The sequence below is a fragment of the Grus americana genome, unplaced genomic scaffold, assembly GCF_028858705.1.
Source record: "Grus americana isolate bGruAme1 unplaced genomic scaffold, bGruAme1.mat H_70, whole genome shotgun sequence".
Taxonomy (NCBI): domain Eukaryota; kingdom Metazoa; phylum Chordata; class Aves; order Gruiformes; family Gruidae; genus Grus; species Grus americana.
In genome coordinates, this window is record NW_026561394.1 from 1 (window position 1) to 63,444 (window position 63,444).

General features: G+C 50.7%; 2 protein-coding genes across 2 annotated transcripts; one reads left to right on the forward strand and one right to left on the reverse strand.

The window, feature by feature from the left end:
• Positions 1 to 1,445: 1,445 nt before the first annotated feature.
• LOC129200359 (E3 ubiquitin-protein ligase TRIM9-like) lies at positions 1,446 to 2,294 on the reverse strand (the record flags this gene model as incomplete). Its single annotated transcript, XM_054811696.1, has 1 exon — positions 1,446 to 2,294. A coding segment is annotated over exon 1 (819 nt), but the record flags the coding sequence as incomplete, so codon positions are not given.
• A 37,903-nt stretch (positions 2,295 to 40,197) lies between these two features.
• LOC129200361 (thioredoxin-related transmembrane protein 1-like) lies at positions 40,198 to 47,055 on the forward strand. Its single transcript, XM_054811697.1, has 8 exons — positions 40,198 to 40,426; positions 40,561 to 40,676; positions 41,487 to 41,532; positions 42,061 to 42,189; positions 44,480 to 44,525; positions 44,608 to 44,709; positions 44,931 to 45,000; positions 45,759 to 47,055. The coding sequence occupies exons 1-8, from the start codon at positions 40,284 to 40,286 to the stop codon at positions 45,935 to 45,937; spliced, it is 831 nt and encodes a 276-aa protein (XP_054667672.1). The 5' UTR covers positions 40,198 to 40,283; the 3' UTR covers positions 45,938 to 47,055.
• The last annotated feature ends 16,389 nt before the right edge of the window (positions 47,056 to 63,444 follow it).

Sequence of the window (63,444 nt, forward strand, 5' to 3'; positions counted from 1 at the left end):
AAATGGGTATATCCTCCACCAAGAGCTGGACCAGGAGGACCAGGCGCTGGAGAACGGGCTGCTCTCGCACAGCGTGCGCTTACTGGTTTTATAACAGGCAAGAGGAGCAAGATGCTCACAGCATCCAACAGCTTGTGCCACGCTAACGCGCCAGTGAAGAAGAGCCCCTGTGAGCAGGTCAGCAGTTACCTGTGCCATGGTGCACCCCTGGAGCCCAACACCAGTTGGGAGGAGGGACTGCACCCCACGTGTAAGGACAAGGGCATGGGGGCACCAAAACTGCTCTGGCACATGGGCTTCATCTTTGTAAGAGTGCAGGAAAGCTGTGGAGGAGGTGTTCCTGCTCCCGGCAAAAGGAGGTCAGGACGAGCCCTTTCCAGCAGCAACAGGCACCGCCGTACCCCTTCCTCCCACACTGCGAGGGGACGCGTCATGACAAGGGACAGCCTGTCTCTGCATGCATCCACCAACCCAACAGCCCAGCGCTCTGCATCCTCCACGGAGCCACACACCGCCACGCAGCCTGCCAAAGTATCAAAGTGATCCGGCCAAGCCCTTTTGGCAGAGGGGCCGTCACGCACCTCCCGATCTCTCCCCAGCTCCCCAATTCCTCATTGCGGTTTCCCCAACCTGTTCCTGCCAGCATCGATTTGCTGAAGTAGGGGACAATTATTTCAATGTTCATCCGGGGAGTGATGCCCGTCCCCTTGCGCCCTGTCCGCCTGCGTCCCAGTCACTTCTGCCCCAGTTCCCTCGGCGAGGGGTCACTGGTGCGAGGAGGGAGGGAGGCAGCGGGGCGGACGGAGCTGAGCTGAAGCTAATGACGGTTGCATCCCTGCCTTAAGCGCTGGGACCCTCTCCTCCAGCGAGGACGCGTGTGGGAGTGAGTGCGCTCAAGAGGAGCTGATCAGTATTCAGCGAAAGGCTCCGCTACTGCGCTGCCCGCTCGCCCGCTGCCGTCCCTCCTCCTCCCAATGACTCAGTGTGCGGGAGGAGGCAGCAGCCCTTCCTCAGCAGCACCCCACGGCACCCCGCTGCCGTGTCCCTGTCCTCCCCGCAGCGGATTTCAGGAGGAGGGAGGTGTGAAACCATCGCTCCCCATTGCTTTTCCAGCTCCCCAGGGCAGATGTCCCCGATCCACCCCCAGGCCGTCACCCGCAGGCCACTGCCGGCTCCTTTGGGGGAGCCTCGGCTCGTGGGGGCCAACCTGCAAGATTTGGGGACCCGCGGCGAGCATCATCTGCCCAATGCCAGCCTCCTCGTGCCGGGGGGCGGGGGCAACTCTCCTCCCAAGCAAGGGTGCAAAACGCAGCCCCGGTGAGGGAGCGCGTGGGCGGTGATGCTCCCACCCTGCCAGTCAGGGGAAGGTGGACTGTGCGGGACAAGGTGTGCAGTCTCCCAGCCGCAGGGCTGCTGGCAGAGGCCACCCCGGGACCGGGGCTCACCTTGTGGAGCTTCCACATAGCGCCCAGGGCCTTGACCTCGTGGCTGGAGTGCTTGCCCTCCTCCAGGCACTGGTAGCAGACAGGGCTCTTGCACTGCACGCAATACATGCTGTGGTTCTCCAGCTCATGGTCGGTGCAGGTGGAGATCTTGCGGGGACTGAGGCGGCGACTGACGCGACCTTGGGCCGGCGGGACCAGGCGGTGCTTGGCCAGCGGCCCCCGCGGGGGGTGGCACCGCAGGCGGCAGGGATCGCAGTAGAAGACGTCGCACTGCTCGCACATGACGGCCGCCTCCTTGGGCGCCTTCTCGCAGAGCTGGCAGCGCAGAGCCGCCGCCCTGCCTTGCTGGTAGCGGTCGATGACGCCCTCCAGCAGGCGATTGCGGGGGAAGCCCCGCAACCCGCGCTCGTCCAGCACCAGGCTGCGGTGGCACTGCGGGCAGGTGAGGCAGGCGTTGCGCGGCGGCGGCGGCGGCGGCGCCAGGGCGGCGGGAGGCGGCGGGGCGGCCGGCGGGAAGACGCGGACGCCGTTGGGAGACTTCTGGCAAGGGGTGGTGGGAGCGCTGGCGAAACCGCCGTAGGAACCGTAGCCGCTGTCCGCCTCGCTGTACAGGCTCATCTTATCCAGGTCCAGGTAGTCGTAGTCGGAGACGGCCGAGCCCGAGGCGCGGCGGCTCTGCGGAGACTCCGACTCCGGTGTCTGCACCAGGATGTTGCGGGCGCACGCCTGGCACAGGTTGTGCGAGCAGGGCAGGATGATGGGCTCCCGGTAAAAGGAGCCGCACACCGGGCATTTTAGCTCCTCTTCCATCTCTTCCATAGGGGAGGGAGGGAGGCGGCGCGGCGCCGGCAGCGGGCCGCGGCAGAGCGAGAGGAACCACCCGCACCGCACCGCGCCTCGGCGCCGACTGCCGCCCGCCCGCCGCCCGCCCGCCGCGCGCTCCGCCCCGCCCCGCCCCGCGCCTCGCCATTGGTCCACCGGCGGCGGGGGAGGCGAGCTGCACGCTGCGATTGGCTCCGCCGCCTGTCCGTCCGCCCGCTGCCGCCGGGGGAGCTACGGGGATCTGCCCTCGGGGCTGCGGTGCGGAGCTGCGGGGCTTGTCCCCGGGGCTGCCCCGGCTCCCCCGGCATCGGCTTCCCCCGCCCGACCCCCCGCCCCGCGCCCAGAGGGAGCGTCCGTACCGCCACCGGCTTCTCGCCTTCCCCGCGGGCAGCCCGTGGTGCACGCAGCAGCCTGCCCCAAGCCCCGAGGGTGCCCCCCCGAGATGGCGGCCTCCCTCGGGCCCCCACGCTGCGGTGTCCCCAGGCCCACAGCCTGGCCGGCGAGGGGCTTCGGAGGCCTCGCTGCCGGTAGGAGGAGGGCCAGCGGTATCCCGCTGGGTGCTGCTGGTGCGTCAGGACCGTGTGTTGGGGTGCGGCAGCGAGAGTCGGGTCCCAGCCCTGGGGGGCTGCTCAGCCTGAGGGGAAGGTGACCGGGGCTCCTTGCAGAAGAACCCCGCGGGTTCGATGGCTCTCCAGATGGTTTTTAAGGAGACCCGGCAGACGAGGCTCCTCTACGGGGGATGCTTTGCGGGGCCGAAGGGGGCTGAGCCCTGGGGCCACAGCGGCAGCAGTGCTGTGAAGGGCGGTGGAGCGAGAAGGAGCCCCCAGTCCAGGCGCAGCATGTTTGGGGGGAAGTTTTGCAGAAGAGAGGGCATGCACGCAATATGGGGGGCTCCTGGGGCTCCTGCAGTTTCCCCTCTGACAGCACAAGGTGACTTTCAGAGCTGGGAATGCTGGAGGTAAGAAATCTGTCTGCTGAAGGCCTGGGTCATGAGGCTGTAGTAATAATTATTAGAATAGCCATACGTGTCTAATAAATGCAACATGCTCAATAATCCTATAGCTTTCTCTTAATCAGTAAGATGACTGCGTTGATCCCAGACTTGCACAAGCCCAGAGCGGGGTGCAGGCAGGCCTGCGTGGGTGGGGGTGCTGTGGTCCCTGAGCATGGGGTGTCCCCGTGGGGTGCTGCTCCACCGCCGGAGAGCGGGCAGGGGGCCAGCAGGCAGCTTGTCAACCAGGCTTACTCTGAAGGTCGTCTGAGGTCTTTAAAATGTCCTGGCAAGGTGCGGTGCGGCATCGCGGTTCCTTTTCAGCCAATGGAAAAATAAGATTACTTGGAATGGCTCTGTATTCTCTCTCATTTCCCTCTCTCTGTGCAGACGTTTGGGGCGGCACATTAGCGCAGTTGCTCTGTGCTTGCTGTGACGGTGTCTTTGGACCTCTCTTGGGAGTCATGACATGAGGAGCATGGTATGGGAGCTTGGGGGCAAAGGGTCCAGCCTGGGACTGGGAATCATATCTCAGAGTCCCTGCAAAGCCACCGTGGGAAGGGTGGGAGCAGTGGGGCTGAAGAAGGTTGGCTTCTGATCCCATATGTGGGGCGCAGGGCCCTGGCCCAAAGGAAAGGATAAGCCCTTGCCACCATTCTCTGAGGGTATGGGAGACTGGCTTGGGGATCTTGATGCCATGGGGTGACACAGGGGGATTGGTGGCAAAGGTGGGGAAACTGAGGCAGATTCACAGCAACTGCCCCTCTACTCTGCGTCCAGCTCTGGGGTCCCCAGGACAAGAAGGACATGGAGCTGTTGGAGAGAGTCCAGAGGAGGCCACGGAGATGATGTGAGGGCTGGAGCACCTCTGCTATGGAGACAGGCTGAGAGAGTTGGGGTTGTTCAGCCTGGAGAAGAGAAGGCTCCGGGGAGACCTTAGAGCCCCCTTCCAGTCCCTGCAGGGGCCTCCAGGAAAGCTGGAGAGGGACTGGTGACAAGGGCAGGGAGTGACAGGACAAGGGGAATGGCCTGAAGCTGCAGGAGGGGAGATGGAGATGAGATGTGAGGCAGAAATCCTTCCCTGTGAGGGTGCTGAGGCCCTGGCACAGGTTGCCCAGAGAAGCTGTGGCTGCCCCCTGGCTCCCTGGCAGTGTTCAAGGCCAGGTTGGATGGGGCTTTGGGCAACCTGGGCTAGTGGAGGGTGTCCCTGCCCATGGCAGGGGTGGGACTGGATGGGCTGTGAGGTCCCTTCCAACCCAAACCAGTCTGGGATTCGATGATTCACAGTAACTGGGCTTCTGCCGCACCAACCTCTGCCTCTCCTCCCAGGATGCTACCTGAGCTGGGGTCACCAGAGATTTATCCCGTGAGCTCTCTTTGGCTCGAAATAGATATTTATCCAATTCATCCCAGTAGGACTATCTGAACTAGATAGGGGGACTAGATGGCCTTTGAGGTCCCTTCCCACTCAAACCAGTCTGTGATTCTATGAACTCCCCAGTACACACCAGAGGGTGAGGGCTGGATGCTGACAGGCCCTTGTGACTGAAGATTTGGCCGTTCTGGGGCCAAAGGCCAAGACCTGGGCTTAGCGGGAGCTCCAGGACCCTGGGCAGAAGGGTGGGGGGCAATTAAATGCCCTCGGAGCCCTGACACAGTGTGTGACGGTCTCCACTGATGGAGATGATGTCGCACCACCCAGGAGTGGCAGTGACCTGCTTGGCTCTGGAAATGCCCAGCCAAAACGGGACGGTCACCGGTGCTCTCTCCTCTGGCTGCCTGTACGTGCACATCCAGCGTGCTGGGAACTGGTATGGACCCCAGAAATCGAGGTTATTTTCTGAAATATTCAAGCCACATGGTGCACTCCCTCTTCCTGAGGAGCCGTTTTTTGGCCGCTGCTGCTGAGCCATGCTGTTCATCTGAGTCTTGGGCAGATGAAAGGGCCGTGGCAGCAGGGACCTAGCACCGGCTGCTTCGTTCTTGCCTCTGTGAGGACGGGCACAGGTGACACCGCAGCCCGGGACCGCCGAGCCTGACCTGTGGTGTCGTGTGGGTGAGCGTGGGGACCAGGGGAGCGGGATCCCGCTGGAGCACGACATCGCTCCCAGCACCCCGCTAGCCAACAGCTGGGGTAGGTACTGGAGAGACTTGAGCGGGATTTACTAGACTGAGCCTTGAAAGGCCCAAGCCTTGACAAGCACAGCTCCAGGCACGGGCACCGAGACCACGGGGCTCTTTCCAGCCCCTCGGGGTTCGTGCAGCGCCCCGGATCCAGCGAGCAGGTACAATTTCAAGCTCCCATATTGGTATGGAGAAGGGGGAGAAGCCCAAGAGCTGAGATGCGCAGGGAAGGCACTGCCATTTCTCAGCCTGATAAGGAGGGACGAGTGATAAGGAGAAGAGGACTTTTGGAGTGTTTCTCTCTGCTGCTCCGTGCGGGGTGAGCGCAGGGGTGCTTTGTACTTTCCTTTCTGCCTCTCCAGGCTCCTGCTGGCTCCATACCGACCACCGGCACCACCGTGGCTTCCCCTGAACTCTGCCGAGTGTTCCTCCTTTGCTCCCTCTTGCTATTTGCTCAGAGTTGGTCATTTTTTTTCCTGCTCTCATCCCTCTCTCTGCCCTTTTGCCGAAGGAAAACCATCATTCCTCGTTTGCTCTGCCTCTTGTTTCCTGTGGCCATTTTTAACCCTGGCAGGTATATGATGCCATTGCTGCTGTAGTGATATGCTGATCATGTAAACAGGCAGAAAGAGGAAAAAGCCCTACAAAGAGGAACGCGGCCAGTGCATTTGGAAGCAACCCTCGCTCATAAACATTTAGCTGTTTTCTTCTTGGCACAGCAGCTTACGCCTTCACTTTCATCTCAGCGAGAAGCAAGCATCCCCGTGCTCTGGCTGCATATTATTTACAATTGTCAGACTTGTTACTGCCCTGAGAGCTGTGCAGCTATGAACCTGCAATAATTACTTGACCCAGCTTCAACATTCATTTGTCTAATGTCGCTGTGATCAGCGATTACAAGTTAAAGGATCAAGAAGTCGTTTTGTTCGAAGCTGGCTCTTGTTTTTCTCACGTGCCTCTTGCCAGGAACCTCAGCTCTAGAGGAATGGTGCATCTCTGTTTCTGTTGGAACCAGCCTCTGCTCTGGGGGACGCGGAAGACACTGCTGGGCTGAGATAAATTAAAGTCATTGGGATTCTGTGTAAGCGCTGTTGCATCCCCTTGGTGATTCGTAATAACAAGAAGGACCATTATCCTGAAGATCAACTGCCTTGAGTGCATTAAGAGCAGCGTGACCAGCAGGCTGAGGGAGGTTCTCCTCCCCCTCTACTCTGCCCTGGTGAGGCCACATCTGGAGTTCTGTGTCCAGTGCTGGGCTCCCCAGTTCAAGACAGACGGGGAACTACTGGGGAGAGTCCAGCGGAGGGCTGTGAGGATGATGAGGGGACTGGAGCATCTCTGGTATGAGGAAAGGCTGAGAGAGCTGGGGCTGGTTAGCCTGGAGAAGACTGAGAGGGGATCTGATCAATACTTATCAATATCTAAAGGGTGGATGTCTAGAGGAAGGGGCCAGACTCTTTTTCAGTGGTGCCCAGCGACAGGACAAGGGGCAAGGGGCACACACTGGAACACGGGAAGTTCCATCTCAATATGAGGAAAAACTCCTTCACTCGGAGGGTGACCGAGCCCTGGGACAGGCTGCCCAGAGAGGTTGTGGAGTCTCCTTCTCTGGAGAGATTCAAAACCCGCCTGGACACGATCCTGTGCAACCTGCTCTGGGTGATCCTGCTCTAGCAGGGGGGTTGGACTAGATGATCTCCAGAGGTCCCTTCCAACCCCTGCCAGTCTGGGATTCTGTGAATCTGCCCGCCCCTGGCTGTTCCTCTCTGTGCCCCACCAGCCTGCAGGTCCGTTTGCTTTGTCTGCTGGAAATGCAGATTAGAAATCAGGATCAAGCTCGGAGATATCAACAGGAGTGAGATGGGGTGGTGGGCGATGCTGTTTGAATTGTATGTGGTATGTTACCCCCCCCAATCGTATGTGGTGTGTTACTCCCCCCAAAAAAAGACTGCAACACCGCTGCAGTTCTGATAAACCGATTGGAAAACCGCAGTAACTGGTGTGTGACACGAGGGGTGGAGGTGGCCCACGGCATCAGGACCTGCTCCTGTATCCAACCTCCATCCAGCCACCTCCTTTGGCTCCCATCAGCTGTGTCCCCGAGACATTCCTTGTCCTGAGAAATAAGAATATGGGGAAAGAGAAGATGGGGGGACCATAAGTTGAGAGAGGAGAAGGGATGGAGAGCATGAGAGGTCCTTGTCCCCCCGGTTCCCTGGCAGGACAGAGGTAAGGGTTGGGGTAATGACCAGGACTTGCCCAGCACTGGGAGGGAAAAATCAAGTGTCATGTTCTGGGGAATTTTGTAAAATTTTGTGAAATCCCCATGGGAGGAAGCCGTCGCTGATGGTGACACAGAGGTGGGGAGGTGGGAGCAGGGGGATGCCGGGCTCCTGGGCTGGGGGAGTGCGGTGTGCCAGGACACCGAGGCACAGAGGGCTGGGAACCTGCCTGGCAGGCAGGGGCTGCCTCTTCCGTTTTAACAACTGAGTATTTTCTTCTTGTTAGTATTACCTTGATGACAAATAACCTAAACCTCACTTGCCTTGGGCAATAGTACTTTCTTAAACCTCCGCTGCGTTATATTTATGCACGCGTACGTGCAAACACACATCGCTACAAATTTTTCTGCTGAGATCCCCACCAGCGAAAGGATTACAGGACAGAAGGAAGGCGGGACTCGGGAAATCAATAGCAACCACATCTTACACTGGAGCGAGGAGCAGTGGACGCGAAGCCGAAGGCTGTCTGTCGCTAATTAATCTGCCAGCATCGTCCCTGCGATGCCAATCGATCTCCGTCATTGGGGCAGAGCAGGAGCCTGCCTGGATCTCCCCGCGATGGGTTGCCGGCAGGGTGATAGATTGCCTGGCTCCCACCTTCGCTCCCCTGTACCGCACCAGCTCCTTGGGTCCGGAGTGGGATTTGAAGGGGAGAGGTGGACCGGACAGACGCCGGCGTGCCGGTGCGCGTGTGCAGGTAATGGGTAGCCAGGAGGGTGAGTTTGGGCTGATTTATGAGGCCCTGAGCTGGGCTAGAGCTAATAAATAAAAGAGAGGAATGAGGCGAGACAAAGAGCTCTGCAGTCTCCTTTATTCGTTGCACCCCTGTAACACCTTGAGGAGATAAATAAGAGCACGGACAAGGGCTGAGGTCTTCCCTCCTGGGAGGAAGGGGTTTGGACGTGGCTGGGGTGCCCCAGGGCCTTCCCAGAGGTGCTGGAGAGGCCTCGGGTATCTGACACAAGCAGCAGATCTGCCACCACCACGCGGGAAACCTGCGTCAGGCTTTGGCAACGTGTTCTCCTCTCGTGCCTGGAGGTGCCACGCATGGTGTCTCGTCAAACACACGGGGCCTCGCCAGCCCTTTGTACAATAACACTCGTGTTCCCCTGTGCCTGCTGGAAACATCTCGACGGATGCAGCCTAGGATTAGAGTTGCCTTTTTATGACCTTAAGACATTGGCAGCTCATAATTCATCCCGTGATCAACCAATAGAACCTGATCCTCCTGCTCCTCAGTCATTTTGCACAGACGAGCTCTTGGCTGACTGCAGAAATCCATTTATTAGTCCCTGCGTGACCTTGAAATCCATATCCCTGTTGTCACTGCATCCCCCAGGTCACTCAGTTTTCAACATCTCCTGCTGCTTCTCTGTACCTACGACATGGTTCTATGACACCTCCTGACTTTGTGTCGTTAGCACTTTTGCTGAGGTCACCCTCATCTTTGGTGCAAAGATCATCAGCAGAAATGCTAGGTGAGATGCCTAACAGCATCCCAGGTCTGAAACTCCCCGGGCTCCATCAGTAACTGCCTCCCAGCACAGTTTTTAGAGCTTCTTACTAGTTACATCATTTGCTCCAAGCACCACTTTAGGTGCACCAAAGAAGCTCAGAAAGTTGAAAACACCTCCCGTTTGTTTCCCAGGTCTCTTCAAGGAAAAGTACCAAATTATTGTGGGTGGTCGACCTTCATTGAACCCAGGCGGCACCTTTGCCCATTTTATCTCACGGTCACCAACTTGCCTGAACACGAGGGATCCAAGAAATACTTTGTGCCTGTAGCCAAACCTTCACATTTTTGAATGTTTTGATGCCCAGTTCTCAGGACCAATCTCCCCTTGCCCGGGACGGGTTGCTTTCCATCGCTCAGAGCCTGCTGCAGTCCGACGGCTGTTGCCAGCTCTGTTGCTTCACTTCTGGCAGCGAACGGCAGCTTCCTGGGATAGCGATGGGATTTCCTGGGGCTGGGTGGATTTCGGAAGCTGCAGGAGAGCTTCCCAATGGTAAAATACTAGAAGTTGGATTTTTTCCCGTTGTGTAGGAGACAGGCAAAGCTGCTGGGAAGTGGCAACCGGGAAATTCCTCTGTACCTAGGCGATGGCATGAGCGCCATCAAATCACAGAGCTGTAACACCTTGGTTCAGACAAGCAGCACTCATCGAGCCACGGGAGATTTGCCCATTTTTGAGCTGAACTGACATCAGGAGGAGATTTTCCACCAACCTCTGAGTCAGGAGCTACTTGAATCACAGTCAGAGTCAGTATCTCACTGCTTCCTTCTCGCCCATGCTCCCCGAACGATGGCACTCAGGGCTTCTTTGGCTGAAGAGCAACATCTCTAGATTTATGCCTAGAGATTGGGTCTACTATTGTTGGCCCAATACACCGAGAAAGTTATTCATTGTCACCCCAGAGAAGCCTTCTCTCTGTAGCACCTGTAGCGTGCACAGTGGGTGTTAAATAAACCCCAGGTTTGTATCTGCTTAAATCCCTCTGAAGAACCTGTGGAGGTGGCCAGGGTGGCTGAGTCTCTTCAGTGGGGAGGCTGGGTCCTGAGAAACACTAATGAGAACATTAACAGTGTAACCGTTTTAAATATTTAATGATCTTTTCCTTTAACAGACTTTAATTACAACCGCTGAGCACACACTTCCCTTATTAAAACCAGCACTTCAGCGGTAGCGCAGCGTAAGGATAAAAACCCAGATGTTGAGGAACCGCTGTTCCTCTCTGAGGTCTTTTTTTCAGTGATGCCGGCAGTGACCGTGGGCATCGGCGAGTGGCTGAGCCCCGGGGTGGCACTGCTTCTCTGTCACCTCCTGAAAACATCTGCTGAAAATCGCTTCTGAAAATAAGATGGCAAAATTGCTCCACCAAGTAACTCCCAGCCTGGCATTACGCCAGGACCTGGGGATGTCTGAGTGCTGCAGGAGGGCTGCAAAAGATAAACGAAATGCTTAAATGATGCCTCAGAGTGAGATGTATTGAAAAATCTGCAAATCTAAATTTGCTGAATACTTTCGAAGGTGACATAATTTATTTTTAATTTATTTTTTTTTAAACTCCGGAGAGCTAGTGGAAAATTTCTGATTTTAATCAAGAGACAGCAGAAGCTGTTGCTAATACATGGGAAGATGTAAGCTGCAAGGATAAATTGTGATGCTCCTTTGACCATTGCCTTCGCATGCTGCCCACTTACTCATCTCCCCTGAGATTAATGCCCCACTTCCCCAACCTGTTTTTCATTTTGGAGAACAGCAATATTAAACTCATCCCACCAGAGAAATCTGTCCTTCCTCCCACAGGCGGGGTTCGTCTTCTTCCTCCTTCCTCTGCTGCCTGAAGGCTCGGCTGGGGAACATTTAGTGTTTCAGAAGATGTTCTGAAGGTGTGATAGCCCCTTTGTCTTCAGCATTGAAAAGAAAACTCTCTCCCACCAATATTTACTGGCTTCAACAAACAATCCAAGGCTTCTTTAACCATAACAGGGTCCTGCCGTAGGGAACCGTGACGCGTGCAGAGCCCTAGCAGGGCATTCGTGCCAATCCACGTGTATTTTGGCTGTGTTGAACCAGCAAACCCAATGCAGTTTGGTTTCTCCAGCAGCAATCTGAGTGATGGAGGTGCTCATACTGGTACAGCACTCAGAGGCTTGGTGGGGTGTTCAGCTCACCTCTTCTGACACCGGCACAGCAGGCGAGCCACTGGGAAAGGGGAGATGTCACCCCAGATAAGCCAGATCTGAGGGTGTTTGGGGATATCACAAGAAAGATGCTGAGGGAAGGAGGATCGCGTGGCCACGCACTCCTTGGCAGTAGCTGCAAGGAGAGGAGCAGGTGGAGAGCACAAAGGTCTCGGCAAAATGGCCAAAACCACGGCAGCATGGCGTGGCCGGGAGCTGTCTGGCGTTGCCCACCCTCAGGAGGCTACGAAAGCGCCAGGACTCGGCAGTGATGGTGCTTCAAAAGCAGAGCCCGGGGCACTGAGGGAGTGGATCTCCTCGAAACATGGGTGGACGTATGTGGTGGGACAGGCTGAGCAGCCCTGGGAGACAGATCAGCCCGTTTGTTCCTGAGCCAAACCAGCGTCTGGGGAATAACGAAATAAACCCACCCCTCTCAACACGCACAGCAAAGCACTGGTGAGCCCAGGCTGCTCCGCTCCACCAGCACTTTGCATTTCACCCAGGTCCAGTCTGGGCACCGGGGAGGTTTCTGTGCTCCCAGACCATCAGCTTGGGTCAGTCAGCATGCAAAAGCCTTTCTCGCTCATCCCCGAGGTCCTGCCAGCGATCACTCATTTCCCGGTGGCTTCCCCGGGTCTCTCGTGGGGGTCTGGCAGGTGCTTGCCATGTGTGAACCGAGCCCAGGGTGCATCAGTCTGCGTTGGCCGAGGCAGAGGAGGCTCAGGGCAACACTGGATTTCCAGAGCTGTCAAGCAGTGATAGATTCTGAGATGTTTGCAATGAATTACCACGTTTGATTGGAAAATAACTGGAAGGCTGATGGGATCGTTTTCTCCCCCAGTAGAGATTCAGCACACGCGCATGTCAGACCGGCTTCCCATTAAGTTTCATCGCTGCTTCTCACCAGGGGGGTTATCCTCAGCAGCACCCCAATGTGAATCCCCCATCTGTGGGCATGGTGATGGCAGGGCCATGTCTGTCCCAACGCCGTCCCTCTGCGATGGCTAATCGGGTGCTTTACACCTCTGTCTTTCTGCATCGCTTACCACCGCCATAGAGCAGGCTGTCCCCTGCCAGAGGCATCATAGACTCATAGACTCATAGAACGGTTTGGGTGGGAAGGGACCTCAAAGCCCATCCAGTCCCGCCCCTCTGCCATGGGCAGGGACACCCTCCACTAGCCCAGGTTGCCCAAAGCCCCATCCAACCTGGCCTTGAACCCTGCCAGGGAGCCAGGGGCAGCCACAGCTTCTCTGGGCACCCTGTGCCAGGGCCTCAGCACCCTCACAGGGAAGGATTTCTGCCTCGCATCTCATCTCCATCTCCCCTCCTGCAGCTTCAGGCCATTCCCCTTGGCCTGTCACTACACTCCCTGATGAACAGTCCCTCTCCAGGAAGGGGTTAAATGTGCTGGTCCTAACCCATGCAGATACAAACCAGGGTCTTTCCTTTGCCTCTGCAGTGCTCCTGCTCCGGAGGCTTTCCAGGAGTTAAATCGCTGTTGGTAAAAGCCAACCCCAGCTGCAGCTCAGCGGGTGCCGCGGCACGGCGAGCTTGCAGTGCCCGGAGGTATTTCATCAAACAGAGCGTGGGAGCAACGCAGTGCCGACGGGCAGTTATTTGTCACAGCCGCCCCTCCATCACTTCTCGGTGTGCTAATGGCCAAGAGGCTCAGGAGGGCAGCGAAGGCATTTTGCTTCTTGCTTCCCAACGAGGAGAGCTGTAAAAGCCACCCTTCCCTGGTGCACCAGGGTCACATCCCCACTGGTGACCTGCAGCAGCTCTGCCCACGGCTCCCACAGCACCCGGGGAGCAGCTCAGGAACCAGACCCCAGGTATTTGCAGAATATTCCTGTTTTCTAGACAATTCCGGCTTGCTTTGAGCAGAACACAGCTCATTCATCACCACTGAAACCTGTTCAACCTCCACTAACCTCCGCAGTACAGTCTGCTTCGTTATCTAAATAAGTAAAACTCGATATGCTAATGAGTGCCTGCATTCACCCAGGCGTTAGAGAAGGGCTTCAGGAATAGCTTCCCCATTGAAGAGCAGCGTGCGGGCTATTTTCTTTTCAAGCCTCGTTCCACCCATCGCGGCTTATGGCTGACAATTTTGGGCAAATCGGTTGAAAAGTTTTTGGATGTATCAAGTGGGAGGCCAAAATCTAATGTATAGCTGAGTCTAGTGCAGATTTCTTCTCGCTGCCATGGTAACCAAACTAACTAAAAATAAAAAGTATTCCCATAAATGTCAAAACACACCATGCTTCCATGACGTACGGAGTATCTGACCTGAAATCTGTAATCATTATGTAACGACGTTTAACATTACAGTAATTACATGGGAAAATTGTCTCCAGGTTAGACGTTTTGCATAACTTTGTTAGTCAATCTGCTTCCCTGTATTCTTTCATATTTATGTTGTTAACGTGATAATTAGATGCTTAGCGTAGCTGTTTAACATCTGCTATGATGTGTTACATGCAAAGGGAGACATTGCACTCATGAAATCGGCGCCATTGTCCATCTTCTCTAAATAACCGCTAAATAAACCACTATCTGGGGCTTGGCAAAGTCTGGACTTCGGGAAAATCTGCCTGTGCAGGTGGAAACAGGCAGCCAGCCTGCGGGGAAGACCCCACGGGCATGCAAGGTGCGCTTTAGCTGCTCACTCCCAGGTGTGCAGATATCTCACCAGCTTGTAGCTCACAGAAAGACGCATCCCTGTCTGGTGCCTCTGTCCAAGGACTTGATTCAACTCTTCCTAAATCAGACATCTGAAATAAGGCAGGGGTTTGGAAAGGGAGCTTGGGGGGACTTGCTCAGGTGTAGATGTCTTCATGGAGGACATCTAATGCTAGGTGGGATGAGATAGATGGGCTGATACCCATGTGCTGAGTTTTTCCATTGCTCGAAGCGGCCTTCAGATGAAGCCCATGACTCCAGGACACTCACCCTGCTTCAGAGACTGCACAAGAAGCTGGGGTTGTCTCTGCTGAGGTCAACAGAAGGTGCCACCATGCCTCGCTGTGGAAGTTTGCTCAGATAGGCTTGGGAGATCTGTTTGTCTCATAGCCATTGCCTTCTCAGCAGCCATACGGGCTTGCTCCCTGAGCCAACAGGTCCTAAACTGAAGGCTGTGGGAAGGACAGCAGCAGGTAGATCCTTCACTCCTCCCATGACTGCCCCTTTGGGCTGGGGTGGTGATTATGGCAGTGGTTGAGCTCCAGCCTTGGGTGGGATCAGTGGCGTTGATCCCACGCTCATCCTCCACAGAGGAATTGCTGCTTCCAGCTCCTCGGCAAACCTCCCTCTCCTCCCACCACGGATAACGCGGCGTGGGTGTTCCCACAAGCCTGTTGCCATGCAGTGACACACTCAGATGAATCAAAGAGGTGGTGGAAGCGCTGAGGAGATGTGAGGTAAGCAAAGCAGGCATGTTCCCAGCCCTGACAGCCCTCTCCTCATGAAGACTCACCTCTGGCTGGCAAAGTCACATTTTTAATCTCAATAAATGGGCAACGTGGTGGGAGGACACAGAGAGAAACCAGCATCTCCTCCCAGGGGGCAGCTGGGCTCAGGGAGGATGCTGGGCTACCGCTCACCAGGGGCAACATCCAGAAGACCAATGTGTGTCCATGGGTGTCCAGTGCTGTTGCTTTTACACACCATCACTACCTCCTGCTGTTCTGCTACCAAGGTTAACTTCTAAAAAGTCAGAAATCTTTCTTTTGGGGTGTTGTTTCCATCCACACATACCTTCCCTGTGCATTTAGGGGACCCAGCACGCAGGCATCCAGCCCAGCCTCATGGCCGGAAGAAGATGTACATCCCATCTGGTCAGACATGGTGAGAGCAGATGCTGGCATAGGTGAACAGTTGATCTGTGGAGGAGAGGATGTGGAAAGAAAATATCTCATGGGACATGTTGTTTGATACACCATCTCACTGGAAGCTGAACTGTCCTCACTGCACCTTTTCTGTGACGGGCTGACACTTCTCTCTTGGAGGGTCCTTGCTGTCCTGGCAATGCAGCGGGACTTTAGGAAAGAAGAGGTGTGTAAACACCTTGCCTGGGGCATTGCTCCAGGCAGACATACGTCAGGGCCTTGTGATGGTAGCCAAGAGCTGGCAAGGGGATGTCCTCTGCCAGTCGTCCAAGGTAGGACCAAGCCCTCCCTGAGCAAAAGCAAAAGACTCTTTCCCCTTTTTGCCTGGTTTATTTTTAAGGGCCATATGGCACCGGAGTGGATGCAACATGCATGGCAGGGTGGGAAATGGTTGCGTGCCTGTCCTGTCCCCAGGGCAGCACCAAGGCCACCACGTGCAGAGCTGAAGTTTGCTGCCGGGACACTTCTTTGGTGTGTTCCCACCTGGCTCTGCAATCCAGCCAGCGTGTGGGCTGCCTGGGCAGGCACAGGGACGTCACAGACTGGATGTTTGGAGGTGATGGTGGTGGATGTGGTGGGGAAAACGCTGAGCTTGCAGGAAGGGAGACGTCTGGACCACGGAAAGAGGAAGGGGGTGATGCCAGGACATTGGTGCTCCATGTATGCTCCACTGTAGGTAACTTCAGGCCCACAAACAGCCAAGAAGATACGTGTGAAACTACCCATGGGTTCAACAGCAGCTGCCTAACTGTCTCCTGGCTGAAAGGAGAGCACTGACCAGGCACAGCCCTGCTCCCACCATGGCTGAATTGTAGAGGACAAGGACCTGCTGGACACTCTTAGCTCTGAAGGCCCTTGCCCATAACTCATACTTCCCCCCTGCTTTTGGCTTTGATTTTTGGCAGAGAAACATCGAAGACTCTTTCCAGGAAAGCAAACAGGCCATCATTTGTACGGAGGCTTCAGCCACCCACTTGCTACAGCCACACAATTTGAAAGGGCTGCTAAAATGCCAGAAAAATGAAAGGTTTGGGGACTTGTGATTGTGCCCTAGCACAGAGCAGTTGGGAGCAGAGGAGTGTGGGGAACAGGACTGGAAAAAATCAACCTACAAAAGAAAAAAAAGAGAGAATTAAAATGAGTCAGTCTAATCCTTCTGGACCTTGCAAAAGCCCGGGCGATGAACAAATCCGCTTTGACGGGCTCTTGCAGCCGCTGGATGTCCCGGAGCCAGTGGCGAGTGGCGGCTGCCTGGTCCCCGGGGCTCCAGCACGGGGCACGAGTGGGCAGGACAGGGCAAGGAAACGCCGAAGCATTTTCCTGTAAGAAAGGGAACTTCTCGGAGTGTATGGGCAGCAGCAGCACCGCTACCTGATCCCCGCATCCTGTAAGGCTCTAAAGGGCTTTTCCCCCTGCCAAGGAGAGTGATGTACTGGTGATGCTGCTCCCGGCTTCCTCCTCCTCCTCCTCCTCCCATGACTGCTCTGCATCCATCCATCACCCGTCCCCTGTGCCAACACGCACCCCTCTCCTCTGCGTGCCGGGGGTACTGATGGGCGACTCGATGGCACTGGGTGCTGCTGCTGTCGCCTAACCGCACTGCAAGGCGGCACAAAACCAGGGCTGCAGCTGGCGGCTGCTCAGCTTTTGGGTACCCGGGGTGACCCAGCATGACCCATGGGACCCAGGAGCTTCCACCGGGTCTGTCTTGGCACTGAGATGCTGTTGGCTTTTTATTTTTTTGGAGATCCCTTCTCCCATACCTATTACTTGCCTTTTTCCCTTTCTAAATTTTTTTTTCCTGTTTCCATGGCAACCTGGATAGATTCTGGTCACGGCTTTGGCCTCCCTGGCTGCAGATGGCCACAGAAGCATCAATCAACAAGTGACACACCTCCCCGGGGGACCCGCAGAGCTGGGGATGTCCCCTGTAGGCGGGGACCTGGCTGGATCCCCAGCAAAGAGCAGAGCTCACCCACCCGGGACGCGTTCCCTCCTCCCTCTGCCCATGGCTCCTCCAGGACCGGGTGCTGGAAGGCTTTGAGGGGGCTGTTTTGGGCAGCGGCCGCACCTCTGCACTCACTCCTGCCTCACCGGTGCCCGGAGGGGCGGCAGGAGCCATGGCTGTGCTCAGTGATGCCACTTTGGGGTTTAAAAATAGAGCTGGTTAAGAGTGTCTGATCCTGCCCGCCCCTCAGTTGCCTGCCCAGGCAGCCTCAGCACCCACGGCCATCACCCTCAGCTTCCCGCTGAGACCAAACCATCCCCTGGGGAAGTCCCGGGCAGCATTCCAAGGGATACTTTAAGGTTGCAGGGATGGAAATCCTGCCTCCGGCTTCCTGTTGCACCCCACGGGAAGGGTGGGAGATGGGTGCTGCTCCGAGAGTGTCGCAGCTGGGAATCTGCAGACTGCTCCCCTCTGAGCTCTGCAGTGACTTCCTCCCTCCCTCCCTCCTCATCGCCACCAGCAGCTCCTTCTGGCTCCCCTGGAAGGCAATCCATGGCCGTTCCCGCTCCCTGCTCAGCCTGTTGGGTACCAAAACTGCCGGGCAGCTTTAGCTATGGGTGGGGAGGAGACGTGCCCACCCTTCCTGTCCTGTGTTCCCGAATCTGGAGCATCCCTGAGCTCCTTTGAATCCCCAGGGTTGTGGGCATTGAGTGCTGCCTTGCCTGTGTGACCAGGAAATGGTGGGTCTCCTCTGCCTAAGCCCAAGGAGAGGGATTGTGTTTGGGTGGCACTGGGTGACACCTGGGAGGTCTGGGGCTCCCCAGGGCACGTCAGTTGGCATGCTTGCCCTGAAGCCTTTGCCACGAAGCTGAACTACAGCAGGAGGGACCAGGGTTGGTGACCACCATTCATCTGGGATGGGTGCTCCATGGGGTCTTCTGTGGAGGACTGCTGAGATCAGGGGACAGAGGGGGAAATCCCCACTCCAGCAAGAGCATCTTGCCAAGGAGCAGCTCCAGGATCCACGGGACTCAGCATGGGGAGCCCCAGGTAGACTCAAGGTGCGCACGGTATTCCAGGAGACCTTTCCAGCCACCATCCATGCTCAGCACAAGCAGGTTCCATTGCTACGAATTTAGTGAGCCTCCAGAGGGTCCTCTTCCATGGACTTGTCCACCCTTCCCTGCAGCCCTTGGAAATGTTTTGTAGCCAAACCCTGGGTGAAGTCTGGGGTATTCCAGAGTCTCCCCGCTGGGCTTAAGAGGTCCCACTCAGCCAGCGGTGTTTCAGATGTGGTCAGGCATGATGAGAAGCCCAGCCTGGACTCGAGGTCTCCTCAGCACAGAGCCCCCAGGCAGGGGGTGGGGTTTCCCAAATCTCCTGGGACATTCAAGAAAAGGTTGTTGTGAACTTTGCAACATTTTACTGTCACTGGCATTTTTTACTGCTGAATTCTCATTAACCTGGTATTTTACTTAATATTTTAGCTTTTAGTTCTTCCTCAAAAGTGGTTGGCTTGGTCTGGCTGAACTTTTCCAAAGAGACAGATAAGAGACCTGGCGTGGGAAATGGCTGACCGGAGTTTAGGGTGACGCCGTATGCCACCAATAAAGGTCTCACAGTGAGAGGAGGTGGGTCGTGTCTGTGATGGGGGATGATTTTGGCTCCACCCAGCAAAAAAATTCTGCTCCTCAGTTCTTCTTGGGACCAAATTTTACGTATGTGATTTTCAGTGCTCAAATGGACCTTCAGTCTGAAGTTTATTTGCATTTTAATAAACCATCTTTGATGGAGAACACCCTTCTCTATTCATCAACAACAAAAGAAGAGTGAATTGAAAATTATGCAGGAACTTAACACATCTGAAAGGAAATTGCAGGCTATGGCTTGACTTCACTGGGAAATCTGAAGATAAAATGATCCCATCTGCAACGGACATCAAAAACGAGCAGCATCTGCTTATGCTGAGACCGCACAAGGGAACAGCTTTCATGAAAGGATGCTCTTGAATGAAGGGTGCCTATGTTTAAGAACATAAGACTGGCCGTACGTGCTGGACCCTGGGCTGGGAGCTTCTCCAGTGTGGTCAACAGCAAACACATAGGGGAAAAATATAGGGTTGAGGACAGAGTGACCCTTCTCCAAGCTACCTCCTTGGGTGGCTCAGGGACTTGGATCTGAATTGAGATGTTTTCCTGAAGACCCCACGGAGGCTGCGGGCTCGGGTGGGATGCGGTGAAGGCCAGGGAAGGAATGGGATGGAGCAGAAAGGCCCCATGGGGTGGTGAGGAGCACAGGAGGGTATGTGACATCCCGTCATGATGCAAGGCTCAGCACAAACCGCTTTCCATCAGAGCAGCGCGCTTCGAGGACGAGGCCCAGGAGGGATGCTTGGATGAAGGCAGGAGAAGTGTCTTCCCAGCTCCCTTTCTCATGTAATCCTCTTTGGGGGATGCTGCAGCTACATCTGTGCCCGGAGGCGGAGGTTTGCCAGAGGAGGAGCAGGAGGTGGGCAGACAAAATTACCAAGGCGAAGGCAGTCAGAGAATAGGATCCGAACGTCTGAGATCTTCATTGTCTTCTCCGCTATTGAGCTCAGGAAAATTTAGCACTATCCAAGCAGAGCAAAGCCATCTCTGCGGCTCTGCCTTTTGCAGTTGGAAACAGGCTCCCCAAGCTCCCTATTTATAGCTGCTTAGCAGCTGCTTCGCTGAACCTTCGCACCGACACGGGGTGGTGGGCACGCTGGGGAGCCTTGGCTGTGGTTTCCAAAGCCGATCCGAGGGGATTTAAATATCTCCAAGCGATACCGATGGAAAAGGTCTGTGTCGGTCCTGGCTTGGCTTGGGAACATCCAGCCCGGCTGCGCAGTGCCGCAGGCGATGCCAGGCTGGCTTTGCAACCCTTGCAACGCTGGCTGTGTCACCTCCAGGGAGAGGAGGCGGGTGGCAGGGATGTCCCCGTGCCACTCTCTGGGTCTCACCTTCCTGCGAGGGGGAACCCAGCGCTGCCCTTGCCGGCCCCCTCCTGGGGCATGAAATATCCCAAACATGGAAGCGTGAGGAACGTTAACAGGGAAAAAAATGCATGTTATTATGGCTCGGAGGAAAATATCAGCGGAGAGAGGAGGGGAAGGAATGAATCATTTATGGCAGATGTCTCCACACTGCAAATACCGCTCGGCTGTGGAAAAAACTGTGTAAGCTAAGGGGAGGCTCACTGCTTATCTAAACAGTTATAATAGAGCAAAAACGGAAAAGGTTTATTACGTCCCGTGGCGGCAAAGAGAGCAGCTACTGCAGATGCATCTGCAAAGCCTTAAAACCCAAAGCGTCCCCAAAGAGCGGTCCCGAGAGCTGGATCAGTGCATGCTGCATCTCTGCGACGCAGACGCAATCCCGCTGCCCTTGCCTTGCCTACGCCACTTCCCGGGGTGCCCGTCACACCGTCCGGCGGAGGGACCCGTGCCGACCCTTCGGCGGGGACAAGGTGCCATCGGGGCACCGAAGCCCGCAGCGGGTGGCCAGGCTGGGCCATTTGCTGCAGGATGTTCCGCGTGGCTCCTACCTGGTGCTTCATGTAGAGGATTTATGGTTTTGAAAAGACCGGGGAGGCTTTTCAAGTTGCCCTCATTTAATCTGTATTTTGAAAATATTTTCCAGGGTCGGGTGAGGCTCCGTGGGAAGTCAAGCTCTGCAGCAAATGGCTCCAAGCACCCTTATGCTGGCTTTCAAAATAAGCCCTTAAAATTCAAGTTTTAGAGTGGTTCTTTAGTCCTGGATAGCCCAAGCGAGAACCTTCTCTCCTGGTGCTCATGGCAGCAGTGGTTCTGCCTTTGGGCTGCAAGAAAGCTGCTTGAGGATTGCATACAATTCGTTAATTCTCAATTAATGCTGTAATTATCTACCAGCTGTAGCATGACACAACCTTACAGTGTCTGCACAAGGTGCCCTGACTCACAGAACAGTAGCAGGAAATAATATATGCTAAAGAAAAATCTTTATCCAAGTAAGGAATAAATAAGACATTTGCCTTTTAGGATGACTCTAGAAGTAAGAAAAGTCTTCCCAAGCATCACTGAGTCATTATATTTATAGGAGAAATTACTTTTCATGGAAAAATTTCAAGCACCCATAGGAAGCTTTAATCTGTAGGCAAGGAAATCTGGCAGAGACCCCACTGGTGCTGGTCTTAATTCCTGCATAGCAGGGAAAGCTGCGGCCAGGCAGAAGTCACGGGTGGCACTTTGGAGCCTGGTCAATGTGCCTGGGGATTTTACCAGGGAAGGGAGGCTCTGAGGGAGCTGTGACCCCGTCTCCATCGATTTGGAGGATGGCTCCTCACCCCGTGCTGTGTACACGATAGCTGGAGGGTGAGACGGGGAGCCCCAGCTGCCGAGTTCCCCTCCAAAATGGTCATCGTGGAGGGAAACAATTCAACATCCCAAGGTTCTGAGCACCAGAAGGTGCTTCTTTTCTCTAACATATGGCAGCGAGGGCCAAACTCTCACCGAGCTCCCCACATCCCCCTCATGGCGTGGGGGCACGGGGAGCGCAGGGCGTGGGGCAGCCAGGGGACACAGCGGGGCTGCCGGGCGGTGGGGATGTCAGCGTGTCCATCAGTTGAGGTCTGTACGGGCAAGCTCCGTTGCCGACCCGAAGATGCGCTCCCAAACTGCAACAGATAAAAATATCCGGGGAATACGTGCTGCTCTGACTAAAGCACTGCTAAAATAGAAGAACGCGCAAATCCCTTTTTAGCTGTTCCTTCTGAGCCTCCCGCCTTTTCTCCTGCTGGGCTCTTACCTGCAGATCACCGGTGGGTTGATGTCACGCAGACCTCATCACCCTCTCTCGCCACAGACGTGGTCCCTGCATGCTACCCACACCCGGGCGGGCGCGTTCCTTGCTGGGATGTTACTTTGCACTCACTGGAGCAGGCATAAAGAGTGAGGTTAAGATGTCACTTTGCTCAAGTTAATAAATTAGTTGTAAAAGCTTTTTTTTTTCTTTTTTTTTCTTTTTTCTTTTTTCTTTTTTCTTTTTTCTTTTTTTCTTTTTTATTTTTTCTTTTTTCTTTTTTCTTTTTTTTCTTTTTTCTTTTTTCTTTTTTTTCTTTTTTCTTTTTTCTTTTTTTCTTTTTTTTCTTTTTTTTCTTTTTTCTTTTTTTTTCTTTTTTTCTTTTTTTTTATTTTTTTTTCTTTTTTTTTTTTTCTTTTTTTTTTAAGAAGGTCCTTAGCTTGGGGCAAAATGTGGATGTGCCATTTCCCCATGTGCTGGTTACGGTGTCCTGGCTCTGGTGCAGAGCTGCAATATTTACACTGTAAAATCCTCCCTTGTAGGATGTTCAAATAAAATCCCAGGATCTTTTGACACCTTTCTGTGTGAAATCCAGTCCTCCAGGTCTGCTGCTGTCTGATCCGACCATTAGACAAATTCTGCCACCTCTGCACATAGAATCCCAGAAGGGTTTGGGTTGAAGGGACCTTTCAAGGCCACCTAGTCCAACCCCTGCAGTGAGCAGGGACATCTTCAACTAGATCAGGTTGCCCAAATTCCCATCCAGCCTGGCCTTGAATGTTTCCAGGGATGGGGCATCCACCACCTCTCTGGGCAACCTGCTCCAGTGTTTCACCACCCTCAATGTAACAGATTTCTTCTTTATATCTAGTCTAAATCTCCCCTCCTGCAGCTTCAGGCCATTCCCCTTGGCCTGTCACTCCCTGCCCTTGTCACCAGCCCCTCTCCAGCTTTCCTGGAGCCCCTGCAGGGACTGGAAGGGGCTCTAAGGTCTTCCCGGAGCCTTCTCTTCTCCAGGCTGAACAACCCCAACTCTCTCAGCCTGTCTCCATAGCAGAGGTGCTCCAGCCCTTGGATGACTTTTCTTCCCCTCCTCTGGAGCCCATCAGATGGGATGAACAACCTAAACTCCCAAGAGATCTTCCCACCACCTACACGGGCTCTGCGCCACTTCTCATTAACCTGCCTTGCCAGTGACTGAGGCAACACATTGTCTACGAATTGCTGTTAGCATCCAAAAAATAGTGTCCCCTCAGGGAGGTCACCGAAACCTGTGAGCTGGGAAGGAATCAGGAGGGAGTTGATTTTTTAATGAGCCTCACAGGGAGCTGTGGTAAGGAGGACAAGCTGGGAGGTGACGGCATAGCTCCTGCCACCACGCTAGGTCGGAGAAGGGTCCGTGCTCTGGCACCAGCTCTGCCGCCTGCGTGGCTGAAGGGGTTGAGCCACCTCGGTAGGCAGCTCAGTCACGCAGGACGCACGGGAAACAGATTATTAATCCTTTTGTGTCCCGCAATAAGTGTATGTCACCCTGTCCTTCCGCACGCTTCCGCTGACAACAACAAAACACGCACGCATTGTTAACGGCTTATTAAAATTCATCGGGATCTGCCACTGCAGGCTGCTAAGACAGAGGCTGCTCTTGATGCTAAGCCAAATAATTTGAGTTTTTCATCTGCGTGACCATGTAAACAGACTGTCAGACATGCAGATGCAGGCATGGACTGTAGCAGTGATGGGGCTCGGCATACATTCATTTACTAATCTGATTGTTGTGAATAAATTAGATGACAGTGGTAGAAGTATATTCCCTGGGCCTGTGTTCTGCTATATTAAGATGAGATAATTTTGCATCTTGGGTCACTGAGCAAATAGAGATGTGTCTCAGTGATGAACTGGACCAAAGCCAGATATACACAGCCCCTTATTTTCAGATCTGTCAGTCTCAAAGTGTGGGGTAATATGCTGGTATCTCCCCTCTGTCATGGGGAGCCAGGAAAAGCATTAGGGAAACAGCCATGCAAATAGAGTATGAAAAAAGTAGTGGCTTTGTAGCCCCCTCCCTCAGATGCAGGCCCATTTTCCATTGGAAAATGCATATCCCAGATTTTAAGGCAGTTTTGATCTGCTGAGCACGGGCCAAAAACTGCCAGCGGTTCTGCACGGCGCAGCGCTGCGATGGAAGAACGTCACCCTCCAGGAGCCAGACAGGACCGCGAGGCTCCGCGTGATGGAGAGTTTATCCCATCCCCTGGCAATCTGTAACAGTGATTCATTACCTTCCGTTAAAAATGTGCATCTTATTTCCAGCTGGAATTTTTCAGACTTGAGCTTCTAGCCGTTGGATATCATTATGCACTGTTTTTATTAGATCAAAAAGGTCTCCAACACATACCTCTTCCCCCTGGGAAAGGCGCAGTGGGATTGCATTGCCTCTGCATTGTCTGATGGTGTGTGTGTGTGTTAAGCTTTCTGCTTTCCTCTGAATTTGCCAGCAGTTCTCTTTGAGGAGCCCCGTTTGGAAGATCTCTACTGCCAAATACCACCAAAGGGGGTGATAGGATCAGAGAAACAGCCGTGCTGTTCAGCCCATGCTCCACGTAGCCCATAGAATCACAGAATTTCTTAGGTTGGAAAAGACCTTTAAGATCATTGAGTCCAACCATTACCCTAGCACTGCCAACTCCACCACTAAACCATGTCCCTTAGCACCACATCTACACATCTCTTAAATACCTCCAGGGATGGTGACTCCACCACTTCCCTGGGCAGCCTGGTCCAGTGATTGACAACCCTTTTGGTGAAGAAGTTTTCCCTAATATCCAACCTAAACCTCCCCGGCACAACTTGAGGCCGTTTCCTCTCGTCCTATCACTTGATACTTGACTCCAGCTATGGGCTTAAGAGGAAGGTGTCACAGCAGAGCAATATATATGATTTGTTCCCTGGGTGTTCTCCCACACCTGCGTGTTTCCTCACCTGTACGTGATTTGTCTGTTTGCAATGTCTCAAGAAGTCTCCCTTCCTAGAAGTCACCCCGTCTCCCCAAATTTTGGCTTCCCCAAAGGCCTTTGGCAAAGATTCCCCCAGACTTGCTCTCTGTTGTACAGAGGCACTGGTGAGGTACTGCGCTCGCCATCGCCTCTCCTAACGCAGCCATGCCACAGATCACGCTGCGACCTGGGCATGCTGCTCCAGCAGTGGCTTGGAGCCCAGATTTCTTCAAAGGCTCCTCCTGGCATCGATGCATTGCTTCTTGGCAGCTCGAATCCAGCCCCAGTTCCTGATCCCATCTGCCTGGTGATGGGGGGACAGGCAGCTCTGTGGGACGGAGTGCGGGTGAGCCTGTCTGCCCATCCTCGCTGCAACAGCACATGGGGCAGGTGGAGGGGATGGGGACGGGCACAGGGACCTGCCACAGCGCAGGAGAGCTGGTCTGGGGCTATGGTGTGGCTGCAGCCTGCCGTATCAGGGTACCAGGCATCCATGCAGCCCCGGGTGATGGGGATGCAGCCCCTTGTCTCCAGGTTGCTCCTGCCCAGTGTTAAAACTGGGCTTTCGTAGCCCCAAACCCCGTCTAAAACACTAAAATCTCCCAGGCAGCATTTTCCAGGGCTGGCTCTGCTTTCCTCCGCACGAGCTCCGGTGCTGCTGTCACAGGAGCCAGCCGTGGTTCTGCACCAGTTCCGCAGGGACACGGTCCTTCGCAGCACTAGGTTGGAGATGAAATAAATTGCTTGTCTCCTCCGGCACCACAGGGTTTGTGAAGCTCCTGCCGGCTGCCAGCTGGCCGTGCGTGGGGTTTCTGCTCTGCCCACTGGCCTCCGGCCACAGGGATGCAAAGGGACTCCCCGGCAGGCTGGGGAGAAGGCGACGGATCCCGGGATGGGAACCCGGCTGTGCCAGCACCGAGCTCCCCACTGCCTTCCTGGGAACGGGGATCTGCTCTGGGGGGGAAAGGGTGGAGCATAAGGGCTCTGCAAGGAAGAGAGGGGACCAGCTCAGCCTGGGGACATAAGGACGGCTGCGGGGCTTGGAGCAGAGACCAACCTCCCTTTTTTCCAACCACGGCCAGCCGTCTGTGCTGTGGGCAAAGGATGTGAGCGAGAAGGCAGCTCCGATCTGATCCTTTCCTGGCTGTGCCCCGGCAGCAGGGACCTGCGGAGCTGGCAGCGGCTTGTGGACCATTCTGTTCAGTAGCCACCAAGGAGCCCGTCTTTCTAATCCCTTCTTGGACTCGTTTATGTGTCCGGCCTCAGCCATTTAACGATGCTGCGTGAGCATCAGTGAGGTCCCTTTGCCAGCCTGCTGAGTCCAGAGGGGTTCAGGAGAACACAGACAAGTGCGACCGCAGGGACAGTGCGACCGCACAAGCATCGCACTACATAAATACAGAATAAACGCCCGCCGAAGCAGAGCAGTGCCTCCGTAAGTGTGTTTTAGCTGAACACATCGTTCCCGTCAGCAAAAGGCAGCGCCCAGGGAGCAAAGCCCCGGTGTAGCTCCCGATCAGTGTCTTTCGTCAGCTGCATCGCTGATCACAATAAATTCTCGCTAGAAAGAAATGAGGTATAAATGCAAGTTGAGATTTCCCAGTTGTTTAAACGGATACCTTTCCCTTCTTGATTTAAATGATGATTCAAATCACTAATTTAGATTCGTTTTATTTCATCTGTCCCCAGTCCAACCAGGCATCTTGGCCTCAAATGGTGTTTTGTCTTCTGTTTCCAGACGTGCATCTTTGGCCTAGCAGCGCTGCTAAGTGAACCTGCTGAAAGGATTTCAGTCACTGCCAACCTGAAAACTAACCTTGGAATTGCACCTGTATTTTTCTTTTCACTTGGGCTTTTGTTTTTGTTCTGTGAGTTTTTTATAGCATGACATTTTCCTGTGTGACTAAAGAACCTTAAAAACAAAAGGGGGAGGAGATGGCACAGGCACAGACGCGCTGTTGATCGAACTATGATGACAAAGCCCTGCTCAAGTCCCAGCTTGAATTGTGGGTGTTCCCAGAGCATCCTGAAATAGCCTTCACCTCTTCTCCCTTGATGGCACCAGATGAGCTCACATCTCCAAAGCCAGCAAGCTCCATGGAGACCTCAAAGAGGAGCTCGGATCTGATCTCACCTCTGCTGCTGCTGCACATCTTTGGTACATGCCCTTCCCCTGCTCCCTCTCCCATCATTCGTCCCTGGAGACTGGAGACCTCTGCGTTCCCGATGCTGGACGCGGCCAGCCTTTCACGGGAGGAATGCTGTCGCAGCTGAGACACGCTCCTGCGTCCTCTGGCCACCGCACAGATCACTTCACAGCATCTTCCCTGCCCATTTTTTGGAGCAGAGCCGTGAGCACTTGGAGCCACATGGCCACCTTGATCCCACACACGCCGGCCCCTGCTCTCCTGAGCAGGGACGTGCCCTTGCTTGGCTCCCCGCCGCAGAGATATGTAAATGGGTCCATCAGCCAGAGCTGCACTCGCTGGCATTGTCTCATCTTCAAAAGCACAAGGACAATCAGCATAATGACTTCGTTTACAGTGGAAATCCAATTATCACAGGGAAGCATTTCATTAGGGTGGATTTTCTCTGCGGCTGCCAGACGTGGGGAGCTTGCCTGCCCAACAACTGGCTCGCTGATGCTGGTGCCAGCACCGGGGACCAGCTCCATGCGCCTGGGCACGTGTGGTGGTGACAAGGTGTGCAAAGCAGGACATTGCACCTCAGCCACGGCCACGGGCTCTGCTCTTCTGTGACCTGTGCCATTCCCACAGCCATGTCCCAGCTGCCTCCTCTCATTCCCGTGGTCTCCAGCAGGCACTGCCTGCCTCGAGCCCCCTCCGTACGGGCTTGCACGGGGATTTTGTTCCCATGCTACCCTGGGGGTCTGCAGGGGAGAGGAGAGCAGGACCCAAGCCCTGTAAATCTGGCTGGCTGAAGCAAGCCTGACCTTCCGTCCCCACAGAGAACTTGCGGTGGTTCGGTTCTCTAGTAAAATATCCTTAAACTGTTCCCCTTATTATGCACATTATCTGCTGAGAGCTTGCTGCCAGCTCATGCCTGTTCTGAACTCAGTGAAATCGTCCCTTTTAAAGAGTTCAGTACGTACGTTACTGATCCGCGCCGTATTTCTGCTAAAACACAACGAACGCTGTATGAATAAGACTTGGAAATGATCAAGCCTGACATTATCATCACGCAACCGGCAGACAAGCAAGGCGAGTAGGAGATGCTTGTGGTAGCAGGAGGCATGAGACACGTCTGTGCAGGAGGTGCCTCCAGGAGGTGGGGGATTCATGGGACTGCGGCGCAGGCACTGTGAGGGAAGGGCGGAAGGCAGTTATGACAGATTTTTGCTAAAAAGTGGAGTTCACCTTTGTGGCAATGACACGCTGCTATTGCTGCATTGCGTTATGTTACCAAGCAAATAAAAGAGTTTCTGTTGGGGAGTATTTTATTGTCCGTTTATTTGCTTGCTTGAAGATTCAGTTTTGATTCTAAGAGCACGCAGCAGACTAGGCCGTTGTCGACATGGGAGAAAAGCATAAATACATGAAAATGAGCGGCAAGAGTGCTCCTTTATGGACCCATTTTATCAGCATCCCTCTTGTCTCTTTGGCCTCTGATTTAGATGCGGCTTTGATAGAAACGCCTGGGTCCCACTTTTCCCTGTTTGATGTTTGACCTTCAGACTCTCCACCATCACTTGCGCCTCCTGCTCTTGCGAGGCGGGGGTCCTACACTCAGCGGCAGAAGCACGCTGCTATCCTGCATATGACGAGATGTCCCCATGTTTTTCCTTTGAATGGCAAACAAATACCCCGTCACTTTTCAAACTAATTCTGCAGCAGAGGTGGGATCGCGCAGCAGCTTTCTCAGCTCCCAGTTCATCCCCTCTGGCTGCGCATCTCCATGTTGGGGCTACGCGAGAAGCTACCTTGTGTCTGTGGGTATCAGAGACCTGCGTGTTGCTTCCTCGCCCGTCACGCACCAGGATAACCAAAAAATGACTCCTGTAGTGCTCTCCAGAAGTGCTCAAGAAAATGTTAAAGCGTGATAAGCAGCACATCCCTGCAGGGTTTCTGATTCAGCCTGCAACATTTTGTTTTATTCAGTGTATTCTGGCTGAAGAAAGCATTTGGGATGATTGCAGCGAAAGGTGTCTCGTGCTCACTTAGAGACGTTCCCTGATTTAGTAGGCTGAGCTGTACCAGAGGAGCATGCTTTGCTCTAAGATACTTTTTTCTGGCCCGGCGTTACCTTCGCTACCTGCAAGTGAGCAGGTACATGCTGGAGTGGACTCCTAGGAGAGAAGCTTCTCTAATAAGCATGGTTTCGTGGTTGGTTTCTCAATGACATTTTAAGGCAGAAGCAGGCAGGGATCTGTGGGTGAGGGAACATTTTGCATCAGCCTACACAGCAGTTACAGCACCCTTGGTAAGTAGTGTGTGGGCAAGTCGTACAGGGCTCTTCACAACAGAAATGCAGAGAGAACACCCTCTGAGGAACAGAGGGCAGAGCTCTTATTACAGAATCATTGACTCAATTATTCCCTGAAAGTATATTAAAGTGACTCTGTTTTTTATTGCAAAGGGATGAATAAATCCAGTTTGTTAGTGCAAATAGGTTTCCATTTGGATTGACAGAGGGCATGAAAGATCAGCCAGTTCTTGCGCTGCAGGTAGCTCAGAGCAACCCCTCGGGCCACCAGCAACAGCAGAGAGCGGTGGAGGAAAGTACAATGTGACAAAACCGAGGTCCTGGAGTGGCCCAGCACATCCATCCTTATCACAGCCTGTCCATCACAGCTCCCTGCGGCTGGGCTGTGTACGTACCTGGTTGGGAACACGGCATCTGGGCTTGCAATTCCCAAAGGGAAAGAAAAGAGAAGAGAAGAGAAGAGAAGAGAAGAGAAGAGAAGAGAAGAGAAGAAAAGAAAAGAAAAGAAAAGAAAAGAAAAGAAAAGAAAAGAAAAGAAAAGAAAGAAAAGTTATAAAAATAGTATGAGAAGTTTTTAGAAAACCTTACAAGATGTTTGTTAGAACGAGTGTGGCAAGTGCGCACCCACTGTATAAAGGCACTCTCAGCAAGTAAAAATAGGATTATGACACATTTTCACAACCAACAGGGTAAGTGTACAGCATGAATTACATTGCTACCACCACATCCCTCACAACTGCTCAGTAGCCAACGCTGGGCTTCTTGGTGTCAGCAGAGGAGGGAGGGATTCGTACTGCCGTGGTCAGTGGGAAAGGAGGACAAATCAGAGAGGATCTTTGTTGACTGGGTTTGCAATTAAAGACTGACTCCACAGGCTAAATCTGGGCTTTTTGTGGCCATGAAAAGAAAGTGTAAATAATAAAGTCCAGCGTGAGATCCAAACTCTTCCAATCTAAGGGAGTTTGGATCTCAGACTGTACTTTGAGCTCCATGCAAGTTCCTGCCATCCTAATCCCAGCCCAGGAGAGCAAATACCCGTCAGCACCAGGCAGCAAGGGGGTACTCACAGCAGGACTTTCCGGGGAGAGAAGAGGAGGAGAGGCGTTAAATGCAAAATCATGATGTGCTGTTCATACTCTTGTGAGCCTGATTCAGAGCCCACCAGTGTCAATGAGAAGATATTTGGCTAGATAAGGACGATTCCTTCTGGAAGAACAGTTTTTGCTCTGTTGCCATACTACCACTGTGCTTCCCCCTTTGCTGGAAAATAGGAAAGTCACAGGCAGAAATGTTCCCCTGTGCTCGAAGATGACAACTTTGGAAGTGCTGTCTCCCTTGCTCACCTCACCAGGGTCAGCAGTCTTGTCCTCTGCTTCGTTAGATGCTCTTGCTGCTATTTCTGCGCTCTTCCTCTTGATTCTTTGATGCTGAGCACACCATTTGAGATGTCTTGTTTAAAGAAAAAACACCAACTTGATTTAAAACTCTTTTTCCAATTAACCAGCAGCGGGCTTTCTGCCAACAGCCAGCCCGTCTCCTCCTGAACGCAGAAATGAGTCCCGCTTTCGAGGTGCTACAATGCTATTTGTGGCACTGCCTGGCACAGTGTGGTTTGATCTCAATAGCAAGGACGCGACTAGAAAGAGGTTGGCATCAGTACCCACACGGGGCAGGCTGAAGTAAATGAAACAGGGATGTAAAGAAAAGGAGGAGTGGCGTGATCCTGCACGAAGAATACCTGGATGCCTGGGGATATGCAGAAAATCAGATTATCTCCCCCTCTCCCCACAGCCCTTCTGACCTCAATATCCAGGAAGATAATCTAATCTGATCTAATAATCCAACATAATCTTCTAGAGTGTCATGAACTGCATCTTGCCAGCATTATCTGATAGCAGTGAAATGCTGGGCCTGTTACAGATTATGTTGTCTATCTGAAAGAATATTTTTTGGCTTCAAAAGCCACATTACTTCCTCACCAGCTAGCCAGGAAAACTCTTCCAGCCTCAGAGATCACATTGAAAATGCAGGTTGGATCTTTAGAGCCTGTGCAAGGCTGGGACTGGTCTGCTCTGCTGTGCAGGCTGGTGGATGGGGACAGGTCCACGTGCAGCCCTGACCACGAGAAACGCTTTCTGGTTTTTGTTGCCTGGTTCCAGCTTCTCTCGTTACATTGGCTTCGTTTCCCACGGTGACAGGGAAAATGTATGCTATACTGACATCTCCCTGCCTCAGGAATTTTTAAAGAGAGAAACTGGGCCCGAACTGGAATGTTTCCATTGCCTGAGTATAATGAGTTAAAAATGGCTTATTTTCTGTCTCGCCTGAACGAGCCCTGTGCACGCAGGGTCTGCTGGAGCTCCTCAGTCAGTACAAGAATACCTGCACAGACCTTCCTCTTGCAAAAGTGACATTTTACAAGAAAACAGTTTTAATATCATTTTTCCCTGTACGTCTTTGGACACCCTTAGGCAGACTCCTGTGCTGGCCTCAGGGCAACAGGTTTCTTGTCACTAAAATACAGCAAATGGGTTTTAATCAGCACGACGTTCGCTGTGTCCTGGAACTTTCAGGAGCTTTCCTGGAACTTTCAAGAGCAACTTTCAGGTGGGTGCAAAGTGATGTAAAGCCAGCAGGTCAGCAGGGACTTAAATCCATATTATTCTAGAGTAAATAAATACTTGGAGAGCAGGAGATGGTCATTTTGTGCCTGGCTCTGCAGTTGAGTGTGCAAGATAGTGCTTGGCCCAGCTGTCCCTTTATACACACGTGCTTTCCTCTACCCTCTCTGGTTTGGGTATCTTTTGCAGCGAAATACTATCAGCAGAGGAAGTAGCAACACTTACATTTCTGGCTGCCCAACGTTTCCCATTGCAAGCGCCTGCTTTCAGTCTCTTCGCATTGAGGTGGTGGCGTCTTGGCATCTTGGATGTGGAGAAACGGAAACTGCTAGGGTGGGAAATGGGTCTCTGGCATAACGCTAATTATTTTCAAGGTGTGATAGACTGTGCTGCGAGGGGAGAGCTGCTAGGGAGAGAGCTGAGGGCAGGTGAGAGAGAAATCAAGACGTTGGATAGGGTCAGGTTGCTGGAGAAAGAGGAGGGTTTGGAAAGAGAGGAGAGCAGAGGGACAGCTGCTGGCACTCGGTCAGCAGTGTGAAACATGGAACCAGAAGAAACGCAGGTTTGAAGAGTCCCGGGTGGTAGAAAAGACAGCAGAGGGGTTCGTGGGGGAGAAGCAGAGAGCAGCTCAGCTCACCCACCACGCGCCCTGGTCTGCCGGAGCTCACTGGGCTCCACTGACAGGACAGGAGCTTTGACACCTCTCCCCACAGGTGTGTCCCAATCCCAAACCAAACCCCACCTGGAAGCCCCCAGAGATGTCCCAGACCAAAGAGACAAAGCAGAAGAGGAAGATGAAGCTAAGCAAGGCTGCAAGGTGGCCTTGCAAGAGAAGAGAGAGGTGAATCCTCGAGGGAGCAGAATCTCCTTGACACAGCATTTGATACCGAAAAAGTAATAAAAACTATTTCAGAATAGTGCATGAAAAAATTAAAGCAAATGAATAAACATGTGAGACAATATTAATTGTCTGAAACACAATCTGTTTGACTTTTGGTTTATTAAGATCTCTCCACTCTAGTTCCCATGGTAACTGTTGCGCAAAACTACACTTTTCCTAATCATCTCCACAGAGTTTAAAGCAATTTTGTAATCCAATCAAATGTAAAGAAGAGAATTTGTTTTTGCGATGAGAAAACTGCTACCTAATGAGCAAACAGTGACTGGGAGAGGCCAGATTTACAATTATGACCCTAGAGAGACACTTAATTACTCAATAATTAGCAGTTACTGGAGTTTCTTAGCACAGAGACGAAAGGCTGATGGATAGTGGTTGTGAGAAGGGCTGTTGTAATTCTGAGGTCTTCCAAGCAGTTTTCCAAAGCGAGAAGCATCAGACCTTGCTGCGCACAGCATTTTCACTGGCTGACGCAAACTGCAGTCAGGCACGGATTGCATAACGGCAGAAGCTGAGACTGTGAAACTCTTCACTCACACCGAAGCTGAAGCTCTCAAGAAGCCAAACCCCTAACAACTGTAACCCCAAGTACGGTTCCCTGAGGAGGGGGGATATCTGCTAATCCTCCCCAACTCCGCACAGAGTGAAAGGCACGTTCACAGGCACCAAGCCCAGTCTGGCTCCTGAGAAGCCACTGGCACCCTCTGTGGGCTTCAGTTTAGGCAGGTAAGGTTGAATTATTTCTCCTGATGGGGAGGATTTTTCTGCAGGAGGAAGCATTGACGCATAGATTGTCTTCCTGGAACAAAATCCAGAGCTACAGAAAAGTAATTAGCTCTTGACTTTAATTCTTCTAATGCTGAAGCCCAGGAAACTCTCCTAAATGCCAACTTTTGCAAAAGGATGAAGCCAGAAAGCAGCCGAATAAATTAGGCAGGATCAGTTTTTCTTTCTACGGCAGTACAAAATGCAGCCCTAGGACCGCCTGGGATGTTCAGGGTCAGCCTGATTTCACCTTGAGCTTTAGGACAATGACTTCATGTCTCCTGCCTCATATGATTACATGCAGGAAAGCTCTCTGCATAATCTCTTGGCATTTCATAAATGCAGGCTCTGTAAATGAGGTCAGGGCTCTGATGCTGTACCTCATCCAGGGACTGCAGAGCTTGGTCCGTGTTTGGAAATAATTACCTGGCCAGCACTCTTGCTCTCTCCAAGTGGTCCTTCATAAGGTCAGCCTCGGGTGCGCAGCCTCTGTGCTCCTGCTGCTCATTTGTCTGCTTTTGTGTTCAGCTTATTGTCAGGACATGAAGAGTACTTAAAAAAAAAAAAAAAAAAGAGAAAACACGTAAAAATCGAGTTGGTTTAATTTGGTCACATTTCAAATATAGATGAATTAACATTCTGAAAAATAAAGGGAAAGAGTGGGTGAGTGGGTGAATTTGTGTGGATTTTTTTTAATGTTTTTGACCACTTACAGAACTGGCTGAATTTGGAAAATTTGTTCATCTATGTGTCTTTAACTTTGGGGGAAATGTCGAGACATTCAAGTGGGGTTTTTTTTGGGTTTTTTTTTTGTTTTCAGCACAAAAGAACACCCAGAGGAAGCAGGGTCTTTCCACTCCCACTCCTACATGTGGGATCTGATTTTCTGAGGCACAGATGTCATCAAGAAAAGGACGATTTCTTGAATACAGAGGCATTTTTTACTTTATCATTTTTCATCCTGCATCAAAACCAAACAGCTTTGTGGGCAGGAGAATGTTATCGGCCTCGTTTGCTGGGCTCAGTGCCTCACAGCTCGACATCCCCTTGTCCAACAAGTGTTCTTGCCGACTGAAGCCTTCCCCACAGTTAAGATACTCGTCCCACAGTTAAGATACTCGTAATTCCTTTTCCCTCTGTCAAACAATAACCTGGGCTTGTGGTTCAGCCTCTTCTTGTGCATCATTAGTAGTCACTCTCTCTAAATGGACAACTGTTTTCATGAAACTTAGAGAGACTCAGTATTTCTGTAACCACAACCTTGGCCAAAATGATGAGCAGTATTGCGGTTGCGTGCAGGGAGAAGGACTGCAGACTGACCACAAAATCCCCCATACCCTCAGCTCCTTAGAGAAACAACCTAAAAACATGAGTAAAAGTATTCCTGGATAAGGAAAAAGCCCTCCATGTTAACACCTTGACAGATGACAGGGTGTCCCTAGCAGGAGAGCCAGGTAATTTCTAACCAAAGAGGATTTTCTTCTGAACTTCCAGTCTCTTCCCCTTTCAGAAACAGCCTCAACTATGCCGCTGTGTGGCAGCAATGAAAAAGGACATGAGAAAAAAATCTCTAATGGGTGAAAAAATCCACTCAGCAATGGAGAGCTCAGCCCACTATGAGGGGAAAGTCCGTGCTCCGCACTGTGGGGTTGATTTTACAAACAGTTATTTGCAGCTTCTGACCTCCACCACCAGAACTTCATAGACTCATAGAACGGTTTGGGTTGGAAGGGACCTCAAAGCCCATCCAGTCCCACCCCTGCCATGGGCAGGGACACCCTCCACTAGCCCAGGTTGCCCAAAGCCCCATCCAACCTGGCCTTGAACACTGCCAGGGAGCCAGGGGCAGCCACAGCTTCTCTGGGCACCCTGTGCCAGGGCCTCAGCACCCTCACAGGGAAGGATTTCTGCCTCACATCTCCTCTCCATCTCCCCTCCTGCAGCTTCAGGCCATTCCCCTTGGCCTGTCACCCCCTGCCCTTGTCACCAGCCCCTCTCCAGCTTTCCTGGAGCCCCTGCAGGGACTGGAAAGGCCTCTAAGGTCTCCCCGGAGCCTTCTCTTCTCCAGGCTGAACAACCCCAACTCTCTCAGCCTGTGTCCATAGCAGAGGTGCTCCAGCCCTTGGATCATCTCCGTGGCCTCCTCTGGACTCTCTCCAACAGCTCCATGTCCTTCTTGTCCTGGGGACCCCCGAGCTGGATGCAGCACTGCAGGGGGGTCACACCAGAGCAGAGGGGCAGAATCCCCTCCCTCGACCTGCTGGTCACGCTGCTGGACACGCAGCCCAGGACATGGTTGGCTTTCTGGGCTGCCAGCGCACATTGCTGGCTCATGTTGAGCTTCTCGTCCCCCAACACCCCAAGTCCTTCTCCTCAGGGCTGCTCTCCATCCATTCACCGCCCAGCCTGTCGTTGTGCTTGGGATTGCCCTGACCCACATGCAGGACCTTGCCCTTGGCCTTGCTGAACTCATCCCAGCAGAGGAGACAGCGTTTTGCAGAACTGCTTGGGGCTTTCTTGGAGGATGTGGACAATTATTGTGGTTTGCTGAAATGAAGGCTGTGGGCAGTCTCGCAGCAGTCCTTGGGCTCAGGAGAGTTTTCACCAGTGATCCTACTTTGCCCTTTGAGCGGTGTTCTAAGTGGAGGCCGATGTTGGTTGTAAAGGCAGAATACGCTGTTCTCAGCACAGATCTCAGCAAACAAACCTCTTCCTTCCTGCAAACACCATCCCTGAATTTTAACGCTAGCACAGCACCTCTGGTAGGCAGGACCATGTATTCTTCTCACTTCAGTATGTGATGATGCATGGACAAACTCTGCAATAAGAGAGAGAATGTTAAGGACCTGTAGTAAAACTTATTTACTGTGTGTTGGCCCGTAATTTGACTCCTGCCACCTGCACAGGGAAAAAGCCATGCCTAGAAGCCTGAGGATCCCTCTTTAAATTCAGGACTAAGCAGAGGAGGGCAGTGCCAGGATGGTCTTGGAAACACCTCAAGTTAGTCAAGATCAGAGTCACGGGGCTCTGCAGCCTCGTGAACATAAACATATCTCCTCTTGCTCCCGTGGAGGAGTATCGAACCTCTGAAGAAGCATGAGGGCAAGAAGGGGATTGGGCTGTGGTGACTAATGGATTAAAGAAGTGCTGTCCTTCCACCCTCTGCACATTTCTGAAAGTAAGTCATAAAGTAAGTAATAAAGTAATATTTTTTTATGAATCTCCCATCACAATAACAGGGCAAGCACAGAAGGGAAAAGGGGAAGCATTAGGAGATGTGTTCATTTTGTAAGGTCACTCAGAGCCATCTGATGTTTGTTCGGTTATTAAATTACTGTGAACCTTGAAAGATGAGGCAGACATTTCTCCAGTCAGCTTGGGAGGGCTGAGATGAATAGGCTGGAGGAAGAAGGCATAAGAGATATGGTCAAGGCTTTCTTCTCAAAACTTTACAAAGAAACAAGACAACATCAATGTAATAATAATGGAGATAAAAAGTAATTCACAGCACTTATTACCCTTAAAATAATCTCTTGAACCCAACGAAGGAGGAATGAAGTCATACGTCTCAGGGTCTTTCATGCTGTTTCCATAGAAAGCTTGGTGTGCCTTTGCAGCTACTCTTTACAGCAAAAACCTACCAGCTCCTTTCTCCTTGAGCCTGGGAGCATTAAATGGCAAAATCATTTTTCCTGCCTCACAGTTCCACATGTGCCCTTCCCGATGGGACTCGGTCCCAGAAGAGCTCTCCTGTGGTGTTGTCTAAAGGCTGTGCTGCAATTGCTTCGGTTGTTGCCTGTATGTCATCATGTTTTTTTTTCTCTTTTAACCTGCACATGGATTAAATCAAACTCATCCTCCATGCAGTCATCTGTTTGGACACACCAAAGAAAGGAACATTTAATTATCCTCTTATTCAGCATGAATAAAAGCTGGGATCACGCTTCTAGCTGCTTTCCCCAGGATAGTGGTCACCCAACCTCCGCTACACATGGTAACACAACACATTTGTTTATGCATTTATTCTTCAACACATCTTAAATTACCAGGATGCGTACTGCTACCCTGAAGAACCGAAGACAGCTCTTTGCATCTCGTCTCATTACCGGTGCAGAACGGAGGTATTCTTGGATTATCAGTAACAAATTTCAAAAATTCAGTTTTGACTAAAATGGAATGGCAATGAACAGCGAGAGTGCTGCAAGCAGTGATTTATTACTGAACCCTGAATCAATGAATAACAAGCTTCATCGAGTCCTTAGTAATGTCTTAGTGTTCTACAGAAAGGAACATACACATTGTACTACAGAAAAGTTGCCAAAATTGAGGGGAAAAAACCCCAAACCAAACACTGATTTATTCTTTTCCTGCACTGCTCTAATGGCTGCCACAGACCAGCTCTCTCCACCTGCCAGGGCCCTAAATTGTGGGATATGAAATGATGGCAAAGGCCCCTTTGAAAGCTGCAGGGAAGAAGTGATCCAGGTGGGAAAGGAAAGGTGACATTATCACAGCCACTCCTGACCAAGAGCTGGAGAAAACTTTGTGGCAAAGAAACTACATGCATATGAAAAAGAAAGGTTCCTTCCCGTGAAAAGCCTCAAGTTGTTCACAGACTGCAGTGAAATGATGGGGGATTTGTCTGCTCGCTACAGTGACCTTTCTCCTGAGAACTAAGTATTCAAGTACTAAGTTACTTTCTGCCAGAAGTAACTAAAGATGCAGGAGAGAGAAACAGGGGTTGGCGTGAGGGGAATCTGTTCTCCCTGTGACTTTGCACAGCAGATTCCTCACCTCACTGTGGGCCACATCCACCCCGAGTGCCCAGAGCGCTCTCCCATTGCTCGGGCAGGAAACGGGACATACAGGAATAACACAGCTGTAGCATTTGCTGCGGTTGGCTTTGTTTGTCTGTTTGCTGTCAGGGTGTGAGAGGAGGTCAGGGAAGCAGTATGCACTGGGCATGGAGGGCAGACAGCCTGTGCGGGCTGTGCAGCTGTGGGGCTGGGCTCCCTGTGGGGATGCCCACCCCAGCAAGGGAAGCAGCGGTGACCTCCATGTTCCCAGGCAATGCCACAGAAAGAGGTCAGGGAAGCTGCCCTGGCTGCCCCCAAGGCCATGCCCGGCCACCACACTGTAGGGGGCTGTCCCTGGCTGGAGGCCAGGTGCCCCCCAAAGCCGCTCTGTCACCCCCCTCCTCAGCTGGGCAGAGGAGAGAAAATGTAACAAAAGGCTCCTGGGTCAAGATAAGGACGGGGAGAGATCATTCACTAATTACCATCATGGGCAGAACAGACTCGACTTAGAAAAAAAGTCATCTAATTTATTACCAAGCAAAACAGAGCAATGAGAAATAAAATCAAATCTTATAACACCTTCCCTCACCCCTCCCTTCTCCCCAGGCCCAACTTCACTCTGCATTTCCCCTCCCTCCTCCCCCCAGCATGACAGGGGGACGGGGAATGGGGGTTGTGGTCAGTTCATCACACAGTGTCTCTGCCGCTCCTTCCTCCTCAGGGGGAGGACTCCTCACACTCTGCCCCTGCTCCAGCCTGGGGGCCCTCCCACGGGAGACAGTCCTCCACCAACTTCTCCAACGTGAGTCCTTCCCACAGGCTGCAGTTCTTCACCAACTGCTCCAGCATGGGTCCCTCCCATGGGGTGCAGACCTTCAGGAACAGACTGTTCCAGCATGGGTCCCCCACAGGGTCACAAGTCCTGCCAGCAAACCTGCTCCGCCGTGGGCTCCTCTCTCGACAGGGCCACAGGTCCTGCCAGGAGCCTGCTCGAGTGTGGGCTTCCCACAGGGCCACAGCCTCCTTCAGGTGTCTCCACCTGCTCCAGCATGGGGTCCTCCACAGGCTGCAGGGGGACAGCCTGCCTCACCATGGTCTTCACCATGGGCTGCAGGGGAATCTGCTCCAGCACCTGGAGCACCTCCTCCCCCTCCTTCTGCACTGACCTTGGTGTCTGTAGGCCTGTTCCTCTCACATATTCTCACTTCTTTTCCTGCCTACAACTGCTTTCAGTGTTTCCCCCCTACCCCTTTTTTAACTCTGTTATCCCAGAGGCACTACCACCACCGCTGATAGGCTCGGCCCCGGCGAGCAGCAGATCCACCCTGGGAGCTGGCTGGCATTGGCTCCGTTGGACATGGGGGCAGCTTCTGGCAGCAGCCAGCCTGCACCCCAGCCCCAACCCACCCTCAGCCCGTGAGGAACACGGAGGAGAGGAAGGAGACACCAACTCCTCTGCCGACTGCTTCAGAGGGCGCTCCCTATTGGCCGAGCCCAGTGTCCACGAGCCCCACACAACGCGACGTTCTATAGGCTGCCGCGCCCCCTAAGCCCGCCCCCAGGTCTCCCCCGCCCCGCCTAAAGAAGCTGTGGGGGTGCAGAACACTTCTGCGCACGCGCGGTACGCCTGGAGGAGTGAAGGGCGCATGCGCCAAGGCGTGTGGGTGGTGCCAGTAGTGACGTGGTGACGTACCCGGGGTCACGCGGCCCTCTTGGCCTCACTCTCCCCTTCTCGCTGGCCGTCGTGGGAAGGCGGAAGCGCGCGCGCGCGGCGCAAGATGGCGGCGGCCGGGGGGCTGTGTGCCCTGCTCTGCCTGGCGCTGGCGGGCGGCGGGGCCGCGCTGGGGAAACGGAGCCCAGTGAAGGTGCTGTCGGACGGCATGTGGCGGGAGCTGCTGCAGGGCGAGTGGATGGTGGAGTTGTGAGTCGGGAGGGGGTCGTTCGGGCTGCCCGTGCCCGGCGGGATGAGGGTGAGGTGGTGTCTCTCAGCGGCCCGCTCTGAGGCCGCGGGGGACCGAGCGGTGCCGGTTAGTGACAGACTTGTGCTGTCCCCAGCTATGCCCCTTGGTGCCCCGCCTGCCAGAACCTGCAGCCCGAGTGGGAGAAGTTCGCCGAGTGGGGCGAGGACCTGGAAGTGAACATTGCCAAAGTGGATGTCACGGAGCAGCCGGGTGAGTGTGGCGGGGACGGTTGTGCGCTCCCAGCGCCCCCCACCGTGGCTTTGGGCTTCTGGGTGCTCGGGAGATGGTCGGTGCGAGCCTGTGTGCTTTTAGAAAGTAAACAGACTCGATAGGAATGATAAAGATATTTTCCTCTTCTCTACTGAAGGCAGGTTACTATATGTAGACTAAACATGCGAGTCTTCCTTCATAGATAAAGGGGACAAGAAGATTTCTCTAGAGAGCGATTTTTGATGATTTCATGGAGGTTTTGACCATACTTTTTAAGCATCATACAGAGCAAAAAATGTGGTTTCAGCTTTCCCTCTCGTAGTACCTCCTTTTGTTGGCAAAAGGGAGTGCAAGCAGTCAGGTGTCCCTCAGCTGAAGCTTGCTTTTCTGAATCGCTCTCCGGTCTGTGTGGGGTTTGTAAAAATTGTCTTCTCCATGCTGATATTTTTCTCCAAAATCACATAAGAACTTTTGAAATTTGCCTCAGTTGGATTATTTTCTGCAAGTGCTGGAGGCTGCAGATATGTGGGAAAAGAAGAGGCATCTCTGGAGAGCTACAGACAAAATAGTCAAGTAGAATGGTTATCCCTGGACATCTCTTTTTCCCCAGGCAGAAACTTTCTTGCTCTTTGGCCAGGGACCTTTCTTTTAGACTGTGTGCAGTACTTTGATATGCACAAGTTTGTGTTTGATTGCAGTTAAAGATTGATACCTGGGAGCAGCTGTTTTTATTTTGGTGTATATTAACATTTCTTGCCTTTTCTTACATAAGAATGCTCTACTATTCTGAAAATAACTGTTTTCTTACAGGATTAAGTGGACGATTTATCATAACAGCTCTTCCTACCATCTATCAGTAAGTATGCAAAGCAGCAGGATATTTTGGAGTAGAGGGGACTTTTTTTTCCTTTGATTTGGGGCAAATGAATGCGATTTACCATGCTGTTTAAGAACAGGAGTTACTTTACAGAGACAACCTCTGTCTTACCTGCTCTGCCCTTACAGTACTTCCAGTTGATTATTTTTTTTCTTTTCCCTTCAGGCCTTATTTATTCTATCTTTTCACGTGTGTTTCTGTTTTGCAATCTTTTCACTGTAGATTGATCTTAATGCATTGTGTGGCAAATGCATTAGGAAGATCGTTATCTCTTTATGGAATTGCATCCTAAAGCTAGCCAAGATGCACTTGGAGTCAAGATTCTAGAAATACTTGTAGATTTCCAAGATTTTTGGAAAACATTTTAGTGCCAATATCATCTGAAGCAAAGTAAAACTAAAAAAAAATATAGGCAAGGTGATGGGAGGGAAGCTGTTGAGTGGAAACAAATGCTGCATGCTTGGCCTGTCTAAAATAAAGGACACTTTTTTTTTGCTTGTTTTATAGCTGTAAAGATGGAGAGTTCAGGAGATACCAGGGTGCAAGAACTAAAACTGATTTCATAAATTTCATCAGTGACCAGGAATGGAAATCTATTGAACCAGTTTCATCATGGTTTGGTCCTTCCTCTTTCCTGTAAGTTTTGGTATGATTTTTATAATAATTTGTTGTTGAACATGCACAATTTAAGGACGTGCTGGGGCAGATCCTTAGGTGTGCCCTGCCTGGTGCTGCCTCCTAGTTAACAGCTCACGGGGCAGTTCTGTGCTGGTAAGAAATGTGTGAATGTGATGGGTGGGTGCTCGTGCCTGCTCCGTCAGCTGTGGGAGGATTGTGTGCACTAGCATAGCAAAGGTGTCCTGAGCAAGGTCTACTTTAAGGCTGCAAATAGTTATAGGTGGATGTATTGTTTTACTAAACTCTTGTGGATAACTTAGCGATGCTTGAAGTTCTTCTTTTGAATATACAGCAGAAAGATGTTTTGTCCAGTTAAATTCTAGGAAATTAGCAATAAAAACTGGAAAATAATGTAGCAACGTAGTTGTAAGATACAGGGTGGCTATTTAAGAAGACTGATCTGTAGCAAAGTTAAAAGCAGAGTGGAAGGGTGAAGGTTCCTTCGTTGAGGGAAAAGTGGGGAGACTATAGTCTGAGAAGAAACAGCTCTTTGGAATACTTTCTAGTTTTGTGGCTTTGAAGTGCTTTTAATTGTTGCTGCATGTGCTGTGTAGTGATTTCAAAGTAGTTGAGTAACTGTGAGTGAGGTGGTTGAAGCAAATGAGCCCAATTGTTCAAGGTTTATCTTCTGTTAGAGCAATGGTGGCTGGAAAGCTGCCCGGTAGAAAAGGACCTGGAGGTGTTGGTCGACAGCCGGCTGAACATGAGCCAGCAGTGTGCCCAGGTGGCCAAGGCGGCCAACAGCATCCTGGCTTGGATCAGGAACAGTGTGGCCAGCAGGACCAGGGCAGTGATTGTCCCCCGGTACTGGGCACTGGTGAGGCTGCACCTCAAGTTCTGTGTTCAGTTTTGGGCCCCTCACTACAAGGAGGACATTGAGGTGCTGGGGTGTGTCCAGAGAAGGGCAACGGAGTAGTGAAGGGTCTGGAGCACAAGTCTGATGAGGAGCAGCTGAGGGAACTGGGGGTGTTTAGCCTGGAGAAGAGAAGGCTGAGGGGAGACCTGATCGCTCTCTACAACTGCCTGGAAGGAGGTTGTGGTGAGGTGGGCATTGGCCTCTTGTCCCAAGTAACAAGTGATAGGACAAGAGGAAACGGCCTCAAGTTGTGCCAGGGGAGGTTTAGGTTGGATATTAGGGAAAACTTCTTCACTGAAAGGGTTGTCAGGCATTGGAACAGGCTCCCCAGAGAGGTGGTGGAGTCACCATCCCTGGAGGTATTTAAGAGATGTGTAGATGTGGTGCTAAGGGACATGGTTTAGTGGTGGAGTTGGCAGTGCTAGGGTAATGGTTGGACTCAATGATCTTAAAGGTCTTTTCCAACCTAAGCGATTCTATGAAACACCTCTGTGCTAACTGTACTGTAGCAGTGTTCAGTTTATGAAGTGTTATGGTAGACTGAAATTTTACATTTTTTTGTCGCTCTTCTAGGAAGCTCAGCATTGTTACTTTGTCTACTTGCAATGCCGTTTGAATCTTCAAACTGTGTGGTTGAGCTACAAAATATTACCCCACGCTAAGGAATGTGTGAAACAGGGTGCTAATTTTAGGATTAATAAGTTTTCTATTAGAAGTGTATGGTACAGCTCCATTTTTTGCGCATATATATGCAGGCTTCTTACCAACTTACATTGGCTTAATGTTTCAAATTCTCCTTTCCTTAGTGAATACTTAGTGAATACTTAATGCTGAAGCTTTACAATAACAGGGAAGTGTCAGAATCGGCAGGATATAAATGGCAGATAGCCTGGTCTTTAGCCATATTTACATACAAGTGAGAAACTTAAATGTCTGAAGATCTCTCAGTTCTTCTATAACCTGATTTTTTTCTAATAGGTTAATTTTTTGTTTTAATAAAATGTCCAGATGCTTAATTTTTAATATCTTGAGTAGAGTTTCAGCTGGCTTCTCATAGACTGTGGGTCCAAACGTAACTTAGAACATAAACAGAAGTAAGTGAAATTCATATGTCAGCAGATCCAAGTCAAGGAAGTTTGTGAATTCGTAGATGTTCATATGTGGAATACTGTACAAGCCGATGCTGGCACTGAAGGTAGCTTCATGGGAAATGAGTGTTTGTTGAAGTAAAAGACAAAACGGAAGATAAAAATCAAAGTAGTTGGGAGGGAAATCGGACATGAGCAGAAAGTTGTTCAACATGGGACTAAATAATGACCAGGCACATCAGAAGATGCAGGTATGTGACTGGCTTAAAGATGTTTTCAATTACTTTTTTCTGCTTTGTTTCAGGATGAGCAGTATGTCAGCTTTGTTTCAATTATCAATGTGGATCAGGGTATGTGCTTAGATCTCTACTTTATCTTAATAGACACAATAGTCAGCTATTCTTGAAATAATTCTCTTCTCTTTTATTCCAGCACTGCCATGGTTATTTAACAGAAAATGTTGGAATGCCAGTCTGGGGCTCATATGCTGTTTTTGCATTGGCAACTCTATTCTCAGGACTGATACTGGGACTTGTAAGTGAAGCACTTGGAACAGATTGTCTTGTGACTACTGTGTATTGCCTTTGCCTCGGTCTTTAACAGTAAGACTGGTGATGCTTAGGGACAGTGGTGGACTTGGCAGTGCTAGGTTAACAGTTGGACTCGATCCTAAGCATCTTTTCCAACCTAAATGATTCTGTGATTCTAATGTGCAGGATGTTTGGAGGTTTAAACTTGTCTGTCTTTGGTTTCAGGTGATGGTGTTCTTGGCAGACTGTATCTGTCCATCCAAAAGGCACAGACCGCCACAGTACCCTTATTCAAGTAAGCCCACTGTGTACTTCTAATTCAGTGAAGCTGTTTGGTAAATCTTACCTAATAAATATCAGTACATAACTTGTGTCTGCAGGACGTGAGATTTAGTGTAGAAGTTTACACTTGTGATTGGTGCTGTGCTTTACCTGCAGCTGTTTGCCCTTAGGGTTTATAGTGGGTTTGTGTTTTGTATTTAGCTAAAGCTGAACTATTTTTTAAAAACTTTTTTAGGAGATAGAAAAATTTTCATACCTGCAAGATACAAATTCCCTATGTGCAGGGAGGTGAGAGTAAAAGTTTTGAGTGGAGCTCTCTGTGTTGCTAAGTTGGGGTTTGCATGAGTTTTAGGGGAAAAGTGAGGATTAAAAGTGAATTTGCATTTCTGTGGATAGTAAGTGATTCAGTTTGGGGTTAGTCTCTGGACTTTTCAATGTAGTCTTAAAAAGTCAGGGAAGAATGTTTGAATGCTGGTTTATGGTTTATAGGAACCTGACTCATTTTTTCAAAGCTGGAGGAAGTTTTGTATTAACTTGTCTAGATAGTCTGTAATCCGTTAATACTTGACCTGTGGGTAAATTCATACTAGCAACAACTCTACTGAAGATAGCAGCTTAAGTGACTGATACTGGAAAGTACTACCTGGATTAAAGTCATGAAAATTCTGTGCTAGCCCGTGATGTTAAAAAAAAAAAACAAAACAAAACCAATGTTTGTTTCACATGGTAATGGTATTTATTTGTGTATGTATGTTTTCCTTTCTCCTTAAGGAAAGCTAGCGCCAGAGTCAGCTCAGCTGTTGAAAAAGCTGGATGAAGAGCAAGAAGCAGATGAGGAAGATATCTCAGATGATGAAACAGAGGGTAAAGAGGTGTCCGACAGAAACTCATCACCGAATGCTGTAAGGCAGCGCCCAGTGAACCCTGCTGCTACAACAGATAAATCTTAGCTTTGTTTGCGTGCAGGATTAGTGTTTGAGTCACCAACTCAAAAGGAGATAAATGTCAAATCCTTCAGCTTCAAGAGCAGAATGACTCCTGTCATGGTAATATTGATGCATTTCATGAATTCAGAGGAAAAAAAAAAAAACATCTTTGGCATCAGGTATTCAAAACTAAAACATGCTGTTGCAAATGGCTGAAACTTTTCCTGTCTGTGTGCAGGGAAGTGCCAAGAAATAATTCATGTGGCTGCTTGAATGACTTGTTCTATAAGAATTTATTCTTTTTTAACAGAATGTAAACCAGTGTACTTGTTGCATTAGGGAACATAAGCAAGGAAAATGCACTAACCTGTTTGCTGTTAAAGCATTCAAAAAGGTGTCTCCGTGTAAATCTATCTAGTTAGGCTCTGAAGAAATTCTGAGGGGAAAAAGTTCCTTCAGTTACTGAATATGTTCCAGGCTTTTTATGTGACAAAAACTGCTTTCTGCTATGACAATGAGTGCTACAACCCCCCCCAGTCTTTCTTCTTCCAAAGAGATTGGAGTTATCTTCATTTAGAGGAGCAGAAGTTGTCCTCTGAACAAAAGCTAGAGCTTGTCTTTGCCATCCTCCCAGATGGAAGTTACCACAAGTGCTCTGTGTGGTATGGATTCTCTGCCTGACCAGAAACCTGCTATTTGCATTGATGTCTTTTAGAAAAGGCTGTAGAAAGCGATACGTGCTTGTTGGCAAAGTAATTCTTCTCTAGAAAAAAATTACAGGCAGCACCATGAAGTCTTGTTTGTCTCAATGACTGTGATTCAGATGGGAATAGTTTACATGCAGGGTTCTCTGCTGAGTGCCTACCTGTTGATCCTGCTGGATGGCAGTAGGACTCTGCTTATTTTTAATACATCATCAGTGATTTCTGCTTAATCAAATTTTACTGCGAATCTGGTCAGGCTGTACTTGGAAGTTGAAATAACTGCTTCTTAATTTCTTTCACAGAAAATCATCTTTTTGTTTTCACAAAACCATCTTGAAACAATTACCCTAACTCTTTCTTTAAAAAAACCCTGTAGTCTACTGTTTTCTGTACAATATTTGTTTTCACTCTGTATAGAAATAAAAAGAATGCACATGCGCATTGGGCCAGTGTTATCTTACATCGCTTGTCAAGAATTTTCCCTATTCTTTCAGTTAATTTCCAAAGTATTTGCAAGGGAAGGGTTAGCCTAATGCTGAGCACATAGGTTTTTGGACGAGCCTGTTCTTGCTGGGTTTCTCTGTTTTGTTTTAGTTTTGTTGTTGTTTGTTTTAAATTGTTCATCTGAGTGGGTTTGCAGGACTGGCAGTTGATAAATCTGTGTCAATAGTAAACTTGGTCATGAGTAATTAAGACCGCAAACGTAGAAATGCTCTTGCTGCTGTTTTCACTGTAGCCTGACTCTCAAAAAAAGCCAGACTCTCCTGGTGATTATTAACAAGATAGAACATCAGACAAGGAGCTCATAATGAACTCTGTGGGATACAAGAGAAGTATTGGGAAAAACAATAGTCAGAGCTCTTGCAGGTGACTCAGCTTGTAAAGGTGTTAAGAATACTCCCTGGGTTTTGTTACTCTGGAACATTTCTTTGTAAGTCGCTTTTTTAAGTATATCCAATCATAATTCATCCTCCATGTTATGAACGGAAAAAAGTGATTCAGCTGTCCAAATATCCGAGTGAATCTTCCAACAAGTTCTTAGATGAGTAAGAATGAGTTGTTACGTCAGATGTCCTGGAACTTCCTACTTTGACTTTTTCTTTTTTTATTTTTCTGAACATCGGTGCTCTGGAATGACTTACAACTTCAGTGCTGGGTTATGTGTTCGGAAGATAATAGCTGATGCTTGAAAGGGTCTCTTTGGTTGAAATCTGAGTGTTCCTGTCATTTATTTTAAATATCAAACTTTTCCTGGTGTTTGAATGAAGACCACTGTGTGCTGTAAATGCCCTTGAGGTGTTGGTCTTGTAGGATTGCCTTAAATTCTCTAAAAGTTTAGATCTTAGCCTTTGTCACTAGTAAAAAAAAGAAAAAAAAAGGCAATAAATCTGTGATGTACTGAGGAGAACTAGTAGCACTGTCTTTGATAAATGGCGTATTTTGTTAGTTTGGAGAGGGCTTGAGAAGACAGGAGACACAAATGCTGTATGCTGTTGTTAGGGAAAAGCGTTCAATTGTTTTAAAAGCTGAACTATATGGGCTAACTCCACTTGGAATATATTTAAATGTAGCTGTTATAAATGCAGGGCTATCTAATTTTTCAGTTACTTTAAAACTGTGTGCAATATAGAAAGTATATACTGATAACTTTTGGCTAACTTCTAATTTTAAAAGAACAAACAACCTTTTTTTTTTTTTTTATTTTTCCTCCTTGCTGTACTTCTAGACTCCTGGTTTAACAAAAACTTCTAGCACTGATTTACCTTGCCTTTGCCTCCTGCACACCTACCTTTTCTTACTGCTTCCCTGCCTTAGGCAAGCAACCGAATTCCAAAACTGCCTCTTGGTTCCACGTTGCTGGAATCCAGCCCCTGTGTGGCAGACCTGGGCTTGTGAGTAGTGTTACCTTCCGCAGGTTCTGCTTTGATTATCCGTAGGCAGCCTGCGTTTGCTGATCTCTGTAAATCTCACTGTTCGTGTTTTTAATAACGTCATGGTTTTGTCCTGTGAATATTTAAGTTACTTGATTATTTTTTTAAAAATCTATATTCCAAAGATGTTTACTGAGGCTGAGCGAAGGTTGCAATGTAACAAATGTGCATAAGAGCCTGTCCTTTGTGTGTGTTGATGATGCTTGAATATCAGTTTTGTAAAAGTCAGACTGCCCTTTCCATATCGCCACCTTGACCGAGCATGTCCAACTTCATTCCAGAAGGAGTTAATTAACTGTAACAATACTTTTTTTTAATGTTTCAGAGAGTCTTCAAGTAAAAAATAACACCAAGTTTGGATTCTTGTGTTTGTGTCTTTTTTTTAAAAGACTCTTATCTTGCTGTTTAGCAATGAAACAACTGCAGCTATTTCCATGGGGGGGAAAAAAAGATTGTAACTGAAGCTAACAAAGGATTTGTGACAAGTTGGAATGATACTTCAGACTAAAGCTGTGCTGAGGTACTTGTGGTTTTTAGTTCAGGCTGGCTTGGACAGGTCACGGTAGCGTGAGCTGGAGACCGATTTGGTTAGATGGCTGGTTTGGTTTGGGAAGGAGCTTTCATGCACGCCAGGCTTAGACAGCGATGGGAATAAAATGGGCTCTTGTGTTGTAAAAAGAACGTAGGCTGGAAATGATAAATGATGTTTTAAAATTCAGTTCTTTGTAACTTTTTTCCTGTATTTGCGTAAAATGCATGCGAATCATATTTTGGCTACAGATAGACTCTTCCCTTCCACCTACACACTGTATATCAGATCTGAAGGGGTCAGCATTGATGGTTTTATGTTGGAGTGAGAAGCTTAGTTCAGAATTCCATGAGATCTGAAAGGAAAGAGGCTTCTTGGGGAGGAAAAAAAATCCAAACGGGGTCTGCTCAAAGCACTGCTGAGTAACAGCCAGCCCAGTGCAAAACTCCTCATCAGAGAGTGTTTTGCCTGTTCCTGTGCTCTTTCCTCCATCTCTTCTCTTAGCAGTAAGCATAGAGAACATGATAGTGCTGTGTGTTGGCTCTCAGTCTGGATCTGTGGAGTTTTCTGTGTAAATGCAATAATAAATACTCTTGCAGTTCTTCCCCAACAGGAACAAGGAGTACGTATTGCCTGGGGAATTAAGTGGATGCTCATACAAGCCCAACTTCCCTACTCTTCCACCCGATACATTATGTATAACAGGAAATAATAGCCAGTCCAAAGGAAAAAATGAGCTAAAAGTCAAACTGAAGTATATTTAGATATTGGGACCAGCCCAATGTGAAACAAAAAAGCAGCTGTATGCTTAGCTGGCAATCTGCTTGCCAGACTGCCAGTCAGCCGGAAGTTTGGTTTTGAAACTGGAAGTTTCAGTTCTGACAGAGATTGATGGGGAAGGAGACATTTCAGTGTGCTCTAGCACTGTTCCAGTGCTTAGAAACACACAAGTACAATGTCAGTATCCATTTTAAGGCTCCCTTGCCTAAAAAAGAGGGAATCTAGCTCCTGCAGCTGCCTTATCTCCCTGTTTGCATCAGCTGAAGTTCCTGGTTTGACCCGAGCAGCATCACCTTTGGCTGGCTCTTCCCTGAACCGTATTGCTGGTCGCTATTATGGCTAATGCCCAACAGTCTGCTCCTGGGTCAGCTTTGCTTTACCTTGCTGAATTCCTCATCTTCCTGTGGGCTTTAGTAACTTCAGTCACTTTCTAGAAGAAGAGATTCTACCTCGGTCTGCCTTTTTTCCTCGCTCTTTAAAGTTTTCCAGATACAAATTTCATTTCTATTTAGCATTGCTTATAGAAATTCTCTTAACTGCAAGGCAGATCCAGAAAGCCCCTTTTAAAAAAGGTTCACTTATAAGTTAAATTATGCCTCCTATATCAAGAAGTTTTAAAAATGCTAGATGAGAAACTATTAATGCAAGATCATCATTAAAGATAATGTTTTTCTTAGCTGTGCTTTTCCTTCCTTTTCCTTTGTGCTTTGCTGAGCCTGGACCTCTGTGGGCTTTATTTTCCCATCGTGTGATTGATAATTTTTCAGATAATGTGTCTGAGTCTTCCTTTAAACTCCATGGCCCCTGGGATGGAGTTTCTCCTGTCTGAATGCTTGCTCTATTAACATTATCACCTGGAGGGAAAGGGACCTGTGGGAATGGCATCCCATATCCCTATGATTTCAGCCACGGGCAAGTTCAATCCGTCTGTCCCTTCCCAGCACAGGCACCGCAGTGATGCTCAGATTGTCTGTTAGCACTGTTGCTGTAAATCTCTTCCACTTGACTCCTCAGACTAGCCAAGATCTTGTTCATGACAGACCACAGTGCATATTTGTCTTGGAATTGCAGTTAGATCTGTCAAAAAACGAACAACCTGAAGAGGCCAAGTGCTTTTGGATGTTGTAAATTCCCTCTGTGTTATGTGGTGAGTCAATGGGGAAAGCTTGGAGCCACCGGAGATGCTGGGCACCAAGAAACAGGCAGGATGTGATCCAGAGCTGCACTGGTGGAGTAGCTGTACTGCGGGAGTGAGAGGGGTGCAAAGACCTGTTTGGCTCTCAAGGGGGTGTGATGTTAATCCTTGCTAATGAGCGATGGCTGAGCAAAGCCTTCGTGCCTGCCGAGCCTGGCTGGTTTCTTCACGTAGGTTATCTCAGTCCCTGGTCTCCCAGGAAAATACCATGTTTCCCTGTTGAATCTTACTGGTTTACTGGACTGCAGAGCTGATTTCTTAGATGACTGGACAGTGGTTCTCCAAGGGTAAGTAGCCACATCCTCCTCTCCCTATCCCCTTGTCAAGTATTTGGGAAGGACATGAAGTATTATCTTATACAGAGCTTTTTTTTATTGTTATTTTTTTATTTCGACAGGACTTTGTTAACAATAACTTGAGATTAAATACTCAGTATTAAGCAGGCTTTGGTGTGGGCTTTGCGTATGCCCAGCTGATCAGAAATAGAAACTATATCTGATGTGCCCACCTCAGCCTAGAGTTTGTGCCAAACTTCCTGAAGGATTTGAGTTGCTGAAGGATCTGTTTTGAGTGGTGATACGAGAATGCAAGAGCTGATCAATGAAATCCTGTGCGGAGATGAATAAAACCAAAATGTTTCCGAAATCTCTTGTTCAAGGGGAATAATCTGTGTGTAATCTCTGCTATGGTATATTTTTAAATACAGTAGTTCGTAGTCAGTTTGACGTGTGTGGTAGGCGGCGGCGTGACAGGTTTCTGAAGGAGCTGTCTGGTTTGATGCATCAGTTGTCAGAGCCCCAGACGGGGGTGATCCATCCCCTTCCAGATCCATGGAGGCTACAGCCCGTTTCCAGCCCAGCTGGGAGGGGGGGAGCGATCGCTGGAGCCGGCCAGGCCCCCCCGAGTGGAATCTGAGGTCTTTTTGAAGCTTTCTGTAGGGTTTTTTCCTTAAGTGTGAGAGACAGTAATAACAAACCCTGCCAGGAGCTGTTGGCCCCCGGAGGAAGAGTTGTTTGTCTTGATGCTCTGCTGAAGTTCTGCAGCGACGACGAAAACTCAAACCACCATGGGGTGGTGTAGCGAGACCTCGCTGGGCTGGAGGAGGCTGCCAGCACAGCACTAGAGGCATAATAAAGAGGTCATTTATTATTATTATTTTTGCAAGACATGCTGACTGAAGTCCCTCAGCTTGTCTGTGATATCCTGATGTGCTACGGTCACTTTTGAAAACACCTCGTTTTGTCTTCTGCATGCCCAGAAAATCAAGAATGCCGCTGTAGCCTGCTACAGGGGTTTCAGCTCCTGGTGGGATTGGGGCTGGAGCTGGCTGCAGGGTGTATGAGGAGCACTCAGGCGGGACTCCCCACCTTGGGAGGAGCTCGAGGGCATTGCTCTTCGCTTTGTCTACTATAGTTAGATAGCTGACCAAGAGCTGATACTCCTCATGCTGCTCTAAGAACCTCAAAGGCTCCAAACTGAGATCTACTCCATTCAAGATATGTATATATAGATTATTCTTTTTAAGGTTTTTTTGTGTTTTTTTTTTAAAGGGCTTTGGAGCACATCTCCTAAAGGGTTGCTCTACCTTTGGAGAATTGTGGAAGAAGTTGCGTGGCCAAAAGGAGAACAGGCAAAAGGAGCCAGCTGACCACGTGGTGGCAACATGGAGATGCTACAGAAAGACTGCTTGGACCTTGGAGGAAATGTTACTTCTAGAGAGGGACCTGAAGCAATTTCATAGCTTAAAAGAGGATGGTAAAAGCATGACGTGTAAATATTTTTGGTTGTTCTGTAAAGCAGGCAATAGGTACGGGAACAGTATGTACCTGTGAGTAAGCTGTGTCACCTTACGCTGTGGATGCCTGTAGTGTAGCTACATGGCGCGGACCAAACAAATGGCAAAAGTGGGTTACAGATCAGTGAGGGCTTTCTGAAGGAAAGGACACTGGGAAACGATGTTCTCCCATCTCCATGGGCACCCTCGGGAACACACCCCCAGCGCTGCGGCATGTCTCTTAGCTGGCCAGAGCACGCTGTTGTACGCGAGCAAGCGTGTCCTCCAAAGCTGTTGCCGTTTGCCCTTCCAGCTTTTGTGAGCTCCTTGCTCCTTTTTCCACTGTGGATCATGCTTGGCTGAGAAGACGGAGCCAGTGGAGAAGGGAGCCTGGGAAGGCAGGAGGTTGCCGGGGGCAGCGAAGGCGGCTCCGCGGGGCAGGCGATGGGGGAACCACGGGGCAGGAGCGGCATTTCGGCTGCTATGGGGAAAGCCGGGCTCGTCTGTGCGTGCTCCTCGTCGGGGCCCTACGGCTGCCGGGCTGCGCAGGGCTGGGAGGGGAAGGCAGGCGGTGGGAAGGGCAGGTGCTGAGCAGAGCTGCAGTCCTGCCCCAGGGCTCCTGCCTGTGCCGCAGCTGCGGCTGTCTGGATTTTCTGCCCTGTGAATGAGGATTAAAAAAAAAAAAAAAAAAAAAAAGTTTTGTCTTTAGGGCAACAAATGTCAGGGTTTTTTCCCCTCTGCTTGCTGCGATGCCGTAAGCCGTGTCAGCTCTGTGCCTACACCTGGTGTGCGTGTCCCAGTGGGATCCTGCCGGAGCTGCCGGCGAGGCAGGGATCTGCTGGCAGATGTCCTGGGGGAGCACATCAACCTGATGGCACCTGGCCTGTGCCAAATGACGGGTATGATCTGTGGGGCTGCCCACCTTGAAAGTGTAATCCTCACTGCTGAAAATACTGCAGAAAATGCATGCACGGTTTAAATTGCCACATAAATTGAATACAGGAGCGTACAGAATAATCCTGCCCCTAAAGAAGAATATAGGAATGTAGCCTTGTTACTTAAATCCTTAGTTTGCAAGTTTTGAGATCGTATCTGCTCACGGTGTGTTTTGCTTGAATTAAATATATTGATAATCTGTTTGCTCCAATAACCGTGAATAGGTAGAACGGTATAACAAACCAGTTCAGCATCGCTTCCCCTAAGGAACAGAAAGACATTTTTTAGGCGATTTTTCTAGAGCCCCGTGGGCTGCGGGAGGAACTTGCCGGTCCCCTCACGCAGGGTGGCTCTGGCATGGAGCTGTCTGCGGATCCTGCTTCATCCAGGAGCAACAGCTCCAGCAGAGGCACAGATGCAGGATGCTGCTTTGGAAATTTCCCCATTCTGGTATCATTAACCCTAAACTGGCCTTCGCCCTGGGTTATTTTGCCAGCTGCACCGATTAGTCATTCTCCTGTCCCCTTATTTGCTTCGCCATCTCTCCTCAATCCCTTCAATCCTGACATGTATTTCTATTAATCAGGCCCTTCCCTTGCCTGTTTTTTCTGGCTGGATTTGCAGAAGTGGTTTATTTACAAATCTCTCCAGAATTGGCCTCTTATGGTTAAAAGTGACGCGGGCGTTGGTTGAAGAAAAGCTGATTTTTGACAAACTCAGCATGAGAATGAGAACAGATGGGGACTTTGATGAATTAGATATTGCTAAATGTTGTCCTCCTGCAAATCAGCTTGGTTTTCCCTATTAGCATAAGAAGCAGGAAAAAGGCTTTAATTTCTCTAAACATTTCCCCTTAATGATCTACCTCTCCAGCTTAGAGATTTATATTGCTGCTTATCAGCAAAGCAGCTGAATTCCTTCCACAGAGAATCGACTGCAATTTCGAGGTGATTTCTGGCGTTTTTCCCTCCCTGGAATGAGAACTGTGCTTAGGAGAGGTGGTTGCTGTTTTTAAATGGTATCAAGTCAGGGGCTTTTTTATATGTTTTTAGGTTGATTTAATGGAGTGATTTTGTAAAATTTTATTTATTTTTTTAAAGAGTCAAGAGGAGCCACCAGCACATCCTGGAGATGCTTTAGGCTCTTTGCCCCGTCTGGCAGCGCTGCCGGCTCTCCTGCGCCCTGACGCCTCTGCCGCGGTGAGTCGCAGCCCGCAGGGTCCCTGAGCAGGGTGGAGGGTGGCAGTCCTCGCTGTGCTCGGGGACCCGGCCAGCGGCACCCCGCCTGCACCCGCAGCATCCTGCACTGATGCCGGGCATGGCTCGCGAGGCTGGTAGGGCTGGTGGGCACCGTGGTAGGTGTCGTCCCACCCGTGCGAAGAGCTGCCCCTCTCTGTTACCTTTTCCAGGTGGGCTGGGCTTCTAGGGTGGAGGTCTTGTGTTACAGGGTATGGTTAGTGGTGTGGCGCCCGTGCTTGCACTGGGGTTTGTCCTCAGGATGCAAAAGCCCCTGAGGCAGCAGAGCTCTGACACTAACCTCGCTGCGCCCGTAGCGTCTAAGGGTAGTTCAGCTTGGCTGGATGGCCGCACTGCAGGCGAGGAGCAGGGGACTGTGAGGGGGGGGACGGGGGCTCTGCCACGCGCCGGGATGGAGGAAGGCTGTTGTAGGTGCTCTGGGATTTATCTGCTGTGTAGGCGAGTGGCTGAGAGAAAGATGGAGCGGGGGCAGCCCCTGGGGCTTTGCCAGGGCTGCTCACTGCGTGGAGCTTTGCCGGGTTTTACTGCAGGCTGTTGGCAAAGGATGGAGCTAGCACATTGTGGGTGCTCTAGCACCTGATGCTGAATGCTGTTTCATAATCTCTCCAGCCCAGAGGTTTGCAAATGCTATTTCCCTTTCTGCTTCCACCTCTGACCTTCTTGCATCTCCTCCTGCTCTGCCCAAGGGCCAAAGCGATGCTGCTCTATGGATGCCAGATACAGGCGCTGGGTTTGCCAGTGACACTGGGGATGGCAGAAACGATCCTGTTTAACTTCTCTGCAGGAAAGACTCTGGAGTGCTGAGGGAACAGGATCCCACGCTGTCTCACCATCCCCTTCAGAGGGAGGGAGTCTGCAGGGAGGTTTTTTAATAGCTCGGCTTTAATTATCCCTTCTGCCACTTGTAGGTCCGAGCCTCGATGGCGAGATAAGGCATCCACTCACTGAACCCCTGAAGGGAACTGCTTTGCAAGTCAGCAGCACCGCGGGGATGGTGCGAGTAGCTGAGGACCTGCACGCACTGTGAGTGGTGGCTTGTGCATGGGGACGTGTTCCATGGGCAGGGGGAACCTCTGCACCCTGGAGGTCTCATCTGCCCTGGGGGGCTCAGCCTTCCTGAGAAGGACACTGCCTTTCCTTTGAGTCCTGCGGCTAAAAGCGATAAGCCTTGATTTTTATTTTTTCCCCACGACTCTGTTCCCCTGAAGCTGCACAGCTCTGATTCATCACGTTGGTCACACTGTCTTTAGCGTTGTCCATTAGTTTGAAACTACTGTCATCTTCTGCAGTGTATTAGGTACCGCAGCATCTCTTTCTATATTAGCCTGTCTGACTGTGTCCGAGTTGCTGGATAAATGGAGATTGAAGCAAAGCTGCCGTGGCCAATCTAGGTGCTTTAATTTCCCATGCTGTAGGCTGTGGTGAGCACAGGAAGCATGCTGGGGACATGAAGAGCTGGCAGGCACTGGGAGGGAGCAGAAACTTTCCCCACTGGGCTGTCACCAGGGATCACTTGGCAACTCATGGAATCATAGAACTATTTAGGCTGGAAAAGACCTTTAAGATCATCAAGCCCAACCGTAAGATCATGTCCCATCCTGCCTTCCCATGGCATCCTCATGGTGGGGCTGGCGAGGACTCAGTGCCTGGTCCTTGGCTGGTGAGTGGACAAAGGTGTCCTCCGTGTTTTGGTCTTCTGCTCTCCGGGCTGTTGCAAAGCCTGGGACAGTGCTGCTGTGAAGAACCCACTCACCCAAACGTGTGCCTTCCTCCATGTCAGAGCAGGCAGGGTTGGGCATGGCAGCTCCTCCAGACACCCAGCCCTGGGGGGGGTTGCTCCATGTGAGGGTCCATAGCCTGGTGACTGCTTCCTTCCCAGGGAAAGGCAGCTCTTTTTGCTCTTAAGTGCTAAGTTTTGGTGGCTCCAGAAAACAGCTGGGCAGCAAAGTCCCATTTTGGGGGCTGGAGTGGTCGCACCAGCAGCAAATCCCTGCTGGAGCTCAGCCTGCTGCGACCACGGGCTTCCCGAGCTGACGGCTGGAGAGGGAGGGAGCCGGGGACCGCTAATCCCATCAGACCTGTTAACGGTTCCAGAGAGTGACTCGAAAGGATCCCTCGGTGTTAGACGAGACCTTCTTAATTGAATTTCTTTTCCATTTAATTTCACCCAGCAAGAAGTAATAGGAAGGGGTCCAAGCGTAGACTAATAGTCTTGGTGCCCACGGCTGCATGCGTGCTTGCACAGGCGTGAGTCACAGCTTTGCACGAGGATGGGTTATCCACAGGCCCGGGGGCGTGGAGGATTTGCTTTGCTGTTGCCTAAGAGCCCCCACGGGGCTCTGGCCCTGGTTGTTCTCTTCCAAAGGAAAAAAAAAAAAGCCTGGCTCCAGAAGTCTGATGCCTCTAACAGCAACTTGTCTCTGATGATGGCCACGCTGTCCCCAGGGCTGATCTTGCCACCCGGCCGCCTCACCGCAGCGCGATCTTCCCACGCTCTCAGACGGGGTTGTAGGCTGCTATCAGAGATGCTCAGGGGCAGATAAGTAAGCCTGGAGAGTTGAAAAGCCATCCTTTTGGGTTTTGTATTTTCAGCTTAACTTGTGTGTGCTGGTGGTACCGGCCATGCAATGGGGAATTGCCCTCAAGAAGTCTTCTCTGTACCTTTTGCCCTCAGCCTTGCTCAAACCATCCTGGAGAGCATCCTGCTCTCCCACAGAGGAAGCTTCCTACTCTCCTGTGGAAGGATTTCTGAAGCAACATGTTGAAACGTGCAGGTAAATTGAGAAATGAGAGGCACATCTCCTGGGGAGACACATGCCGATAAATCCACGGGAGACAGATCCACCTGGCTGGATCGAGGAGCACTCAACTGCTGTTTGGCTTGGTTCTCTGGCAGGGTGTTTTGAAGAAAAGCCAGCCTGCAAGATTAAAGGTTTAGTCAATGACTGCACAGATGTCTCGGACATCCGAGATGGTTCATCCAAGCTGTGGTTGTGGAGGTTCCCGGTGGCAACTGGGAAGGGGTAGATCATCTTTCATCTCTCACCCGGTGCCTAATTTAGTCACGAAGGACGCTTGTGCATCTTCGGAGCCATAAGTCACTCTAATGGTTAGGTTTTAATCAGAGAAGGCAGGCTCGTGTGCTGAGATCGTATCACGTACGCCGATGATCGTCTCTTCGGTGGGAAATGAGTCATTTGTGCCTGTATATTGGGTGTATGTACAGGATAAATTAGTCAAATGGGCTCTTGCTAAGAAATTGTGCTGTTTTAATGCTGAGCTCTGTGCATCGCAGTTGTTACTCTGTGAGAGATAAATGGGAACAGCAACAAGCTTGTACTTCTAACGGGGGAGTGAGTGAGCCTTGATCAAGGCTTCAGTGTGCGATCTGTATTCACAATGGCTTGTCTGGCCTCTCCTCCTTGGGTTTTATGTCTGCTTTTCTGTTTTAATCATTTAATTGTCTTGGATTTTCTGGAAGGAGAAAGAGTCCCTTTATATGAACTCCTCCTGTAAGATTGAAATACGGAGTTTAATTATCTCCCCTTTATTTATTTATTTAAATGCCAAGGGCTTGCAATCCTTAGCAGGTGCTTCTGCAAAGCTGCTCTCATCGATGGGATGCTAAAATGAGAAGCTTCCAGGGGACATGACTCATTTGCAGTGTGAGTTACTTGTTCTGCTTCGCTGAGAGCATAAGCAATATCAGAGGAGACGTGATTACTCACGGCTGCTCTTTCAGTCAGCACTGAGCTTAGAAACTACGCAGGCAGCACAGGCGCGATCCGGAGTGTGGCTGCACGGTGAATTATTGATAAGGGAATAATAGCAACTGGAGATAATCTCTCTTGTGGAGTATGGGGAGTAAATCTTCTCTGCCGTACAGAGAGTAAGTCTCTCGGTTAGAAGAACGCTTCCCAGCTGGGGGAATAATGGCTGCAGGAGGTTTTGCTTGAACGAAAAGCACAGAAAGAGGCCTGGGAACTACATGCAGCGTTGCAGGGAAGGGATTTGGCTGTGAGAGACTGTTTAACTCGCAGACCTCGCTCTTCGTTTGGGTACTTCAGTATACTGAGCCAAGAGCTGCAGGTCTTCCAGGAGAAGGAGGTCATTTAAATCTTTGGAAATAAAACAGACGTCTCCTTACCCATCAGGGCAGGTGGGGAGGAGCGGGTGCCCAAATTAGAAATGGGTAAGCAGGGATTCCCTGGACTAACCACGTCTGAGCCGGTGGGTCGGATGGCCCAGGGTTAGCCTGGTGGTGTGCATCCAAGAGCAACCACCAGCCATCCCAGAGACCTGGCGTGTTCAAAGCCCGGTGCCTTGCATTGAGTGCTCTGCCACGGCAGATGGACAAAGAGCAGCAGGGATGTTTGGTGGCCCAGGCAGTGGCCCAACACATGCATTTTGCCTCCCAGCCCTGCTGCATGAAAGCAGGGAGGGGGAGAGCGTCCCCTGCCCTGTGCAACCTCCGACCAGGGACCCGTGATGGGTCATCACAGCATCTGAGTGCCCTTTTGTCTGCGCTGCTGCTGGGGCTCATCTCACCCAGCTCTTCCCGGATGGATGGGAGAGGTGTCCACTGGCCTTTTAAATGGCCTTTTAAGATGTAAGACGTACAGATGTGTGGTGTCTGGAGCAGAGCTGCAATGCTGGGGGGGACATCGCCAGCTGGCCAGGGAGGCAGGAGAGCTGCAGGGCAAGCCTGGCTGGCAGGTAGCGGTTTTGCTCCCAACTTAATGCAAACACGTCTGCTGGTTTCAGTAAATTTTTCTCCCAAAGTGGTTCCTTGTGCACGGTGAGGAGAGGGGAATGTCTCATTATGCTCTGTAAAGGATAAGCCTCGCGGCTCCATGACCAGAGCTGCCGTGCTTCAGATTTGCCGTGGGCTGGCATGGGACTTGTGGATGTGCAGAGCAATCTGTCTGCAGAAAACACACGGGTATGGCAAGGCTGGGCAAATACCCTCAGCGAAAGGACCATCTGTCAAAAACATGTGATTTGCACCAACCTGATGGTGTTTGGAGAACCAGCCTGGCTTTACTGGTTAGCCATCTGGTTTTCACAGGCTGAGTTTGCACCAGAGGGGAGGGAGGGACCCCAGGGTTATGTTCTTCATGTTTGATATTGGAGAAGAAAACGCAGGCTGTGCTTTGGGGAGGGCGCAGTCATTTCCCCATCTCCATATGGACCTCTGGCTCTCCCCATGGCAGACCACAGCCTGCCTGGGGGGTTTGCTCTGACCTCTAAGGGCAGCTGGGACTCAGCTGGAGGGGACGCAGGGCTTCTCAGTGTCCCCATCATTTCCATTTCCTCAGCCAGAGGACAGAGGGGGTTATGTTGGCTTTGCTGCCACCTCCAGCTCAGCTGCTCTGCTGGGGGGGGGACCTGTTGCAAAGGTGGGGTGAGTTGGTGCGTGGGGAAAACTGAGCAAGTGTGAGATGCCTAACTCACCTCAGGGAAAGGAAGAGGTATCTGATGTAGTGATAGGAAAATGGGTGAAGGTTTTAAACAAAAAGAGGGGAGATTCAGGCTAGACATAAGCAAGACGTTTTTTATGATGAGGGTGGTGAAACACTGGAGCAGGTTGCCCAGAGAGGTGGTGGATGCCCCATCCCTGGAAACATCCAAGGCCAGGCTGGATGGGGCTTTGGGCAACCTGATCTAGTTGAAGATGTCCCTGCTCACTGCAGGGGTTGGACTAGATGGGCCTTGAAAGGTCCCTTCAACCCAAACCCTTCTGGGACTCTATGACAACAAATTTACATGCCCGAAGTTTTGCAAGGCACCTGTGACAGAGCTGGAAAGAGAACTCAGATCTAACAGGCTTCATGCTGGGAGTCATAACCAAAACATACTTCTCGCTTCTGCAGGCAGTGTTTTCTGCTTGGCTTTTCTCCCAGGGTAATCAAACAGCCCCGTGCATTCCTCTGCCTGGGCAGCCTTTGCTCTCTGTGCCGGTGCCAGGGCTCTGGACAGCCGGGATAATTGCTTGCTGCATCTTGCCATTGTGCATTAGGGACTGGTAGGGACCCTCCAGTCCAGGCTCCGCTGCCAACGCTGTGTTTTCCCAAGTCTTTGGTTGGGTGGTGTTTGGGGCATCGTCTGTCGCTGTGCGTGGCTGGAAGGGGCATTGGGGAAGTTTCCCAGTCGCAGGGATAGTCATTTCGGGGGTTGTGGCTTGGCTACGCCACCGTGGACAGCCACATCTGGACTGTATTTCTGGGAATCCGTAGAGCTGAGCTCTGTGTTCTCACTCAATTACAGTGGGACACTTGTCAGCAATTTCTTGTTTTTATTTCCTGAGACTTTCCAAACCGGGTTGTTTTTTTTAAAAAAACAACAACCCCCCCAAAAAAAACCAACCCAAAAAACAACAGGCAAAACAAAACCCAAGAACAGAACCCAAAGCACATGACATGGGTCTGAAGAGCACCAGGAATGGACTTTTTTCTGGGCAGGAATGACTACGCTTCTGCTGTAGCGGTGTGTGTGCAGGGAGAACAGGCTTTCTAGAGGTGGCTGGTGTCCCAAGCCTGTCAGTGTTTAAGAGGCATTTGACAATGTTCTCAATAATTTGCTTTAACTTTTGGTCAGCCCTGAAGTGGTGAGGCAGTTGGACTAGATGATCGTTGTAGGTCCCTTCCAGCTGAAATAGTTTATTCCATTCCTGCTGTGGATAAGAGACGCTCAGTGTCCTGTTTGTGGGACAGGAGCATCTTCAGACCTTTCAGGGCAAAAGTGGCCACGGAGTGATGCAGAATTTCTCCCCCGATACCCTGGTCCCTGCCTGTGCTCTGCATCACCCTCCTGCTATGGGCACTGGAGATGGGACAATCCTTTAGCTGGACCTGTGCAACACAAAACAAAGGTCCTCTTCCAGTAATTTCTGTCTAAAACATAATTAGTTCTGATACATTGAGATGGGAACTTTAAACTGATTTAGTGGCAGGTGTAAAAGAAGAATACTCAAGGGTTGCCGACATCTGCAGTTTTCACTGCCCTGATATACCTAGCAGCTTTTAAATAATTACATTTGTTATTAACACCATCAACGCTAACACGTACACTTAAAACAGACTAGTGCCAAATTGCTTTTTTTATTTATTGAAGCAAAGTGATCACATTTGGATTTCCTTGTTTTGGAAAGAAACTGTTGAACCAGCTGAGCTTGTCACCTTCTGTGTCTCGTCCCGTAAGGCTTTGCTTCATCACCTTCTCCAAAAAGAGACCTTCTCACAGTGTGTAGCATTAACAAGCCTCATAAATTTCACCAAGCAACGATTGTCAGTGTTGGACCTTAATTTCCTCTCCCCCAGATTTGACAACAGTTGATGCACTCTGTTGGAACGAGCGCTGCGCAGTCATTGAATCTGGCTTTTGCCAGCACATTGTCTTTGTGCGTGGGCGTTGGATCAAACCCCATTTATCAACGCAAGATCACGATGGCTTGGCTCCAATGGAGAGAAAAATCCCTCCTGGCCTGAAAACCTGGGCAGCAGGTTGGCAGAGCGGGCAGTCGGGCAGCTTTCAGCCCTCCTCCCGTGTTGAGGCTTGGCTCCGCTGCCGACAGTCCTTCACTGGAAAGCTTTTGCCTGGCTGGCGGTGTCAACCAAAACATCAATATGCCCTGATTTCTAGGCTTTTTCTAAGCATTTGGCATGAATGTGCCTCCTGCTGAAATCGCTCGCGATCGTATCTTTTCTGTTTTGCATAGGGATGAGCATCTTCAGTGCGGACCTGGACTGGTGATCTCATTCCTCAGAAAGGTTGGCAGGAGACCAGGCTACCCAAAATGTTTCCCAGCCCCTCTAGGCAGGTACCAGGAACATTTTCCTCTGCTTGGGAGGACAGTCGAGAGCAGATCTTGCTGGCAAGAAAGGTCTAGTCTGTCGCTGTAACAAGGCCATCTGGGTGTTTTCCTTCAGATGACGCTGCTCAAGGCCATCTTAGGCTGGCCAAAGCAAGAGTCTCTTGTGGGAGCTAATGGGCACTGCTTTGCTGCTGGGATGACACTGCTGCTGTTCTCCCTTTCTTCTCGGGATAGCTGCAAATCAGCATATTCCAACCTCATTCCCAAATCTCTGTCTTCCTTGGAACACCATCGCCAACAGAGCAGGCTTTTTGCTCAAGACTAACCATGTCCTGCATCTGATAAAAAGCCCCTGTGTGTGAGCATCCTCTCTCTGGCAATAAGGGTGAGGCAAACAGCTATGAGACGTTCACCACGTCGATGAGGTCTGCGGTGGACTGCAGGAGCTGCACCAGGAACCTCATGCTTAAAGCCTACTGGTAGAGCTATCTTTTGTGAACTTGGCTTTTCCTTTTTTGAATTTATGAATATTTTTGCTGTCCACAGCATCCTGCCTAGCAAATTCCACAATTTAGTGATGGGTCTGCCCCTTGGTCAGTTTTAAACTGGATGC

Bases quoted from the DNA above. Each gene is read 5' to 3' on its own strand.
- LOC129200361 (XM_054811697.1), top strand. From the start codon at position 40,284: ATGGCGGCGGCCGGGGGGCTGTGTGCCCTGCTCTGCCTGGCGCTGGCG. The intron at 41,533-42,060 runs GTAAGTATGCAA...CTTGTTTTATAG, and splicing joins GCTCTTCCTACCATCTATCA to CTGTAAAGATGGAGAGTTCA. The intron at 44,526-44,607 runs GTATGTGCTTAG...CTTTTATTCCAG, and splicing joins AATTATCAATGTGGATCAGG to CACTGCCATGGTTATTTAAC.